The sequence below is a fragment of the Saccoglossus kowalevskii genome, chromosome 14 (assembly GCF_978046115.1).
Source record: "Saccoglossus kowalevskii chromosome 14, keSacKowa6.1, whole genome shotgun sequence".
Lineage (NCBI taxonomy): Eukaryota > Metazoa > Hemichordata > Enteropneusta > Harrimaniidae > Saccoglossus > Saccoglossus kowalevskii.
The window spans coordinates 18,025,196-18,097,284 of record NC_140654.1 but is presented as its reverse complement, the minus strand read 5'-3'; the positions used below and the strand labels follow the sequence as shown (position 1 = coordinate 18,097,284).

The following is a 72,089-nucleotide window of genomic DNA, read 5'->3' as shown; positions in this document are numbered from 1 at the left end:
TGGTTATCAATTATTTTACTTCGTTTTTTTACCTGAAACTCTGTGGTCGGCTGAGAACGTGTAATCAGAAAGGGAAGTATCGCAGTTCCACGAGTTCCCAACAAATTTCCGACTCATGTATCCATCACAGCATGCTTTCAGTGCACGCGTATATTTCTGATGAAAATGAAACAGATCAGCGTGAACTCATGGCACATCTAAACTCGTCGAAATAAACAAAATAGATCGTACATATTGCTCGATATATAGTTTTCACTGAGCTAATCGGGAACATAAACGTTCTGTTGTTGTTGTTGTTGTTGTTGTTGTTGTTGTTGTTGTTGTTTTAAATCAAGACGTTTTTAAATAATAAACTACCCGTTTTCATTAGGCTGTAAATAGATCCATGACACACATAAATTGTATTGGCACAGTCTTAGTCCTCGTGTGTTTTGCAACCTAACTCAAATATTGGTAATCTGACCATGTACTAGACATTAGGGTAAGCAACAGATTAACGGATCACGTATTTATTCTCTTGGTATTCACCCCCAAACAAAATGAAGTCATTATTGATCGCAAAATAATCCCACCAAGACGGTTAACATTCAAAGTATAAAGCGGTGTATTCGAAAACAACATAGATGCAATCGTTCACAAGTGCACTGAACTGAAACAAGTGCATATTAAATACAGCTTCCGTTTTTGAGAACCGTACACCTGTAATATCCATTATTTATGAACAATCCATTAAGCCATTCCCTGATGGTCTCTAGGCACGCCATTCCAAAATGAATCGATTACTTATAAAACAACTACATTAATGAGATGGAGTAATTTTGAGATGGAATACATATTTTTGGTATTAACATTAAAGACATCCAAAAAGATTTATAACAAATTAAGCCCTCTTGCAAAATTAAGTTGCGTTGAAAGTAGCACAATCGTCATTATTATTTCTATGTAATTATAACAATTATAAATGTATTATAGTTTCTTTGAAGAATAAAAAACATTCCGTCATTTGCATGGCTGGCTGAAAGATTCACATTATTTTTAAAATGTATGATATCTTAGCCTACTGTGTAAAAGAACGGTTATGCGATTCTCATAGGATAAGTTGGTTTTATGTAAGTAAGATCTCACTGTCGTTTGCGGTATGCAATTCGTCGTATGTTATTGCATTGTGGATATAAGCTGTTTAATTTCAATAGATAAATAAAGTAAGTAAAGAGTAAGAATTTTTACATAAACTAAGCTGACTGCCCCCTGGCGACCAAATGCTAAATGTTACTGACCGGAAGTAAGATTTACTAGCAAGGCCCAAACACATAATAGCCCAATTCATAAGTTTAGAAAACACCACGATAGAGAGAGATGGGTGTTCCGAAGGCGTGGTACAAATCAACTCCCCGATACCCCAGGTGTTAGCTTTAATTAATTTGAATTACAGGTAAAAGTCAACATAATTTGCCCATCAACGAATTTCCAACATCTGTTGCCTCTGAGCACTCAGAAGCTAGAACTAGACCCTTTTCGTGACTGCACTGCTTAAAATAACTCCACTCTCTCAACAACCCTGTTTTTAAGTTTGCAGCGGGAAAATATGGCCATAGCGTGCCATTCATCATTGCGAGAAATCACCAGGTGCAACGCGGTCGCTGATTGTTACTCGCGATGTCTATCGCATGGCCAGTGTATAAATATAGTTAACCAAGACATTCAGTTATAGGACACTAGCAACTAAGAACACGGTATAAACTTAAATTTTATTTGGATTTATAATTTATTTATGTTTTGTATTAATTTTACAGCTACAAAACTAAAAAAAAAGTATCTCTACACATGCTCATATCAAAACATACACAGCCAAGGTAAAAAGTAATTCAGATATTGGTAGCCAATTTGTACTTTTATCGGGCAATATCAAATGTCGATGACTATAGCAAACATAAACATGGAAACTTAAAGTCTGAACATTCTAATTATATTTGTTTTAAATTCTCATTGTCATTCAATCAGAAGCAAAAACCTACTTCAGTTTTCAAATAATTATAATTTTTGTAATATATTTTTTCCGGATTGATGTATGGCCACAATCAGTAATGATGTTTTTTAGAATGCCTATATGTAAATAAATTTAACTTTCATAATCAAGTCGACTTGATCATGTGTTTCGTCTTTATGGCGTAAATTAGTTTGAGATAATGAATGGCACGATGACGCTATTTAACCTAACTAAGTTCACTGCATTGGTCATCCCTCGTGACACTCTGAAAACGTACTGGAAAAAAACACCTCGTTGAAATAAACACACTGCCTAAAGTAGAGTTACATTACAGATGCAGTATTCAATGATAATTATACACGACGTGTTCTATAAATGCTGATAGCGTGTCATCTACGCGAGAGTGACGGACAACCTGGATAGCCTACTTCAAGGCACTTTACTGGGAGAGTATTTGCACTGACATTTAAAAGGGATTGTAATTACGACGTCTTTATCATTAAACATCAGTGCGTTTTTTCTTCTACATCGCTAGGACGGCGTTGTGGATTGCCATTGACCTAACATTATATATAGGACTCAAGTTTGGATGTGTTATGTTCTTCCCACAACCGTGCATTCTGTCTACATCTTTTTAAAATCAAATCGCGTATTAAACTGAATGACGACAGGAAACGAGTTAATCATGTTGCCACAATGCATCATTTCAATGTTTTGGTTTCATAAATATACCTTACCCGCAACACTCATTTCACGTTGATCAATTCTTTTTTGAAGCGGTTATAAAATTGATATTGTTAAATTACTGAACATAGCTTGACAGGTCGAATACCAGCTTAATGAACACATTGTTTTTAATTGATAGGTTTGTTAAGGAGTTTGAACAGTGAATCTACGTAATTAGGAACATGATATTATCTCATATGTCCGAATTACTAGGCTATCCATGTGCTATGGTATCACTAACGCCTTACATACACTCTCAACCAGATGTATGTGTCTGAAATGGATTGTGTCGCCAATCTCGCACTCAACATTGAAGACGTATTGTTAAAGCGCGGTAGTCATTGCGCTGCGCATATGCCACATGTGTGTTGATAAACATTGATTTTCCCCACAATCCAATGCGCTCTTCAAATGGAAATCACAAGTATGAGGTTTGACCTGGGCGCGACTAGCACTGATTACCGCCGCTGACTCATTCGATACCTTCCAATAACATGAACATTACTTTATTAAAGCTTGGAATTGTCTAAATTCGTACTCGTTGATTTGCACAACAGTCAAAGTCGCCATCTTTGTTTATATGAGACCCATATATCTCGCACATGCGCAGCGCTTCGACTACAGCGCTTTAAGTTATAAGAGCTATACCAAATCCAATATGATGGTTGATAAGTTCAGTTGCCATACTCCATAACACTCACTAGCTGCATAAATGCAATAACATTAGGGTTTTTTTTCAATGAATGAATGGACGTAGGTTAACGTTAATTTTTAATACAAAATATATGTTTGTGATACTCGAAAACTACGGGAATTGTTTGTCACTGTTATCTCTCCTGTCTATTTTGTGCTGTTGTTCAAATTGCAAGTACTGGCATAGATTGCATTTAGTCACATCCTTCATACATGACAGGGCTATGAGGCTATCCCTCTATCAAATGGTAAACCGCAATCATATTTCTCTCAAAGTCGCATTCCCCATTGAATGAATCTCAGCCAGTGGTGTTAGCGTTTACATTGAGTCCGTTGCACGTACATTAAACCTAGAGCGAGGGTGGACGTTATTTGGAGTTCAACTCCAGGTAGGATTGGAACTCGAGTATATCGTTTACTAGTCCGGTGCAACAACTATCACGCTACTATTGACAGGTTAATGTCTAAATGGTTTTTTTAGCTGAAAGTCATATTTTTCTCGTTCTCGTATTGTGCAGTTTGTTTTCGTGACCGTGATCAGGCGTCTGTTGATTTATTACTTTTGATATCTATCCATCATCGCAATTGCCTAGAAGTTTCCTTTCATCATTATTCAACAAAGAAAGCCCCGTAGCATTATTATATGAAACTCGCTACTAAATGGGTCCACTGAAAATAGCATCATAATAGTTCAAGTGAATACAAATGTTGATAGATGGTAGAAATTAGTTGTACTATATTTTGTTACTATAGTTACCTCCGTCGAGCCATCAAGGGGGCTCAGCGCATTTATGTTTGCAGTAGAACTCGAGTGAAAATAGCTAGCGCCTCCAAACCTTACATACATGTTGTCCTTTTGACCAGCAAGACCTAGATTCTCCGGTTAAAGATTAAGGTCAAGATCACAGTGTGACCCATCACGTTTCCAACGTTAATTCTACAGTTATAATGCATATTGTGTGTAATTTAATCTTATTATTTGCAAGCCTCCATCTGTCTGTCATTCGGAATAATTCGAAAAAGTTGTCTAATTTTGCAGCAATTCATGACACATAGAAAAATGTTGGTAGATAGAAATCCAACTACCATGACAACATATCGCACACCGCCTAGCAACCACTTTGTATGACCAGTGAAAATGCGGTAACTGAAATTAGTAGTGAGAAATTGACAAATTTGCACAGACTTCAAGCACCACTGACTCCTTGAAATCAGCTCTATAAATTATGTTAATAAGAAAGTCTACATTTGACTGTTGACGTCATTAGTTACTGTTACACAGTAGCATATAAGAAATAAACAACGTTGGAAATAGGATTAACTGCGGTTGGCACTAAAGAAACTTTAAGAGGCTTAATTTGGTCGTAATTCCTTCTCTTGTTACCTCCAAAAATAATCATGGTTTTATCGGTTATGTCTTATGGTCTAAAAATAATAAAGAATATTTCAGAGTGTGTATCTAGTTTTAGTTGCGGGTGTCTTATACATTTACAATAAACTCACTATATAGTCCACCGATTACTACCAACCTGACCGGCTGAGTAAAATGCGAATACATTCAAATAATTTAACTACTGTTGAAATCCTCACCAGAGGATATATCCTCCAGGCATTGCGGGCCAACGTATTATATCCATCGATATGTTATTGACTGTCAGAATAGATTGAATTCTCTCATATTGCTGCCGGCGCTACGTATTACAATTGGTAGAAGTGTGTACTTTGTAATGAGTGTGGCAGGTTATCATCACGGGTACGCGTGTAATGCTTCCCAACGTTATTAAAAGTGATATTGAATGTATCGCATGTCCCACAATGTAGCATCTTATTCCATGCTTGTTATTCTTGTCCCGATTATGTAATTATAACATAACCACAGCTTCATTTAAATTCAAGAGAGATTTGCTCTTTTATTCTGTAGTGATAAGACAATACATAGCATGACGCATGCGTGCTAGTTTCAGTCAAATAGTGAACAAATATGTACTGTTGACTTATTCGTGAAATTTACACTGCTTGGTCGAGTTGATCAGCTCAAGTCATTGACGCCAGGCTTTTAGAAAGTGTAGTATTATTAGTTTTAGTATATTAATACATGTAAGCCTATGCTATCGCCAACATCATGGTCAATGTATAGTGGAGAAAGGAACAGCTGAATATTGATAATATAATATAATATAATACAATCGGGTGAACGCGGTGCTTTTCAGCGCTCCCCGTTTTTCTGCCTGTTTTGCGTTTTTACGCTCGTTGTGCGCCCGTGTTTCTACACAGCTGTATATATAGTGTGTCTACCTTTTACGTGAGTAATTTATAGTTGTTGTTTTCGTTATTATTGTGTGTTTTGGAGTGTTTTTGCCTTTGCCTTGGCAAGGTGGTCGGCAACCAAGATGGCTGCCGCTCACACAAGGCCACCGTCAACACCAACAGGTCACCTTACTAGAAACCATGCGGTACGGTGTGAAAACATTGATGGCATTCCTGTTGAAACTTATGTGGAGTCGGTTGCAGATTTAGTCGGGGCCAGTAATATTGTGGCTGCATCCCGTATGAACCGATCGGTTATTGTCTTTTTAAATAAGGTTACATGGGTCGACATGGTTTCTGCCGCTGGCCTTGACATTGGAGACCTCCATGTTTCTGTTGAACCTCTTGTCCACCCCTCTACAAAAATTGTGCTATCAAATGTTCCCCCTTTTTTACCTGACAATTTTATTACAGATGCCTTAGCTAAATACGGGCGTGTCATGAGCGCGGTGCGAGCGATCCCACTCGGGTGCAAAAGACCAGCACTGAAACATGTAAAGTCTTTTCGCCGCCAAGTTTATGTATATTTAAAAGATCTCAATATCAACGGTTTATTACCTATTACTTTTCAAGGTCAGACATATAATATTTACGTTTCGTCTGACGAATTGACGTGCTTTTCATGTAACATGAAGGGACGTACACGTAAAACTTGCCCAAACTCTCAAACAACGAATATGCAAATGATGAATGATGAAAACAATAGTGCCCAAAATAGCACTCAAACAGACTCTCCACAGGTGAATGTAATAACTAATTTAAATTCCCCTGACACATTGCACGACAAAGACGATGACATAACTGATATAATTAACACCCAAGCACCAGATACTGAGATAAACAATCATGAGACCGATGGTACAACAGATAACATTGAAATTGAAACTGAAATGAATACAGATTCATCCAAATATATGAGCAAAAAGCGCACGCGCTCTAGATCACCAGTTCATAGAGAAGAACAAAACAATGACCAGTTAAATGACGAAAATAAATGTGAACCAAGTTCTAAAAAGCGTAACGATGAAAATGCAATCGAAATTGTTGAAAAAAATTGTCCGATTGATGAAGAGAGGGTACGAACCCCTCCTTCCCCTTCCATTGCACCACCATCGCCTCCCCCACCCCCTCCACCCCACAAACCCTTTCCCCACGTATATGCCAATGTAACAGTGTGCACTCCAAAGCCACAGCCCGAGCTTACGGAGTCGGCCCCATTTCCATCATCTCCCTCACTTGAGTTCACAGTTGAATCCCCGCGCGATTCGCCGCTATCCGAACTCCCCATTGATTTAAGTGGTTTAACTGATCAATCACAAGACCTTTTCAGCACACCTATGTCACGAAATAAAACCGCTGATGAGGGGTCTATCATTTCAAATGTTTCAACATGTACTGATAACAGCGAATCAACAATATCAAACGCTAATATCAAAACCTTTTTAGTGTCTACACTTCACTCACGTAGATTTATAGACAAGTGTTTTGAATTTTGCCCCAATCTTAAAATATTGGTTCGACATCTGATAAACTATATATATGTAGCGATTACAAAATGTTCACTAAATCGCTTGCATTGCGTTTGCGCGGTGTTTTAGGCAGCATTATTCATCCAGACCAAACTTGCAGCATACCCAACAGGCATATTCACGACAATATAAATCTACTTCGTGACAGTATTGACTATGCCAACTTAACTAATTCGCCCCTGGCTATTGTTGCCATTGACCAGGAAAAGGCATTTGATAGGATACATCACGGATACCTCTTTAATACGCTTCGTGCCTTTGGTTTTGGTGACCGTTTCCTTTCTTACATTCGCCTCATGTATACCAATGTCCAGTCCCTGGTCCGCGTTAACTGTGCCCTTACTACACCCATCACAGTGGCCCGTGGCATTAGGCAAGGGTGTTCAATGTCCACTGCCCTCTACGTCATTGCCATTGAACCACTACTTCATAAAATTAGGAATGATGAAAATATTGAAGGGTTGGTTATACCTCACAGCAAAAACCAACGTTCTAAACTCACCGCTTACGCTGACGACGTGGAATTTTTCATAACTCGCAAGTAGGATTTCAACTTGCTAAGTCGCTGGTTACATGTCTACGAGCTTGCGTCAAACTCTAAAATCAATCTTCAAAAATCAGAAGGGTTATGGGTAGGTAGCTGGCGCAACATCACCTACTCCCCTCTCGATATCAAATGGAACAGCGAGGGGTTGAAACTGTTGGGTGTTTATCTTGGGAATAATCTAACTTATACGAATCAGAACTGGGCTGAACTTGTTGCAAATATAAATAATAAGATCAACTTCTGGAATCATTTTGTTTACAGCATGTCTTACAGAACGCGCGCTCTTATCATTAATAATCTGATTTCATCGCAGTTATTGTATCGCTTTAATAGCCTTGTGCCGCCATCGGACGTAGTTCTGAAGGTACAGAAAATGCTGCTCGACTTCTTTTGGCAAGGGCGACATTGGGTATCTGCCGCAACACTGTACCTCCCCTTGGAAAGAGGTGGACAAAATGTTACACATCTTCCAACACGCATAAGTACTATGCGACTTTCCTATATTCAAAGATATCTATATAATAACCATGACCACCCCTGTTTTAAGTTCACAGACTACAGAAAGTGCGTAAGTTCAATGATAATAACGTAACTGATATTCTTAATGAGCCACTGTTTAACAACCCACTCATCATACATCCCATACGAAATGAGCCTTTTGCGCTCAGACATTTTGTTGACGCGGGAATAACCAAAGTATGTGATTTGGTATCAGAAACTAATAAAACTTGGTTGGAGGCCGCTGATATGTCGGATAAAATTAAAATCCATTCGGAGCGTATTCTCCATCTCAGTATCAAGGTCATTCACGATTCTATTCCTATCAAATGGAAAGATACTATCAACATCTACTTCAAAGGGAACGGGAAGTGTAATCAACCTCTTTCACATCATAGCTTTGAACTGCACTTTTCTGATGAACTAAATTTGCCACTATATAAGTTTGAAAAGGGCGCAATCTATAAATATCTGATACGTGTCCAGTCAATAACACAACACCCACAAAAACTTGACACTGTTTGGCGGGACATCCTTAGTCTGCCTGAAAGTGCTAAACCCAACTTCAAGGACTGCTATGAAACACCAGTCATTAACAAATATGGGGATCTGCAGTGGCGTATTGTCCATGGTGCCTTTCCAACGGGGAGGTTTCTGTTCAAAGCTCGTTTGAACAATTCTGATAAATGTCCTTTTTGACACACTTCAACACATTTTTTATGATTGTCCATCAAATAGCGCCTTACTCCATTATTTTAATAACATCGCGTCGCGACTGCTTCAACCAGATTTTCGCATTCCGATTTGGTGGTTCACTATTTTACCACCCCATCGCTCAAAACACTTTATGTCGAGCAAGGCACAAGGTTTATTTTGTTTCTTAGCGTGCATGGCTAAGGTTGCAATTCATGTCAGCCGTCGTAATAAAAGGCAAAACAAAGGATCGAGTGAGCCTCTGGACATTTTTATTCAAAGTATTAAGTCGAGGCTTGAAACAGAATATGAATGTTTCCGGATCATGAACCAACTGCCTGAATTTGAGATTATGTGGACGGTAGAGGATGCACTATGTAAAATCGAGGATAACACACTTCGCATTCTACTGTAAACATGGCAGGTACGATCTATTTAAAGCAGGAAGTTGCTTTGTCTTGTTGTTAAACATCGATACAAACGAACATCATTGTATTTACAAACTTAGCACACGCACAGGAGCCAAGAGTTTTGTCCTCTTGGTGGGCTATCATTGCACACACTTACAGCAGCGCATATATGTTTTATGTTACTTGTTCTGTGTTTTAAATGTTTTGATTTTCCCTTGGAATTTGGCAGGGGGGTTGGTACCCCCTTAAGTGCGAACCGGTGTCACCGGCCTGCCTACGGGGTTCCAAGGTGTTTTTGTACTGTTACGTGATCGTCTTTTATTTTATTTTACCCGTGAACCAAAAAGCATAATATAATATAATATAATATAATATAATATAATATAATATAATATAATATAATATAATAATGGTTGAGAAAACAAAATCATATTATTGATAATAACAACGCATTATTGTATGTGGAAATCAGTGGGATATATTTGCCGATTTGGTTAGAATCTGTTGTTTCCCATGGCAACACATGTCCAGGAATTGATATTAAATGAGTTGCCGCCATTGAGTCAATTGACTTGGTACGAACTCTACGGTCATCAAAAACACATTTCTATTTGAGATACAGTAATAATCTGTATTGCCCACGCTTGGATAAATATGAGATCGGACAAGCCGAGCGTTTTATTACACACGCATATCGTATCTAGTGCCGCAACTAAGTTTGATACAATGCGAGTTGTATTGACATGAACCTGTTCAGACAGGATCTAATTATAGTCGACCTATTATGACATTAGACAACCATTAACGCTAAAAACTAACCGGATTTTCGACCACGGCTGCAAATAGAAATCGCATTTCAGTCGTAGAATTTTATCGGTCATTTCATCTTTTCGTGCAGGTGTTAAAGTTAAGCTTATGAACGACACGGAAATTAAGAGGTAAATGGGGTATTTAGAGCGATACTTATTTGCAAAAAAAAACGTAAATCGCACTTATCTATCTTAGAAAATCTCTTCTGTCGTGGTAGATGAATTTTAATCATGTCATAAATTTAGCTTAGCCTCGTGCACATTCGAGAAACCGGTCAGACGCGTATTAATCGGTGGGACGGGTGTTCTGAGACTATAATACAAAATATAATAGGGATCATTGGGCAGGTGTGAAATTCTGTGTACGTGTGTAACACTCTCGCACACTCAGGTTATTTGTGGATTTCTCGTGCACGTTTTGATTCGACAGTGGAAACTCAAGCTCGTAGCCAGCAAGTACAAATTGTTATGATTACGTCAGCAACGTGTCGGCTTGTTCGAGGCTAGCTCGCCACGCATAGTGACTCCACATTTGTTCATTTTGCCTGTAAAAAAAATCTTCTTCTATTTCGCGGCACTTTAGATAAAATATTTACCTGCCAAGTTGTGACGTGTGATATTTGGAGGAATGTTTTACACATTATTACTAGTTACGAACGAGTATGAGCAAAAAATGGCAGAGTTGATGACGTATAACGCCATAATATAAACCGCGACAATTTTGATTCAATATTTTGCACATTCTTGTGTATTTTTCAATTTTCCAAAGAGTTTGCACAATTTTACGTTTCCTGTAGGTCTTGAACATTCTTTTTTAAAATGGAAAAAAATGTGTGTTTATTTAGGTGTGGGATAATATAAGTTGGATCTGGCGAACGATTGACTGTATAACAAAGAACAAAGTATACGCCATCTTTGTTTTGTCAACTTTATACATACATCATTTAATACTAAATAAGGAGTCATATATGAATTCAATCATTAGATATTTTTTTCTCTTCCTGTTCATTAATATTGGTATCGAACATATAATATGGACAATTAAACGAGGAGACGGAATCTTAAAACACTTGAACTTTCGAAACTAAGCATAGCATAATTCAATAAACATTTGCAATTAGAATGAATTACGTGAAAGAATGCAAAAAATACATGCGAGAATATAAAAGCGTGCAATGTGTGAATTGAGCGTCGAATGTGTTGACGTCTAATTTGGCGAAGATACATGAGCTAGAAACACAATTCGTTAGCTGGTCATTGTGCATCGTAATCTTATAATTGACGTTTACGAAATTGCCAATTTGAGAGCAGTTCTCCGGGAACAACCCATTGACGACGTGTATTACTGAACGCCCATTATTAGCGAGGTAGGAGACGCTTGAGGATCTGCAACGACGATTAATGACGGGCGATCACTATCACTTTATAAAAGGTATTTCTCTTAATGTCACCATATTAGAAAATTGATATGTGAAGTATTTTCACCATAGCAGCCACCGACACAATAAAAGATATAATGCACACCAATTACCACCAACTCATTAAGGCTAGCATAGCTTTTATGAAACTTATTTTCAACAGAATATTCACTTATCAGAATCCATCAATTAGATCTGAGTCGGATATTTACGAAGTGGAATATATACTACCTACAATACGTTTTCCCGGCAGTGCGAAATACGTTGTTTGTGTGTTATTTATTGACTCACAAACTCACAAAATGGTATTTTGTATGTGCGCATATGCAGAAATCCTGCTCATTCAACATTATAGTCATATAACTCTAGCGTATGAGTCATGTCATTTCAAAATACATACACAATATCCGTTGAGTACTACTGCAAAAATAAACTCGATCGGTTCACATGGAGATGGGAAAATCATATTTTTCAAAATTCAAGCATTGTGTAGTGGTGTGCCGATCGGCCCATCAACTTATTGGTGAAAATATTTAAATGCATATTAATAATATTACATTAAATATGACTATTATAGTATTGTAAAAACAAATTAACGAAACATTATTGTAAATGAATTTAAATATACAAAAATGTATTTTAAATAATTGTTATTAAAAGGATATTTTGAAACTCGTTATAACTGATACCAAGCAGGGTTCAGTTCAACTAAAAAGCTGAGTGACTTTCGAAGGTTAATGTAACATTAAAGTATGTCAATAACTTCAATGGAAATCTGTTATGCATGCAAAAGTCGAATGATGTACTGAATGGTAAACATTCATTGTAATATTGTGCAATTCCTCGTCCATTGACGTACGACGAACATCGTATCCTTGAATACATTTACCAAACTCGTCACCAACTTTTTTTCGCAGTCTAGCAAGAGGTGGCGATCAGAGTCCCGTATACTGCTAATGCTGATTTATTCTGGAAAACGGCATCTTTGAAGATCACATCACATTTTTTATTGAATATACCTTTATTAGAATTGAAAGCACAAGGAGACACAATTATAATTTATTGGTCAAAATCTGATCCCATCTCTCTACTTCAATAAGGTTTATAGAGAAGAATGCATTTCAGGATATATTTAGAAATTTATGACACGCCAGAGGCAAATTACAGGTAAGTAGATAGGAATTAAGCATTCACTTCTTCTTTTTTACTATCGATAGAAGAAAATCATTTCAATATTGTGCGACGAGTGCATTGATGGACTCAAATATATCCCGGCATTTAGGAAATCAAATCTGTATTGACACCTGCTCTCTCTTGTGTAACAAAGCACATGCAATAAACAGTTATGTCCGCCAAGGATCAGACCTTTCTCATAAATAAAATAATCCAGAATGTGTCAAAATTTCATTATTTTTGGAATTTGATAAAATATACCTAAATTCAGTGTACGTTTAATTTTTCTGGCATGAAATGTTTGTAGGCGACCGAAATATTCTGGGCTTTCGAATGAGGTTACATATAAAGTAACGCATTATCGTTGTTTTATTTGCTCATCCCTACCCATATATAATGCTTGGAACACACTTAAAATAGAAATAATATTGAATGATTGTATTTGTTTGGGTGGTAAACAAACATTGGGGCATTGAGTATGCAAATTAGAAAACATCTGTTTATTCCACTGCACTTACAAAAGATTTGACTAAATGTATCACCCATTTGTCCAATCGTTTTGAAATGTTCAGGTTGTCCTTCATATGTGTTCTTCGGAACGACGTTAGTATCGTATATAGGGTAATAGGAATACACGTATTACCTCGTAAACTGTAATATGTGGATTGTAATAGCTAAAACATTGTAATTAATGTGTTGATTGATTAACAAATTACAATCTTGTCCCGACTCCGATCTTACCCCAGTAAGCAAATTGTTCTTCGACCAAAATTGTGGTTTTTGTGTGTTTTTTGGCATAAATTAAGATCATTTTACGAATTTTAAAATATAATCTATTTTTCGATAAACTGGAGTACACACATTTCATAATATGTATAACATGACATGTCTTAAATTCCATATATTGTTTTAATTACATAAATTAATATTACTATGCCAGCCGTAGAACACAGCGAAACGCTTGTCGAACGCGTTGTATACGCCGTGTAAGATCACCATTGAACTCAACGCGGCGTGACGGCGGAGGCACGTACAGAGACACGCCTCATGTTACCAACATACACTTCTAATGTATGCGGAATCGGTGAATACAGTTAGTGAGTTTGATTGACTCCAATATTTACACGAGAAATTGGAATCAGAACTAATCTCTAATTATGGGATTTCAAAGAAGAGTACATTGGGGATTGGAATATAAGCTATTTGTGTACCGCAAACACATTGTATTTGTTTTCAGCTGCCGGATTTTTCAAAGGCTTCATTATATTAAATCTTGTGTTCTGTGTATATTTAAAGTCTAGCTCAGGTCTCGAAGGTCACAAATGTACGTATATTTGACAGTAGATAAGCGGCAAATAAGATCATGCTTATCGGAGGTCCACATTCATATTCTGCACCGAGAAGTTCAAACAACAACAGCGAAGAAACAAAAGAATTACAATAATTCCCGGTGAGAGAGATCAATGAGAGGAAGACGTCATGGAGCTCAAGTCATATAGTACACCCATGCAGTGATGTCAACTAAAACGAGTGAGAACGCCATGCGCCTTATTTATGGTCAACATCGGGGGAATTATTGAAGATTAAATATTGGGTCATTTTTTTATAATACAATTCAGCAAATAACAAATTATGATGTGTTGTGTTTTGTTGTGCTGTGTTTTCGTTAAATTTTGTCTTGTTTAACAATGTTTGTCAATGTACATATTTTTTAAAACATTGGTGTTGTATTGAGAAAAGTATAAAACACATTCATCTTGTGAAATTAAGTGGTTCAGTCAAATTCATTGCTTCGGGGGAACCAAGAATTATTAACAATTTGAATATATTTGTCTTTTTCTGCATCCCCCCCCCCAAAAAAAACTGGACGGAGCTTCGTATGTTTTGTTTCTGGGAATGTTTTGATTTGCGTATGGACATTTTATTGATTCTCAGCATATTTTGATACAAAAGATAAACACATCCATGTAAATTAATATCATACCCGAACTCAAACTAATGTACTGTCGGTGGAGGGTGATAAGCACCGATTGTTCAATATAGAATTCGCTAGTACTCGCAAATATATTATATGATCCACTGATACATTGCTATCACCAAAGGACCGCCCGTGATTTGGACTTCGTGCTAAAGGTGTGTTTTCGATGCAACCGGTAACTCAACACATGTCCCATTCCGTATAAAAATTATATTCGTATCTAAGTTTCTCACAGTAACAAACAAAATAAACAGAATAATTTAGATCGTTATCTCTGAAAGAAAATGGAGTTAAGCACTTTTCAAAATATTGTACTGGGCAATCAACTGTCAAAATACCATGGTATGACAAATTATACCCATGGGAGAGTGGCCAACATGGAGTGATCTACGTAGAACCAAGCATCAATCTAATTCCAATTATTTCACGAGGCCGTGACTATATACTCCGAATATCTAAATTCCGTGATTACGATAATCCCCAATGTACGTATATAGGAATAAAAGGAAACACGTCTCCAAAAAGTCTGTCATTCCTAAAAAAAAATATACATATACATATATATAGGGCAAAGGCAAAATATATCAATACTTGAGATGTGATTAATCAGCTTAATCTGGTGTTGTCTATGTATTTGTATTTATTTGTATTCGTGCATTCATTCATCCAATTAAATGTAGAATGTTGATTCCACAATATGGCGAATATAACGAATTAGGTCCTCGTATTTTCTGGTGTACGACATTTTGTCCTATAATAAACGGGGCAGTGGCCGTCACGGGGAGGCGTCGGTTCAATATGGATAAAACGAGTCTGTTTACATGATATACGAAAGCGACAACTTTTATTCCTTGACCAAATCCATTCCTATGTCTGTAAGTGTTGAAAACTATCAATTATTTGCCCTTCATAATGTAATTATCGATAATATTAATCACCAAAATAGTACTCGGGTGCATGCTAAACATGATAGTCCACGTGGGTAAACACCCCCCCCCCTTACGCCGCTTCAGTGTTTTTGTCCCAAGAGGACACTGATTTCTCCTGATAAATTGGGTCAGGCGGCCATTAAACCTATATCTCGAGTGATTTCAACCCATAAAGTCTTTTCTAAAATTCCAGAATGGTTTTCGCATACACAACATATACTGGCATATTATCTTAGGTTGAGGCATTGTTTAGAATTTTTTGGCACCAACATAGAAGTAATCGGTATAATGATTAGACATTGCCTCTTTACTATACCTCGACAAAAATGGCATATGCCTGTTTAAATCTTTCCAGATTTGAATTGTGGTCGTATCCTCTCTTCTTCATCAATTAACAGTTGAACTCAATGTGAACAAAAATTTAAACGCATTCTTATCTACGTTATTACTTTGTCTTCAGGTCGCTCGGGTCTTCATGTTTCGAGTACTGCTCTATTTGTTTCGAGTTTATTACTAGTAAATGCCCCCAGTCTTGCGTGAAATATTGCATACAGGTTGGCTGCACTTAGTTGTGAATTGGGTTAGTTTTACGAACTGCGCCACACGCCAATTCCGTATTCACAGCACACAATACATGCACAAATCTATCTTTACCACCCGATTTGTACCATTATAACATATTTCGAGGCAAATTGTTAACTAGACTTCAAAACTCGGTCATATTGCATGGTTCAATGTCGTGGGCTATATAGTCAGAATTCACGTTCTGTTACAGGTTAATTGTGTGTTTCTGTCTGATAACGCCAGCACGAAATTTTAAATATAAAGCTCGAAAATTAATTCTGCGAAAAAGTCATAGTCGGAGATGAGATATACAGCGTTTGAAAAATAGTTTGAAAGGAATATTTATTTTCACACTTGTGCTGTATTGAAATGGTATATAGGTCTGGTGGCACATCCCCGAAAATTTTTTCAGAAAAGTACCCAATTCCTTTGAGGTTATATGATACTCGAATCTCGTAACGATGGGGCATAGGCTACGCTCCAATTATCCAGCAAGCTATTTGCACATGAGGCGGAAATGATACATTTTTTATGATATGTGTCATTAGTCACACTCTATAATAGTGTCACACGTCACACGTACCGAGCAATATCGAATTTGGAGTCGACTCTTAATATTGGTGAGTCATGTGACAACCGTAACACAATGTAAGATTGTTCATGTTATTCAAGACGCCAATAACTTACAGAATATATAAAATTGTCACTTTATTCATAAAGGTCGCAATTCACAGAAACGATGTGATTTAAATCGATTTTTTTGTTTTGCAGAAAATATGAAATCGTCAAAGTTATGATAACGCGAATATCAGGTTTGTTCGCATTTACAGCATCATGAAATCGCGCGTCCTCTAGTGACGTAGTGCTTTTGTAGCGTAAAAAACGGCCTTCTAACGTCACAGATTCACTTCATTCCTAGAGGTCGCGATTCACATAAACGGTGTAATTTAAATCGAAACTTTTGTTTTGAAGAAAATATAAAATCGTCAATGTTGTGATAACGTGAATATCAGGTTTGTTCACATTTGCAGATCCCGGCGCATTATGAAATCATATTTTTTGTTCTGCAAACTACTTATGTTTGGTCAAAAATCGTGGTTTTAAAAACAATGACGAAAATGTAGCTCTTCAATTTAACATTGTGGTCAATAGAATTGTTCTTGCAAAATAGGAATTTTGTAATAATAATATTTTGGAAATTCTCCAAAAATACGGTACTAAAATATACACAAAGAATGTTATTTTATGCTACCAGAGATCTATACTTCAGTTATTGTATATACTAAAACTGATAAATGTGTTCACGTAATCTATGATCAGCCTCTACGCACATTAACATATTTTCCTTTTTTCTAGAGTTCGGTGCACGTTAAATAGCCCAACTCTTCTCACTGCGTAAAACGGCGTCGAATTTCATTGGATATTGTAAAATATGTTATGTTAGTTGGAATTAATTTTCGCTGAAAAGATTTTTTGGGCCTTTTATATGAAATTCATTTTCACTGATTTTTGGTGATTTGAATGTAGAATACAGGAAAATAGATATATACGCTAGATTTAAGTTTTCACTGAATCACATCTTCAGCGAAAAGAAATTCCAATCGAGTAATTGCTCATATCAGTCATTACAGCAACCACATGCGTTTCCGGTTGCGTCAAACACTGAGTACGCATACGCACCGATTGTTATTTAACATGCTAAAGCAATATCATAACAGCACACTGATTTTTTTTTATTGTTTCACCGAACGAACAACATTTTATGTGCTAGGAACTATCGTTTTAGTTTTGCGAGCGACAAGCATGCGTTCAGAATACAGCACGGTAGCTCGTGTTTATCGCGCAGCCCAGGTTCGAATTTCATGTAAAATAACCATGTATTTTACACGTGTTGTATACGTCGCTATGAGTATCATATCGAACAGATATATTATTATGGAAGGTTGGAAACCTGATAGTTTAGAAATGAGCGCCCTCATATAGCCAACTTTGTCCAATTTCCCAAGTTTGTTTTCACATTTTAGTGATAGGGGGCGCTGTGAACTCCGCTTTACATTACAACCACTAATTGCTGTTTCAAATAGCGTATGCATAGCAATTACATAATCTTGCAAGCACAAATCCAGAGTTAGAGGGACAAGAGCTTGAAATTGATGACAAAAAAGGAAAGTTCACAAGTAGACATGGTTTGTTTAATAGTTTTTAAGGATGGGATGGATTGTGGTCTGGTGTTGAGAACGGAGACACCAGTTGGGAGAAATATATGTGTAATATGTATATAAACGTCAGTAGAATGGCGATTACTTCAACATACAAAAACATCGAAGTTCGCGACTGCAGATTGAAATCTAAAATATAAGCATTGATTATGAAACCGCAAACACATATTTTCGGCCTCGGCGTGCAGCCGGTCTATTTTGCTAAGATTCTACATGATTTCGAAACTGTACAGCGCCACCAGTGGCTCTCCCCTGTTCTATGATTCAAGTGAGAGTTCCGCATTTAGTAACATCCGATCCAAATAACGAGTGCGCATTGAAAATGAAAAGTAAAAATAACGCACCTCAACCTTTTCTCTACTTCAACCATATAAAGTTGTTTTTTATTAAATATCCCGAGTTCTAGTCATTCTTAATATGGGAGAATGGTTACGGATCTTGGGGCCTGTATACAGTCCCACCGTCGCACCATTTGCAATGTGCAAGGTATTCCAGGCCCAATTATTATACTTAAGTACATAATAGGTCACAACAAAAACATTAAAATAAATCAAACTTCTGTAACGTCATTTGGCACCTGTTTATTGCTGAAATAAGAATATAGAAACATCCGAAGAACAGAAAATCAGGACCGATAATAGAGATAATGGTATGTCTAATATGATCCACTCACATATCATTAATGTTTTCTCTGTAACACCAGTAACATACAATATTATACTTGAATTGCTGTTAAGTTATTTTCATTCACAGTTAAAATACCAGGATGTGTGACCTATTCAAGTTTGGGGTCACGGTGATGGCCTATTAAAACAGACAAATGTGTAATGCTGAAAAAAAAATCCTGAGATGTTCAACGATTTTTGTCTTTTATTTCTACAGAATTTCACAAATAAAGAGAGAAATAGTCGCAAGCGGTCCTTTTGAACTGACGCGCGCGCTGACAAGAAACACGACTTGTTTTATGTGTTGGTTCAATCAAAACACAACTCACTCGAGTAGACTATTACTCTTCTAAATTATCATCCTATCACATCATATCATATCATATTATATCATATCATATCATATCATATTATATTATATATCTTGCTGTTTATCATCGTGGCTATAATCTTAAGCTGAAAGTCGATTTATGCTTATAATAGCTAGGATTAAATGCAAGATGAAAAAGAATGATTCCATTGTTGTTTTATCAACAATAATTCAGCATTCCACGAAATAAAATGTGACCATATCTGTAAAATTATTTTATATAACGTATCCGATCTTATCATATCACATCATTTCATATCATACCAAATAATTAAATGATGTGACCATATCTGTATAATCATATTATATAACGTATCAGATCTTATCATATCACATCATTTCATAACATACCACATAATAAAATGATGTGACCACATCTGTATAATCATATTATATAACGTATCAGATTATATCATATCACATCATTGCATAGCATACCACATAATGAAATGATGTGACCATATCTGTATAATCATATTATATAACGTATCAGATCTTATGATATCACATCATTTCATAGCATACAACATAATAAATCATGTGACCACATCTGTATAATCATATTAAATAACGTATCATATCATATCACATCATTTCATAGCTTACCACATAATATAATGATGTGACCATATCTGTATAATCATATTATATATCGTATCAGATCTTATCATATCACATCATTTCATAGCATACCACATAATAAAATATTGTGACCTTATCTGTATAATCATATTATATAACGTATCAGATCATATCATATCACATCATTTCATAGCTTACCACATAATATAATGATGTGACCATATCTGTATAATAATATTATATAACGTATCAGATCTTATCATATCATATCATTTCATAACATACCACATAATAAAATGATGTGACCATATTTGTATAATAATATTATATAACATATCAGATCTTATCATATCATATCATTTCATAGCATACTACATAATGAAATGATGTGACCATATCTGTATAATAATATTATATAACGTATCATATCATATCATATCATATCATTTCATTACATACCACATAATAAAATTATGTGACCACATCTGTATAATCATATTATATAACGTATCAGATCTTATTATATCACATCATTTCATAGCATACTACATAATAAAATGATGTGACCATATCTGTATAATAATATTATATAACGTATCAGATCTTATCATATCATATCATTTCATAACATACCACATAATAAAATGATGTGACCACATCTGTATAATCATATTATATAACGTATCAGATCTTATCATATCACATCATTTCATAGCATACCACATAATAAAATGATGTGACCACATCTGTATAATCATATTATATAACGTATCAGATCTTATCATATCACACCATTTCGTAGCATACCACATAATAAAATGATGTGACCACATCTGTATAATCATATTATATAACGTATCAGATCTTATCATATCACATCATTTCATAGCATACCACATAATAAAATGATGTGACTATATCTGTATAGTCATATTATATAACATATCAGATCTTATTATATCACATTATTTCATAGCATACCATATAATAAAATGATGTGACTATATTTGTATAATCATATTATATAACATATCAGATCTTATAACATATTCCATAGCATATAATAAATCAAGACACACAAGTCAATATTTTCAGTGTTCGAATATGACGTCACGAGGCGTGGCCATAACAAAGCACGTGTTGAAATAACCTGATTTAATCTACAGTTAAATGAACAATAAAATTAGCTGACCGCTCATGACCTGAAAGATATCTTGGCAATTTGATCGCTTTATTTAATAAGTTGTGTAAACTCGTCCGCGGGTAAAAGCGGTCAAACGTGTTTATGCAATGCAATTATAGAGTTTACTATCGCGGACGTTGTCTTTAATTGTAATGGACATCATAGCAACGACAAAACGCTTGGTATCCACGCTGGAACCATGTAATCACATTAACACATCAAAGGTTCTGTAAACGCGTCCTACCCTCGATGTATTCTTGTGTTATATCTTGTTGTTTATAGGCACGTAGACGCACTAGTTACTCCGAATACTATTACGAGCTCCCCTATTGTCAACAGCCCCCGAGACGCGTACTATGCCGCATTATAAGCATATAGTTTTATGGTAATTATATCGTCTATATTATGTCCTGAGACCTGGAAATCACGTAATCATATCAGTAACTTGCAGTCATTCGTCGATCACTTGTTACCCCGCCACGCATGATACTTTTTCATAGAGATGTAATTCAGTGGGCTACCCGACAAGGGGTCGGTTAGCAATAAAGCGGAACTATGTGCGAAGAACGTCTGGTCTGTGTTCTTTGGGTCGAATAGCCAGAATCTCCGCTGTGTAAGTGTGGCATACCAGACAAGTTCCTTACATCCCGACACATCCACGCATCTTTACCGCAACTGAATTTCGCTTAGTTGTCACTGAATTCACTCAATAACAAACACCGGCCATGATGAGAAAATAATTTGGAGATAGCAATGGATTTCGCTTTATTTGGCGTTTGACCCTGCCGTAAAAAACAATCTATCAGTGTCAGCGATAAAATATAGTTAAGAGCCGGGGGCTCAAGGGAATTGTGTATTGAGAGGTGAGGAATCGCAGTAAAACGGGGATCTTTGTGATGCAAATCAACTATTGTTCGCCGCGTTCTCCTAAATTTCGATAATGGTGCCAACGGTATAAATAGTTAAATTACGTGATATATGGGCTATTAAAAACAAATACGGTCAATGTCAGCACACGCAAAGACCTTCATCGTGACTTGTGATTTAGGCAGGTGATTGTACCCACAAGAGGTGCGCCGTTATTGTTGTTGACTGTTTTGTTTGTTCGGCGATGCGCAGATTACTCCTCTATCTCGACCTCCCTGAAATTGATTCGCAACAGTCATAAATAAGCTATTGGGTTTTCTTACACTCTTAGTGATAGGTAAAACAATAAGTTGTTCTCTCTAAATTAATCAACAGAATGAGGTATATTCTCGTTGTCGAGAATTGGTCAGCACCCGTGAATTCCGTGCATGCCAGGCATGTGTCCGCATTGAAATAATCTGCCTAATATTGTATACAAGTGTAGCGAAGACAAGACTTATTGTACCATAGGCGGCGACATTAGTCAATGACAACTGTATTCACTGCCGTTACCGGCGCTTCCAGTACGTGCTTTTATGAAAAGTCCAAACTTTCTAGTTGGCAACGACGTATGGTGTATACAAATAACATCCTTATAAAACCTGTCTTGCAAATTCTTTTCTAACATATCCAGCACTGGACATTTTAATTCACAGTATGAGTTTCCTGGATAACAAAGTAACAGTTGTTTCTATTGTGTTCTTTACCTGAACTACAAATAAAACTAAAAAGCTGCAAAAACAGCGTCCTTTTATGAACCCACTTAACGCGATGGCTGCTGAGCCAGCTAAATCAGTACGGCTCATGACCAATATAAAATAGCCAAACAACAATAGCTATGTGATAGGCCATCAGATCATATAAAAGTTTAAACCGGACAGGCATAAAAGGAGTTCGTGACACAATTCACCACACGGATTTGATCTTTTCCTTCAAGAAGAAAAACAGTCTGGTCAAAGAAGCTTGTCTTTCTTCTTTTTAACTGAATGTGAATGCCTGTTCATATCGTACTGAGCCCCGATACTTGAATAAGACCCTAATTCGTCAGAGTCTGCACGTCTACCACTTTGGTTGTGAGATACGTATGAATTGATTAAACAATTTCAAAGTTGATGCAGTCATTCGGCTTTGGAAGTCTGTTATTTCAAAATTCCATTCATATTTCAATACAGGCTTTATATTGAAGCGAACAAAATATTTTCTCAAGCGAACAGTGGTCGTGTAGGCATAGAGGCCGATTGGAATCGCCTTCAATTGATTCGTGGGTTTAACTGATAGCGGTAAACAGTTCAACAAATCCGCCAAGTATTTGCTTCACAATGTATATTTCTAAAACGGGCGGCTTACGAGTAGTTTATGTCTAATTCGCAAACAGGTCAGTTTATTGCCGATTTATTGGGAGTGACGTCACACAACCAGACGATTAGACATAAATGGGATTTACTGTATTAAGACCGATTTACATAAAGTTCGGTTGCCACGATATGTGAATTACCGCCGACTTGAGATCGAAAATAAGTAGCTGTGAAGAGAAATAAAACCAGTGTTGTCCCGTAAGCGGAACTCGACTTTACTCCGCGATTTCATTGGACATTCGATAATTATTTCTCCTGGCGTTTTTTTTTTTTTTTTTGGTACGATTGCGCCGCCATGCGGAAAGCGCAGTGTGATTACTTGCGCGGTTCATTCGTTTTGGTTAAGGACACGATTTAAATCAGATGTATTGTCATTTGATAAACCATATAAAAGAAGAGGGTGTCACTTCTGAAGTCAGATATACGCAGACGTGGCCGGCACAGCCACTTCTAAGCTGTTCAGCCGTTCCAATTGGGACAATCGTCACCGGGACAAACAAGGGGCTCTTGATATCCGTTTCTAGCCTGGAAGATTTGACTTCACGCCGAATACAACAGGACACAGCAACACGAAGCATACCCTTTCCATGCTGCTGTGGTACATTTTTTTTTTTTGCTCACGTGTTAGTTGGGTGAGTGATCGAACCTCCCATTGTTGAGTGTGCGTAACGAGTACACATAACAGTGAGGCGCTATACGTAAGGTAAACAACCATGACTTCATAACTGATTCACGTCATTCATAGTTTGTGGAGCACATTGACTCGGGACTGTATAGGACTGAAAAATACATTTCACATTTGACCGGAAAATGGAATATCGGGATAGCACGTGACCCGCCTGGACTGTCAATTTGTACAATTCGGAGTAAACGTCAACATAGCTTGCACAAGTGCATTGTCGGGTGAGTCGCTAAGTAAACATGGTTGACGTGATGGACGACGGCGGTTCAGGCTCCAGGGAACCAAAAAGCGCTGTCCAACAACGCGGCAACGTCGTGGATTACTGGACGAAAGCAATGGTGCAAAATATGAAGGAGGAGACCATTCTCGGTCGGAAAATGGCGAAAATCGAACGCGAGCACACTCAGGTGATCTTGCAAATGACCTACGATCACCGTCGACTAACAGAAAGGCTAAATCTTGTGAACTGGTATCATAAAAAAAAGTCTGAAGACCGCGATAGTCGGGAGGAGGATTTTCAGTCAAGCAACGGTAGCTATAACTCGGAAGATTCGACAAGAAATTTCAATTTGAAAGCCGAGTTAAGGGAATACAGAGAATGGAAGGAAAGACGGGAAGAGAAAAAGGGAAGAATTTCAGTCAAAGCAATGATGGAGCCAGAATTGAGAGAACGTATGAAGATGGAATGGAATTCTTTGCGCCGCCCGCCACAGCCAGTATTGCCACCACTTGTCAAACCAAGTTTTATGTATCGCCAATGGAAAAAGAAAAACAAGAAAAAAATGAAACTTTCTCCGAAAGCCATGTTTGAACGACGTAAAATGATGGCGTTGGCGGAAGATGCTGATAAAAATAGCCGGATGAAGAGCGACAGGCAAACTAGTAAACGGATGTCGCTGTCTACATTGGGCAAAACGACCGAACGTAGGGGATCAAATACAAGCTCGAATGCACTTCGGGAAAAGGACAAACTATCGCCTATTCAGAGAAAGCAAAATTCAAACCCGGTACTTGGAGCATTGAATGAGACCAGTGATGACCATTCGGCACGAAATATTGCTGCCTCTTCGACTGTGAGGAAAGACAGCGAAACGACTTTCTCTGGCCACAAGACGGCAAAGGTGTTAGTCCAATCGAAGAACGAGCTAACGGGCGTAGTGCGACCGCTGAGCTCTGTAGAAGCAGTGGAAACCACTACGATCATTCCTAAGAGCTTGAAAATGAATCGACAACTCTCTCGATCGACCACGACAATAAATTAACCTGCAAAGATCCGCGAATCTGGCGTGTATGTGGAAATCGTTATATGTATATATATAATGAAATAGTTGACTTTGTGAAGCTCAGTTTTGTGAAATTCGATATTAGTGTACGCGGTAACGACCAACTGGTAATCAGCTGAACTCAAAACCGTACAAGAGAACAAATGTTCAGCTGTTGGTGGACATATACCACATTACAATATACAAATATGGTCACGGCGACCGAGGCTACTCGTCAATAGGGTCGTTTTATTGGACGTTCTAATTTTAACAAGTAAATCGACATTATCACTCGTTTACACGGGAACAATGTTATATTCAGACACGGGTCGTTTGTGTGAAACACGACGTAACCTGAGTGTAAAAAACCTGGTCAAAGGTCGTCTCAAAATCTTGGCAGTCATTCAAAACTCAAAAGTCTTTCTCAATGTAAATATTTCGACTTAAAATAAAAAAACTGATATAACCGAGCACCGTTTATCTATTCATTTGACCACTAAACTATGTTATTAAAAAGCACCTTTGTTTTAAAGAGGATTGCCAATATTTGCTATTTGGAATTATCCTGTATGATCAGTAAAATCGAAAATGTTTCCTTTGCGCTCTAAAATAACGAAGGCAAAGATACAGTGTTGCCTCTTTGGAATCGTAAACACTCGGATGTTCATTCAGCGAGTCTGCCAGGGACGAAATAATATTCAATTATGCGTGAAATAGAGGAAAAATACATCGAGTTATTTCAGTTAAAGGGTGGTGGTCGTCACGCCGCGTCCAGTTCGATATGGGACTCATAGCGTGTAAAATACATTGTTTATTTACATGAAATTCGAACACGCGCTGCGCGACGAACACCGCCCTTTAAAAGCAACATGGCACACTATGGCAACAACAAATAGTCACAATATTTTTGTCTTTTGTATTATGTGTTTGACCATTTTCAGGTTTCTATTTGATTACGTCAGCATATGCTCGTTCAAAGCTTGTTAAGGTCACGGTAGAAACTTAATCTAAGCCTCATTTTTGAGAAAGTTTTAAAACCCCAATTTTTTTTAAATAATTCAGGACAACAAAAAGTACCAAATCATTCATACCATATGTCACCTACAATTTGATATACTAACAACATGGGAAGCTATGGTAAAAGCATTATAGTACTAACAACATGGCCAATATCCACTAAAATACAACTTAAACCATTATTTTCTCAAAACTTAGTATAGGTGGGTCACCCCCCCCCCCCAACTTATTAAAAGTCAATATCCTTATATTGCCCAGGGATATAATTTATTGCAGAATTAATAAACTCTGGGTATTTGCATTTTATGAGTAGGCGTTTACCTAACCGACTCGTACAAGCTAAAATTTGCACAAAGCTTCCATGCATTTGCCAGAACAACGCGATGTACATCAAGGCAAAGATGTACATATCACCTGGCAAGTTACAGTATTGAAAATAACACTACTAGATACGAACGAGGATAAACAAAAATGGCGAATTTGGTGACGTACTTAAAAAGGGTAAATAGGCTATTGGCGGCTACGGTAGGTACTAGTGTAGCACTATGAACATTTTCAGTGACAGTACTTTTGCAGAATAGTACTATCCTAAACAACTGATGCATGTTAAAAGAAATACGTCCATAAATGGTACTACTCATTTTTTTTTACGTCATTTCAAGTATTTTAAAATAAACAGAGACTGTTGCTCCAATGGTTCTGTGTAACTAATGTATGTACCAGTTTTAAAGGTACAATATGGACGACAAGCAATTTTTAATATTGTTGTTTGATATAGTAACTGATAAATTAATTATGATTTATCAAAAACTGTAGTAGCACATATCAGGGTATCAGCTCCATGAAACAATGAATTACGCATGTGTAGTGTTTTTTTGGTACGTACAATTATAACAATCATTGCACATGCGTATTAGTGGTTTTGATTTTTCAACTAACGAACACTGTAGCGGCTGAACGACCTGCAAAATCACGATTCAATTTAGTCTACTGTGTGGAGTATCAAACAATAATATTAACAAATTTCTATTTTCGTCCATATTCGTAGAATTTTATGAACTTCTGTTTATTAAGATAATACTAATTTCTTGTTGTTGATATATTGTTAACAATTTCCTTATTAAACTATTTTCAGTTTTTTGACATATTTATTCAATCGTTCAAGTTTGTTTCATTCATCTATTTATTTCAGAATGTCTTCCTTCTGTGTCTTGAGTGTTTATTTCAATTCTTCTTCTGAAACGCCTTGCAATGAACTTGAAATTCGCTGACTTTCCGAAGAAGAAAACAATCTTAACTTTCAAAATTCACGTGACATGTGTGAGCTCTTAGGGCCCATAGAAACAGTTACTATATGTAGTCGTGTTGATTTCCCTCTCATTATGAAGATATCATTATCAAGAACACACGATAGAAATACCTTCTAAGAGCGGACAATAACACGCCCTTGTCTTCAACAGGCTTGTATCTCAATGTCCAGCCCCGATCAATCAAACAATAGCCTCGCACCGATAAAAGTCTATTTTTTCCACTGTTTATTATCTCTCCTTACAAAGACACGCCGTTTTTATATGCGACTCAATTCTACCTACCGAAATAAAGACGTCTTGTTTTGCGATACCACCGTACTGTAGTTGTTTACGTGTGTGAGTAGGGCTACAAATGTGTTTGTAATAAATCGACAGACTTAGTTTACGAGGAACCGCAGTTTCCATGCAGAGGCTATCCGCCAACAACGCCACAAACTTCAACCTCAGATACTGAAATTGTGAACTCAAATCAGTACCACCCTTATTTTTTAAACAGGGTAGGACGGTGTAAATCAGCTATGTTCAACTAAGAACAGATGTTCTGTGGGATGCGACGAAAGTAGCCTGATCAAGTCAGGGAGTCGTGGAATATACATGTAGGCATTGAGCTCTATTAATTTCCTGAAAAAAAAATGGGATTTTTCCGTTTCGTAATGTTGTGAAACTTTTTTTTAGCGTTTGAGCACACAAACGTTACCAATGTCGGTATGTACTTTTTACAATACATTTAATTTAATTTAAAATATTGTAGTTCTATAGATATTATGATTTCATTCGTACTAATTTATATGTTTAATGTTGTTGTGATCGAATTGATATGTCTTGGAATTGCGTTTTGCACGAATGAACCAACAATTGTACTTATTTATCGTTATACAAATTAGCGAACGGTCACGTGACGATACAACAGGTCACTCGGGACACGCAATGTAATCAACTAAATGGTACGTGTGTGCACGTTAAGTTAAATACAATTACGTTATCGATTTAACGAGCTTGTTCCCTTAAAATAGCTAAAAAAAAAAAGGGTGCACGTGGGACAGCTGGTGATCGTTATTATGACAAACACGTAGATTTACCTACGTTGTCGTGAAAAGTAGTTCGACTCAGTACTTTAATATGCGGGATTTGAAGACACCTTTTCACCCCTATAGCTAATTCAGGTGAGCTGATTGAGTGTCATACAACCCCAGTGTGCTAACTATAACGATCATTACACTTGAAGGGTATGACAAGGCGCTTCTTTGACTCCCTTTATAGGATACGCATAACCTTGTCTTTATACGTTGTCGACCTGTGGTAATGAGCGTGCTATAAAATGGAGCATTAACTTTGAAGGGGGTTGCGCCCATCGCGAACAACAACCGTCAACAAACTAGCGTTCTATTCACGAGACACAACTGTCAACAGTAGTTTGCAATCGTTGCGATGCGCTACCACACAATGAGTTAAACCGGTCAAACCATCGCCTCTGGGGTAGCCCCGGGAAACGATGCAGTCAATGAAGTGAGGCGTTGCCACTGTCAATAATTGTGTCTGCTGCCGTTGATGATGAAGAGTAGTAACAACAAGAACAGAAATAGCAACATGTATTTTGCAAATTCAATTGAACATAGTAACCACGGCTGAGCTTTTTCGGCCACATTAACGTAGCCATGGCAACAGCGATAAATCATTTGTGTGAGGCGGTTTAAACTGTTCGTTGCTGAATCGTGCGCAGGAGTTAATCCCAGGTAATGAATATGCCATAGTCATATACACTAACACGTGTTGATTTGCTGTGACGGAACTAGTTGTGGTAATTTACCTTCGCAAAATTGACGCGAAAGCAAATCGTACATTGATACTAGTAGTTATCTTGAAAAATCATTTTAGTAAAATAGTTATGAAATTTGTAATTTTGTAAAATGGAATTCACATTATATGAACAAAAAACTATGGATGAAAACAAAGATAGTCAGGAACCGTTACATTTTTGCTTGTGTCTCAAGTCATCTGTATAGTCACATACATTTCAACGATTCTGACTCAACTTCAATTTGGAAGATTCCATTTTGACTACCAAATTAAATCAGCCATGTTATAGACACACTGTTGCGCATGCGTATTATGAGATTTGCCGTCGCATAATGCGTCAATCAAAGAAAGAAAAAAATAAATCCATTATTCTTTTTTTATATCAAAACATATACCTACCCATAGTAGGTAGATGTTGATTAGTAGAAATAGACATTCCATAACAGCAGTTTTCATAGACAATGGTAAAAATAGTGTCAATTTGTTAATTCTGAAGTGCTTTCAGATACTTTCACTGTGTAACCGAACAAAATGATGAGATATCTTTGCCATACTACATAGAAAACAAAGGTAAAATGCCATAAGACCAACAAAACTAACCCTTTTTATTTAGCATTTTAACACTTTTCTCTGAACTTTGTGTGATAAACCCCACATTTTATTGCATTCCGACATTTGTACATATTACATCATCACAAGTTACATCTCACAATTCCCGGAGTTGTCTATCAGCCTACTTCAAGTTAGCTAGTTCAAATATCATAATAAAATGATGAACGCAACATGCCTTGGTGGAGTCACATTTGTGTGGTATGATAGTTAGAAAAAAAATAATCTGTCATGTGTTTTGGACGCGCTTTAAACAATGTCGCAAAATTAATCCGTTCAAACGAAATTTATAATATATAAAGCTATATCAGATCTTTTGCAGTATTGGGTAGTGTGCAAAATGGCCTACAATCTCTGAAGGTATTTTTTACGGGTTTCGTCGGGTGACATTCATTCTGGAGTCTGTGTGACTACGGCGTTTTACCTTCAGTCAGATATTATGTTAGTTAGCAACGTTGGTAAAATTACATGTGTAAATTTGAAGAAAACCAAATACATTTTGTACAGTTTTAGCGATACGAAATGAGTTTAACTGATGCTGATGCGGATATATATGCAATAGAAAAAATAATAGATTTGATATTTTATGGCAGATTCTAATTGATGTGGATATGAATTTAAACTTGAACATGGTTCTTATAAGATGGATTGTAAATGTTGTATAGTTTGTTGTATGTATTATGCATTTTGTTATTCTATTGTATGAAAAAACAAAACAAAGGATATTAAACAAAATGAAATTTTGCAATTGACTTTCCCAAGAAGACGCACATTTGTTGTGGCACATTTAAAGAAAAAAATCCTTTGCCACCCCAATTTTTGAAACTAATGAGTGTAAAATTGCTCGCTGACGTGCGTGATGAACATACCCCACCTCAAATGAACACCCTTTACAAAATACGCGATACGCTGTTACAAATTTTCACAGTCGAGCGATACTCACCAAAATACAACCGATAAACATTGCAGCTAGTTTAGAAAAGTTAAACCATACACACCCACATCGCAAAAAAAAAGAAAACGTATCTTTGTTCTGAGAACAAGTACTTGCCCGATTGTTTATGCGAATAGTTTAACGGAGTATATAGTTGCCATGGCAACACATGTCATCGGGGTAAGGGTTGTAATGGTTCATCTGGTATTAATTGAGGGTTGTAAAAGTTGTTCGTGTTATTTTTACCAACGACTTCAAATTGAACAGACCATGTCTGTTCTATTCATTCACACCCAAACTGCAGTGTGTCGGAACGGGTTTCTATTGGCTTCTCAGTGTGGAGGGCAGCGTCGTGGTTCAAACATAGAACCATCTTGAAATGTGAGAAAATCACTTGTACTTTTAATTAGTAGATTAGTTGGAGCCGTCACAGAAACCCTGGTCTGATTGCACGCATCCATGACACTTTTTGAACAGTAGTCAATGTTTGCTGACGTATGTCAATAATCTCACAGAATTAAACTTTAACATTAAATAGATTTTGAACTTCGTGAACTTTTGTTGCTAATTGGATATGCACCGCACCGCGTCGTGTTCGATAAGGGTACCACACGAAGCATACAAACGCGTGTAATATATAAATATATTATTTGTTCACGCGAAATATCAAGGTTTTTTTTAACTTGTGTATTTCATTTCGCAGTCTACACGCCCAGTCACGTGACTATATCAGATTGTTTAAAGTAGTAATTCCGTTCTCACGTAAGTTATTTACAACGTACGTGGTGAAGTTTCTTCAAACTTGGACTCGGACAAACGACAAAGTGACCTGACATTGAACTTATTTTCATTCCGAGTTTCTGAGGTCAAATAACAGTTTTCCGAAAAAAGCGTTCACCGTCCAAGTGTTAAAGTATTTGTAAATAGTACAGCCATACGATTTTAAAAGAGCAAAAAACGACGATAAAGACTATCTATTTTCGACATTCAAGTTTGGGAGGCGGGGAACTGATTTTGACATGTGAATTCAGAAATAAATAAAGAATATTTCATAGCGAAAAGTATTTATTATTCGCACCAATAATATTTTCTTAATTACCGATTACACATGAATCACAAAGACAACACATAATTTACATTTCAGTTCCCTTAAAAATGAAAACAGCTGAATAAAATCTAAAACATATATATATATATATATATATATATCTTGTAAAAATATGTTAATTTCTCCATAAAAACGAAAGAATTTCACAATGTCGAAAACGACAAATATTTATCGTAGTAATGCAATGAAATCCGAAAATGTGTATCATGGTCATCTGTTACTTTCAAGTGTGGTTGCCGAGATGCATCAACACCGACACCTCTTTATTATGCTCCATGGCCATTATATCAAAAAGTTTATGAGATAAAAATGTAACCAGCTATTATAATTTACGTTTAAATCAGTTACTATGTTAAGTCAAGAAAAATACATACACACTATATATTGTTCTGGTCATCGTGTGTCATAAAATATATGTGCGTCACAACTATTTTATATTCCTTTCAAAACAAATCGCAGCCGTCGCCTAACTTATAACGACGAATCGGGTTTTCAATAATACTAGTGGTAGATTCCGCGTCATTGAACAGGAAAAAAATTTCGAGAATTTCAGTTAATTGTTAGTAGTAGTTGTTTATCCAGGGAAACGATTCATCTATAGTATACAGAAATAGGTAATTAGTTATTTGCAAATCAGTGCACATACCGATAAAAACTGTATATGTGGAGTATCCACACATACAAAACTTTGAAACTTTCGGGGACAAATGGGATGGTCAAACCAGTTTTGAAATTATAATCAGTAAAGGAACATTTCTTGTTTCTCATTGAGAAGTGTAGCTTGTTATTGTCGCTAAACTTAGCAAAAAGGTGGATGCGAGTACGAGTTAGTTCCGATTTATTGCTCTTATGTACTGTCAGAAAAGTCCAGGACGGCGCATTTGAAGAACGTATAATTTGTCGGTGGAGTTGGGATACTCGTACGTCCATATATGTCAGGATATTGTTAGTGTGGTAATTCGTGCCGTGGAGAGAATGATTCACAAAACAAAACAAAAATGAGCTACAGTTTATCGCATTCTCCTCGGCGTGATTGCACTACTCTTGACCCGGGATGGGGAACCGAAGCCAAAGCAAACATATCGACATCCATGCATCCACGTGTTATTATTCAACAGTCATTACGTTAACGTCAGAAACAAGTGCCATTGATTCCATGAATACAACAAGGTGGCGTTAGTGAAAAACAAACACAACAGTCGCTCTCTTGACGAACGTTCTCATATCAACAGCAGCGAAGATGTCCCGAATAAAAAAAGCGGCCTTTTGTCTGGGCGACAACGACGGTCTGGTGCGTTTATAATTTAGGAGCGTAAGCACCAAGCAGAGATTAATGTGGCGCCGATCCAAATACAATAGAGAATGCTACGCTAAAAAAGTACTTGCAACCCCCATGCATTAACACTGTTCCTCCCACCAATCTTTATCGGCGATAGAGCGGCAGTGATTAAAAACACAGTTGCCAAATCGCCGTGAGCGTGATTTAAATTACGATGCACGGCAGCGGAAGGTGTCCTGCCACAAATACTTCTACACGTTTTCGTTTAAGTTTACAGTTGCAATCAGAACCAGCCACCGTTAGGGCCAACGGTGTTTACTTCGAGGTATGTCAAGATACAAAAATATCGATGCTTGGCAACAATTATCCTCCAGGTAGCATGGTACACGGTTGCAAATCATCGAATAATTAACTTCAGTTATATAGCAATAATTACCGCCGCGTGATAGACGCGTTTTATTTATTGGCATTATAAACAATAGGTTTTATTTCGCGTCGCAAGGCCTTGGCAACAGAAAACTATTAATTTTACTAGAAATGAACACCCCAGTCAATCAATCAATCAATCAATCGAACAAATGAAAATATTAAACATATGTTCATTTATAAACAAGTGACAACTATAAATCAACAAACCTGAGATGATCGGACATATAAGAAGTTTACTAAGTAAATGCTACCTAGTTACGCCAAAAAAATGTCATTAAAGAGATATTCATTAAGTATAGATTCGTTAATAAATAAATTCGCACGGTGACAAATTCATTCATGTGAATTGCTGAACATATCTGTTACTAAACTGGGTTGCCTAAAACGCCGCATTAAGCGTAGTATAGCAATGCATGATGGGTGAAAGTATGAAACTCACTATTTTTTTACTATAGGTTGTTATTCAATTTTGGAGGAGGGAGAGGGAGACTTATGGCCAGTATCTTATAATTGGCATTGCTGAATAATCGTGGACAGTGGAAGGACATTAAGTTGTTTTCAAAGTCACTATAATATAATTATCAGTTCTTTTTAAGTACGTTTGTCGCTGATTTTTAAAAGACCTACGGTAAAATTGCTGTTTCCATCGGACATTGTTGACAATCCCCAGGACGAATGGACACGTTATGTATCGCACACTAGGCGTTCGAAAAAAAATGGACCTTAAGTGAAAACTCTGCTTCCAGACAATTACTTTATAAGCGGAAATGTTCTACTTTGGTAACGCATTGGCTATTTTTAATAGTTACTTAGGACTACGATTATCAAATAGTATCTACTATATATATCATACTTTGATAACGCGCTGTTTTCGGGGTTTTGAAGGCTATCTTTTCAATGACAAAGTGGCAACTTGAGTTATAGAGTTGTATCGAATTAAATACAAATGCACCATTTTCGTTCCATTTGTCACCAGCCAAGGACGGAACCATTTCGCATTGCCGCCGGCAAGTTTGACTCCCAGTTGTTGTATCACTTCTGTATCTAGTTAAAGGTTGTTTACATCTAAGTCACAAGTGCCTTTGTTTACGTGTACTATCATACTCATAATAAAACGCCAGTCAAGGTTCGTTTATACGGCCTATACGGCCATCGCCTCATTACTTCACCTTGGCATATGCTATCTTCGCCACCCAAGGACCATTTATTTGGCCGAAGCCTCAACATTAACCCTTGGCAGATTTCACCACGACTTACTGTATGTCGCACGCCCACAAGCGATTATAAGATTCACTTGCATTGCCCAATCTGGACTCATGATAGAAACGACACATTACTTAAGTAAAATCATGAAGGTTAAAATCTTGGAACGTCTTGGCCATCACAAGAAAGCGCTTAGTGCTGTATTTGTTGCTAGTAGCGAAGACCGGGTTGGGCAAGTCGATATGTTATTAGTTTCGACAGTTTTATCCACGGGCGCTTGCAACAGGATTTATGGTTACGGGAGATAGGCTTGGGTAGGGTTATATACTAGTATACTAAAAATTAAGACAGGGTATGAAGCGTCTGCACTTGAAAAATAGCCGGTGGTGGCGCTGTTGAACACTTCTTTCGCCGCTAATAACTTATGGCTTGAAGGATACGAGTTTCAAATCGAATGGTACAGCCAGAGTTGTGTACATATATAAGGTACATTTAGACATAGTTATTCAAAGTAAATTTTATTGTCATTATTCAAATAAATCGTCAACATTTACAAATTGTCATTAATCCTGGCTTATCTTACACTTTTGCCTACCGCCCTTGCGCTGATTGGTGGCGCTAGCTTCAATTTAGCTGCAGTGAAATGCATCTTTTTCTAACAAGATCACGCACGGGTTCGTGGGCCGGTTATGAATTGCCGGCTTTAGCGAAATCGCGCGATTCAAGCGATGTTATATTTCGTCAAAGTATATTTAAGTGCGCCCTCTCAGGCAATACTGAGATATTTTGTTCAATGCATTGTCAATTCAAATTACTCGTTATAGCTGCACCATGGACAATACGTCGTTCCTTCCAACATTTCCTAATTCTACCATATATACGGGAAAGACAAGTTTTCACACTCGTATAGAACCCTTTAAATTTTTTGCCTAACTTAGAATAACAAACATCCCCATATTTTAATTAGGCTTGAACATCAACATCAAAACATTTTAAACATCAAACATTCATCAAATTTTTTAAAAATCATTTTCATTAGCATTACGCATATAACGAGTATTGTATAGTGCCCTCACATGACAAGAAACGAATATTTGAGCGTTTCAAACTTAAAGTGCGGTGGTCAGCACACCGCGCATGTGTGTTGATAAACATGGATTTTCCCACAATTCAATGCCCTCTTCTAATGGAAATCACGAGGTTTGATCAGAGTGCAATTTTCACTAATTACCACCAACGACTCCTTCAATACTTTCCAATCACCTAAAAAAATACCTAATTAAAGTTTGGTAATGTCTCATTTTGTACTCATTGATCTGTGCAACAGTCAAAGCTACCATCTTTGTTTACACGAGACCCATATATCTCGCACATGCATGGCGCGATGATTACCGCTCTTTAAAATATTTTCAGAACAGTTTTCTATTTTCAATATCATCAGTTTATTTGTTATTATTGATTACAAACTGTGAATATGAATATTCATGACATTATACAGAGTACATACACATATGTAATTTGAAAATTCAAGGGTATTCGGGAATACTTACACAAATGTATCTACGACCTGCATTCTAAAAATCTTGGTATATTGCCAGAAAATTCAACTTATTTCTCGACTCATGGAAAAAAAAGAAAATTTCACATTATTAACCCGTTGAGCACCAGTAAAATTTCACAAATTTTAAACCCTAATAATTTGTTTCTAATTTAAGGATCGGAAAGACTAGAAAATTAGATAAAAAAATTATCAAACTTATTATACCGGTAGAAAATACATTAAAATAGGCAAAATGTTGCACAACAATTTTGTCAGAAAAAATTATGGTGCTCAAGGTGTTAAAACATTTTTCAGTAATGTGATCTGCCCAACATGTAATAACTTATACATACATATGGAAGAGGCATACAAAATAAAACTTAACAAATCTGACAAAGATAGGGGAACAGAGCCCCACAGACTAGTATGAATATGCTTCAAGTTTAAGCAAACACATATATACATTTAGAAGACTATTCAGTATGTACAAACTGATGGGTTTATACATTTATTTCGTCACTAAATGTCAGTTTACATTGACGCGAGTTCCAATTAACAACTACTGCAACAAAACTGCAAAAAATTAAAGCGAGGGATTCATCACCTGCGCACAAGCCATAGCGTGTCGTTTACAAACAAGCGTCTACCCATGAGCCTTTGCGCTTTTAGCGCGTGTTGTTATTGGTGCTTAGGACTCTCGCTTTAAAATAATCAATGATTTTTTATCTAGCACAACTATAGTACAAAGTTGAGTTGAATGTTTTCTATTTGTACAGATAAAAGTTGGACATGTTGGTGGTGAAATCCTAATGTTAAAAGGAGATCATTTTTAAAATCATTATAGCAGTATTTCAAAACTTCTCTTTTTGAGTTTGATAATTAATTAATATTTAAATAATGATGGTTGTCACAACACATGATAAATATGGGTCCCATGCAATTAAAATGCATGTAAATACAATGCAAGAAACTTGAATGCAGCCTACACTATGACCACCACCCGTTAATTCTGTCAAAATATTCAGCTAAGTAAATATTCTTTATATATCTGAGTAAGCAATGGTGAGAACTGATTGAAGAAAACCTGGCAGCAAGGCAGAAAAACTTTCTTGGGCGTTCATATTATATAGCAAAAAAGGCACGTTTTAAAATTGCCACTGTTTGGTCCTTCATTATGCTAGCAATTCTTGTTACGTCAACTCAAATGACACTGTACTTTTCTGGGAACTTATTTAAAAAGTTACCATTTGTTTATTTCAAGAGTGACACGTATATAAACAAAAAGAAACATATTACTGTAGAATACTTTATTTTCGCTTGGAATTTATTTTCGCTATTTTCGCTGAAGGGATGATTCTGTGAAAATAAAATCCAGTGAATATACTTTTTTTCCTATATTTTACAATAAACACATCAGAAATCAGTGAAAATAAATTCCATACAAAATGCCCAAAAAGCCTTTTCAGTGAAAACTAATTCCAGCGAAAATAAAGTATTCCACAGTATCATGTTCGGTTTTCTAAGTTTCTTGCATATATCTCTCATTCAAAATTAAATTTATTGGGTATAACTCTGATTATGAATTATTAGAGAAAGAGACAAGTGTTCTATTCGGATTGAAGCGCTACAGTCATCACACTGCATACTAATATACCACAGATACAACTAGTAAAAAGTTCAACCACATGTAGACTGTAGTGCTTAAATGCTGTGAGAATAATAAAAATGAAAAAAAAAAAAATAAAGAATGTTGTGGCAACACACCCATATTTTGTATTTTTCAACATTTGAAGGCTGTTTTGATCTGTAACTGTTTGTGATTATTAGATACAATTTTGATCTAAAAAGTCGCATTTTGGTGATTATTTCAAATTTGGAAATAACAGTCACTTTAATCGATTTCCGTGAATGGAAAGAGTCGTAAATGTAAGTTATGTGAAAATTATGCCAATTGATCGGCGTAACATCACTCACAATGTTAGTGCTCATGATAATAAAATTAAAACAGTAAAATGTAAAATTGTTCTATTTTTATTTATTTCTCTAATCACATTAATCTAATCTGAATCTCATTTTAAGTGTGCAAGTAAACTAGTCTTCCAAACTGAATACCACATGTTTGGAAGGCAGGGCAGACTTTACTCTGATTTATACTGCCGAGTAAACAGTCAGCTCCTAGAATTGAACACACAACGTCCAGAACATGCTAACAACTATACCATCGCTTAAGTTTACAAAACACATACCACTAGCGAGATTCAATTGCATCTTGCTGAGACATGTTGGGATTGTCAATTGCAAACAGATAGCAATTAACAAATATCAATTAAAAGTCAAATGTATGTTTCATTATGTTGAGCATACTTATGTTTTCATTTCTTTTTCTTCATTTAATATGTTAACCTAGCCTGACATGGTCAGTGATGGCACTCACTGACGGATTTACTTGGATGCAATGACGCAATGACACAATGACATAATAGTCATCAACAAGCACACATTGTTGCTTTTTTAGAATTTGGTAAAGAATATTTATTAGGCATAGGAACTCTGCCAATCGAGGATTTAAATACAATTACAATAGATAATGTTGGTAGAAGTTAGCAACATTGCCATTGTTATTTTGTTGGTAGACTCCACTGGAGTTGGAAATGGCTTTGTAGAAATCCACTAACAGCACATTTATTTTTATTATTTGGTGAGTTCAAGCTGGGTCCTGGTTCCTGCGTTATTCATGGTGTTGATACATTGGCGCGAACATAAAACAGACAATCGATTTTTTCCATAGTGGACAGAAATGATCCAGCACATTGTAATATGTCTAAACAAGAGGAACGTGTTATTATGACTAGCTATGTGATGGCTGTCATAATCAATAGCTTTTGCAATTTGATTGGTGCCGACGAGAACTTGTCGGTGATGGACAAAAATTAAAGCATTGTGTCAGGCATAGTTTGCGTGCATCAACTATTGCTGACCAAGTCAGGCTTGGCAGGATACTTGTCAATTTAAGAACTCAATTTCTTTCCTATATTGCATAATGCATATTAGAGCAAACATCTTCATCATCGTATAAATAAAATTATATATACGTTTCCCCATTCTTTCTGATGTCACATGACACACGAGTGACTAGATACATTACTGAAGAGCTACAACAACATCCAAGGATCCACAGTTAGGCAGAATTAATGTTCTTCACCCTGGTGTGTAGAGCCCTAATTATTCATGTTGAATTTACACAATGACGCTTACGAAAGTTCACCAATCGGTGCATTATGCAACCATAAGTCATGCATAAATTGATAAAGACCAGCTGTTACAGAAACCTACAAAGAGACAAATGAAAATGATGTCATAGTCGCATGTATGCAAGCATACTGTATTATGCTCCATTATTTGAGGTTTTCAATCTACCCGGTATTTCTTTTCAAACAACTCAAAAAATAGTTATGCATTTTCATAATTACAGAAACACCTTAAACACACTGGCTGAAAATAAGTTCCTAGTTATGTCGAAAAACATTTAAAAAATTTGAATGACAAAAGGCAGAGAGCTTCCCCAGATCTTGCGTTCAGTATGACTGTGATAAAGTTTCCTGCATACACTAAATGTAGCTATTTGATTGGCTGATTATCAATCAATAGACTTCATAAATTCGAACAGTGAAATTAACGAGGTGGCGATTTTTAGCATAATGCTTCAGCCTCTAATATGATTTGCAGCCAGAGTCAAAGTTATCAGAATATTTACTTCCATATATATATATCAATATGATAGTCTTGTAATTTAAAAACTGAAATACAAACTTAAAGAAGAGTACTGTAAAACATGTCCTATTTAGCTAGCATGTTAATTTAGCTAATCTGTAATCACGAATTCAAGATGTCAGTAATTTAAAATAAAGTATATTCTCACAATGAGATTGTTGGTATTTTAGCTAAATTAAGATTCTGTTAATTCATGCATTGAGTTAAATTCGCTAAAATGGTGTGTAGATATTTAAACGTGTTTTACAGTATTCTGCATGAAAAAGCCCTTGATATCAGTCACATTCAAAATATAGTCAACTAATTTAATCACATGTGCATTTGGGAGTTAATGATTGGCTGTCGTTTGTGGTACAAAATTATTAATTCAAATTAGAGTCAGTGTTTCAATAAAGCGTAATAGAACTCGTATCCTCGGGGGCGGACATCCGGGCATTTTCACCTCCTGGCAACCCGCGGCGGTGAAAACAAAGGCCCAAAACTCGCAGAAAACGATACTTTGGGATGATTGTTGAGACTCTTCTGAACAGTGTAACAAGATTAGCCCTACGTGTGTAACATATATAAATTTGATTGTTCGGGATTACTTCAAAGTTGAGTTTGTGTTGTTTTCTCGAATTTTCATCGACTCGACCGTCGTTCCACAGCAGCGCGCACAGAGCCCATAGAAATGCATGTACAGTGGTGCGCGTCGTAGCAACGTGGAACGCCTTGTGACGTAGCTCCGCCCCCGAGGATATGTTAGTTAGTGTATATTTTTTGATCAACATACAAAAGTATTGATTTTCACACCAAACAAACAAATATTTTCATATTGCTGCTGGTTTACCTTATATGGTGTTGGGTTCAATGCCCTTTTATGGTCAGCTCGTAGACTTCGTAATGAACTCTCCATTCTTGATTTAATATCGTGTAGGGATTGCACTGGTTGACAAATCTTCACAAAAAATAGAAATTGATTTAACATAAGTGATTGACTGAACAATGAAACATACCCATCGATTACTAGAACTGTAAAATCTTTATTACTGGTTGAAACAGCGGTGCCTGTTAAAATGCTACAATGCAATAAATGGAATGCGGTTTCTATTAGAGCACCAACACATATGAGAATACGCATTTCGCATGTTTGAAACACTATGTGAACGTTTTTGGTTTACAGATATAAATACACAGTTTTGGTCAGAGTTATCGCCTGCCAACTTTTTACACTTTTTACAAATATTATCTTCAATATATCAACTTTTTACACAGTTTTTCACACAGACTGATAGTTTAACGTTCCCTCTAAGTGCATGTAATAGTTCAAACCATGAGTGCAAGGAGTCAGACAACAACTGAAGTCAAACTGACAACGCTGGCTCGCCAAAAATCAATTAGCGATCTTGTAACAGCTGGTCCAAATGGCCACTACCATAGATTCTCAGCTCAAGAAAATCTCTAAATGTTTAAAAGTAAAAGATATGTGAAACAAACACATCTCGTATATAAATAACCGCATGACATCAAATCAGAAAGACAAGGAAGTGGACTTACCTTGCCTTCAAACCAATATTTTTTCAAAAGTGGTTCAACTGAGGCAGGAATAACATACGCTCTCTTGGATTCCTGAAAGTTGAAAAAATATTATAAGGTTACCACAAGAACACTGCAAAGTATTCACGAAAGCAAGTATGCAGTGATCATATCAGTCCAATTATGTTGTAAGCATATTTTTACAGCTTGTCATAATAGTTTAATGAGACAAAAGCTCAAAATTGGAACGAAAAATGCTTTGTGTCATGTGCATGATAAGGGATTCTATTATGGTACTAAACTATAGATCTTCAGTGAGCAATGTGAACAAAATGCAAATCACTGTTCAATGTTTCAGACAACAAATTTTGAATGCTTATTTGCCAGTACAGCTTTGTGTGGGCCGTAAATTCTTGGTGTTTTCAGTACTACGATAGATGTATTTTAATATAAGCAATATACTGTAAAAGGGTTAATTATTCACTGGGTTTTAATTTAGCTTATTTCGCTGACAGGAAAATGCGCTAAATTAAAACCCAGTGAATATGTAAAATTTAGCATAGAACACATTATCTAAATGATAAAACCATAAATTTAAAACCCACTGAATATGCCTGAAATGGTAAATCAGCGAAATTTAAACCCAGTGAAAATTAGTCATTTTACAGTATCACAACGCAAAGATAAACTCACTTCAAATGGATGCCGGCATAACACTCGTTGTCCAGGACTTGGTGCTTCCTCTTTCTCTTGCATCATCAGGTCAACAAGTGCATGTCCTAGGAAGCAATTATAATATACATGTAATATTATTATCCTTTGTGTCTCTATTCACCCAAAGAGTTCATGATATGTATAAACAAACTTGGTTTACAGATCTCAATAATTATCCTAAACTCGATAAATACGGAGATTTTAAGATCGATTTTGGATGTGAAATATATTTGCATTTAATAAAAGACAACAAGTTACGTTCTACGCTATGTAGGCTTCGAACATCATCTCACAACCTTTGGGTTGAATCTAATCGTAAACTAAACATACCGAGGAATATGAGAATCTGTAAATTATGTAATTTAGGGTTGGTTGAGGATGAATACCATTTTTGCCTTGTATGTCCCTGTTATGTAAATCTTTACCTATATTTTATCTGTCAAATCAGACTTATGAAAAATTTCTTTGTTTAATGCAGTTTGACAACTTATCTGTACTTCAAATTTCAAAATTTGTATTCTACGCTTCTAAACACAGAGTCAATCTACTTAACCAGTTGTGACTAGTAGATTCAACAATTATTTAAAGGAATTCCTCTATATGTATTTTTCTATTTTTTGATTTATTGTACCATAGGCCTGAGGCCATTGTACTGAATAAAATTCATATCATATCATATTATTATACATCTGTCGTTGAAACGCCGTAAGTTACAGTGAGTCATAATTTTGTGGTATTGCACTGGGTATTTTCATCCTACCATATTAGGAAATGTGAATTCCAAATATGGAGCAATTACGTGCGCGAAGGTCTGCTAATATTAAAAACAAACATGGCAGCCCCCCGAAAATATGCTCTCAACAGTTGGCCGTCGACTTGACCTCCCCTGAGCGTTAACCAATACTCTTGCTGTACTGTCTTCGTGCATACTTTTTGGTATCCTCGTAATAACCTCATAGTTCGCCATTGTTGAGCCAAAGTAAGCATGGCATGTATGTAAAATATGTGTATATTTGTTTAATTAGTGGTAAATTTGCATATGCAAATGACAATGAGGTCTAAGGCCAAACTAAGTAAGATTTGGCATCATCCAATAAACAAGAAATTTAAATTTTGGTTTGGGTACATTTCTATTGCAGATGAGCTTGTAATAGAGAAAATACGGTAATCGATTTGTGATAGTCATGTGATCTCATAAGATGATTGCCTCCCAGATGTGACGAGTATATTCATGTGTAGCACAGATGTGATCATTTGCAAACATCAGACAGTAAAGTAACTGGAATATAATGATTTATTCTTTTTCTCGTAATTCACTTTTCCACAAAGTTTCACGCACAACATTCAAACATCATTAGCAGGAGAAAATCACAAAAGTCTGACAAGCAGTATTTTGTCGATCAACGGTAAATATGCACTATCAATATGTGTGGCTTAGGGTTAGGTGAAACATACTGTGAGTAAGAGACATGTCCATTATTCTATATTATATCTAGCAAGACAGAAAACACTGTGTGGAAAGTATATAGAACAGATTATTCCTAGTATTTTTAACACATTGCCTACCATTTATGTATAGCCATTATGAATTTTACTGTACTTGATCGGTTTAGCGCCCAGGGTACACAGCTCCAATAATCATGTATTTTAGTGGGGTGGGTGCTTACCCGACCCCCAATCCAAAAGTGGGCAAATGACAATTTTAGTACACATATGACAGATTGGGGCGAATATTACGTGTTTTTTTTGGAAAAAATTGTGAAATTAGTTGATTCGTCATTGATTTCAACACTTTTACAATGAAGAATCACAAATGATCACAAAAAATACACACATCTTATTACGATATTAATTACATACCACTAAAATTTATGAGGTTAACATTATTAAGAATTAGTTCATCATCATAATTATCTATACTGAAGAAAGTGTTTGAAGCATTTTCCGGCATGATGAATTTGCATGATTCGACCTGCAACAATGTCCTTTGACCTGATAGGTCAAGTCTGTTATAAACCAATCAGAATGCTGTATTGTACCGATGCAATTCTAAAGGAATTCCTAAAAGCATTCTTGGTCAAACAATGATCAAAGACAATGTTTTATGAACAGACAATAACATTTAGGGCATTTTGTTAGGGGATGGGCACTTGTGTGAACCAAATGTGAACCCACAAATAGAAATGTCCCAAAAGTGGGGATGGGCCCTTAGCTGAGCTGGTTAAGTACGGTTATATAACAACATCATGCAGCAGGCAATGCGTTGGGAAAACATTTGACCGTGAAAATGAAGGTGAATTGTATGACTAATTTGAACAGAGGTCACAAAAGCAGCATGTAATGGTACAAGCTTACACACAATATGATTAACTTTCCATACACATACATGTACTATTGCATGTTATACAAATTTATCGTCAGACATTTAGATAATTTTCAGGGTAGAAATTTTAAATTATACATTTACAGAAAGTACAGAGCATAAATATATCTTCCATTAAAATACAATTTCATCATAAAATAAATTCCTACCATCATGCCCATATAATCTAAAGACATTTTTCTTGCCAGGCAATGTCATCTTCTCCATGTCTTGACTGAGTTTCATTCGGGCTACTCCATCTACTTCCACTAGCTGTGATATGAACAAATAAAAAGAGTCAAACAAAGATGGTGTGAACTGCATGGCCAAGACTGGGATCACAATGGAAGGAGTGGAGACTGGAATATGGGGAGAGGCACTCAAACAAAAATTTATGGGTCTGTCGTCAAAACTCAAACAGAAATCAAAGCAGTTGGTCTATATATTGACCAGTAAAATTACATCATTTCCAGGAATGAAAAGGTAATATTTTTTGGTAAAAAATAATGCAAGAAATTTGGATCAAATCAGGTCCAAAAAACATACTTTTTTAGTTAATAGCATCAGTTATGAAAGCCGCTAAATGACATAACGTTGACATCACATTGCGTAACATCATTTTAAATTTCCTCTTAAATTTAGTTATACATTATTTTTGTTTATGAAAATCAATCACAGGACATCCATGTATCATACAATAATCAATTAAACAACAAATAGTTAGCGATGACATTCTTGCCAAAATCGCATTTATTTCAGGTTACAGACACTTATATACTATGTAAATTCATCAACTAAAATGTGAATTTGACGTAAGCGCTGAGTAAAGTAAAATATTCACTAGTGTTTCACCCACCCAGCATCATTGGCCTCTACGACAAATCACAGTTGAGAATGTATATCTATTAGATAAATTACAAAACAGAATTCATCATAACTTGACAAATACAAAATGTTCTTACTCAACACATGTACCGGGTATTACCGTACCTTAAACACACATCCTAATGCTGGCTGTCTCTGGCACGTCACTAGATGAGTTCCAATACCGTATGTATCGATTGAATGACCCTGGAAAGGATCAAGAATATAATAATAATGGAGTATAAACTATTGTTAAGCACACAAATTATTCGAGATTTAGAGAAAATCGCATACGATTCTGTTGCAGCGATAGTTTTGCTGGGGTGTATGGGATTGGTAATAGCGTGGAATTCCTGACTTTTGAGTTCCTATTGGCTTCTCATTTGCATAACTATTTCAAAGTTTGAACGCATAATAAATAATGCTGTGTATTCTATCTAAATTTTTACTTTCATTACAATAAAGAGGCAGAAAATTGCAGGTATCAGCTGCAATGATTTCCTAGATAAAATTACGATATGAGCAAACATCTCAAATTTTGTTATTTGCTCTATTGGTCTTTCAACATGAATTCTAAGCCAAGCAATTTTTCTCAGCTCTAGTATTTTCTTTTCGTTAATTTAGTTGTTTCCCATTTCCTGAGTTATACTTTCTGGTAAATCGCCTAACTCAAATAGTTCAAGAAAATCACTGTTCATTGTAATAAATTAGTCATACCACAGGTACATTACTTGGGGTTTGCAACGCGCCTAATACTGTATGGTGACATCATGTCAAGATCTCATTCAAGTCTTTTCTCGTAGATAGCGAGACTGAGGCTACGACCTTCTGACATGACATATATCAATGTTCAAGGTCTTGCCACTATCATAGTGAAAAATGTAATACATCGAAAATGTACAAAAAATACAGTTCTCGTAATCCGTTACATCATGGGCAGCCATTCTAATCCACCTGGACCACACAGTAACCTAGTTACCTTGGGCATGCGCATTCGTATTGTTCTGAGCTGGGAACGCTTCTTATGCGAGAGCGAGATTGATCAGGATCTTGGTATCATGTCACCGTAGTTGCAAACCCCAAGTAATGTAAATCTGGTCATACACATTGCCATTCCATAACTCAGATACAAACATGTACCAATATCATAGTCAAGACATTGATTTTTTGCTGGAGTTAAAATGATGGAAAATAACATCAAAAAGTCTGGGATATTTCTCCTGTTATTTTTTTATTGATTGCACAGGAAAAACACCAAGGAGCATTGCAATACCAGTTGACCATTTTATATGGTCTGTAGGCTGGAATCCAGAAATAATATACCTTCTACTTAATGCTAATCAGGTGCATACAATGTTGTATTAAATTGAAACCCACTCCAGATGCCAGACACCACTGTCATCTAGGTACTTTAATATGCCCTTCAACGATGTACTTGCAAAAAACGATACCTGGAGAATCAGGAATTGAAATATAGAATGCCCACATGATACGACATAGTACCTTACCTACCTGATGTCATTATTATACTCATCATTGTAATACTTTCATAGCTCTATAAAATTATAAAATAGGGGCTGACCAAGCCAGCAAATATGCCATGTCTTAAAAACAAAAGGGAGGATATAAATCACAATTAGAGTGGAGGGCGTTATACTCACCTGCTGGTTAAGGGAGTGGATGGTCTCCTCGTTTATATCGTTACTGGCGACTATATTAAGCTTAGCAAACCATGGCAAATTATATCTATAGCAATGAAAATAATTAAACCCATTAGTAAGCAATTAAGCTTAAATTACTTCTAGATTCATGACTTCGTTCGGGAGCCCTATTGTGAATTGTGCATTGTGACCATTGTTAGTTAAAGCGAGACGGTCATCACCTGTGCACACAGGAATTGAGTCCCAAGTGACGATAACAACACACGCTACAAACGCAAAGGCTCATGGGCAGACGCTTGTTTGTAAACAATGAAACGCTATGGTCATCTGACACATGCGCAGGTGACGACTCCCCAAATTTAAATAACAATTTCCTCTCCCGACATGTTTGACATCTGAAACAAATTTGAACTTGATTGGCGGTTTATGTTGGCAAACTGCGCAAGCATTTTAAAATATTTTTGTGTGTACAAAGCAATTTAGAATATTGAATAAGTGAAGCTTCACTGGCTTAAGGGTGATTATCAAGCTCCTTAGTGTACTAAAAAATTGGCACTAGCGTAAACATTCAGTAAGAGATCTTTCTAGGTATATCACACTCTCTTGTAACATATGTATTTACTGCTTCTCTAAACAAATACATCTATCTAACTTCAAGTTTTAACTTGAGTGTAAAAATGCAATTTTGTTATTTAAATTTTTTAGGTACATACATGTACAACATTTTGTGTGTATTAGTTGCACCCTACAGGTCTTGCCAACAATTTTAGAAGCCAAACCTGTGTATAACGATGATCCAGGGGATTTCATTCGAATAGTCTGTAAAGGCAGGTTGTCCTTAAATTGAGGTTGGATTTTTTTTTATAGATTATCAGCTCAAACATTTGACAGAAAATAACAATTCATTGCGCTGGTTAAAATCAAAAAAGTAAAATTTAAGAGAATTAAAAATTTGTCTATACAAAGGTGAATCAGTAAAATATTGTGAAAGGGATGGTCACATAAAATAAGTGTCTTTATGCACAGGTTCCAAATATGTTATGCTTTGAGACTGCCTAAAAATGGTCCCCCTAGGCAGAGATACTTTATATAGAGCTGGTCACTTGCAGGGGTCTGACTGTAAAATCATTTCTCCACTCCACATAAAAGAGCAGTGGTTAGTTAGATTTCACTCGCATGAGGGAAGTTGTCGGTTCAATTTCCTGTTGGTTCAATTGTTCACGGAGTAGCATAAAACAGCTACAGTAAAGTCTGTTCTGCCTTTGTAACAGGCAGCATTACTTTGGCAGAGTGGTTACCATGGGAACTTACAATTACAACCAAAAACAAACGAAAAATACAACATGAATGCCAGCGATGACCTAACATAGTAGTTTCAACTTACTTGTCGGCAATCTTTGTAAATATTTCCCTAGCTCTAAGTGATAGATAAGCTAAATCACCACTATCAAGTCGTATACCAATTGATTTGTACCCAAGATCATGCAGAGACAATGCCACAGAAACAAAGTTAGGAATACCACTCCTAAAAAAAAAAAAAAAAATTAATCATGTGAAAAAATTGTCACATGAGTTGTGATAAAAACCCTATTTTTGATGAATAGAATATGAAGCCTTCAAACAAACTCCAGCAGAGTATAGGGGTGTTCAACATATTTCTGGTTTTATGTAACGCAATTTTTTTTTTTTTTAAATACTGTGGTTATCACATTGATAATTATTTACTGTAATACATTCTAGAATTGCATCGTTTTCAATTATTCGTAATGCTTTTTTCAAGTCTCGGCCACAGGTGAATTTAAACATTCTTGTATTCTTAACATCCATGCATGCATACATACATACATACAATGAATGCTTGAACATCTCTAGTATTACTCAAAACATTAGAAAGACAGTTTGTAACCAGGAAATGATTATTCATCATTGTTTCTTGCATTTTTTTAAATCGATTGGACAGAAGTACACTGTGAATTGCATTCACACATTACTCGTTACCCCAGTTACAGGTGCAGATTGACGCACAATAGTGAAATTACAAATCCTCGCTTTCGGGCTACGTCCAACCGGGATAATTAACAATCCGCGCATTACTTAACGGTTACAATACGGTTACCTGTTTCCTGATCATACCTGAGAACGTCATAGGTGTCAACTAACGCTAGAAACCCAGTTGGAAATGCCATGGCATACGATATAAATGACGCTAGTTCACCCTTATGTGTTTCTTCTTTTAAAATCTCAAGCAATCCTTCAATTCTATCCAGCCATGTCTGACTCATCTCCACTAGATTTTGAAGTGATTTGCTTTGGTCTGCTGGCTGTAACATCTAAATAATAAGAAAGATTGTTAGTTCATCTTTGTAAACCAGATTGCACATACCGATAATACCAAGCACCCATTGGAAAATGTCACATCATTTACATCAAGCTGCTAACTTAAAATCAAAAGTATTTGAATTTTAAAAATTTATGAAATTAATTAACTCAAGAGTCTAGTGTTCATCTTAGACTAATCCTAATGTAAATGCTGATTTTGTAATATAGTCTATCTTCGATGGCCGAACAGAGAATCTTACATATGGTTCGGTGACTTGATGACTCCCTAAGATGCTGAAAACTCAAATCACAACCGAAGCCTACACATTTATTACATTACTGACAATACAACTTAATAACTCGTTATATACAAAAGTAGCCTACCGCATTTACCTTAAAGTGTGATGATAAATGTTTCTGTATACACGACTAAATTATATACATGTATAATACTACTATTCTTCTATCCCTTATGTAATTTAATAGTTACCAAGGTAACAGCAAGAAAAAAGTATGTCCATTAACGAAAGCAATTATGTCCTTATGCATTTAAATCTTTGGATTAGTTATTAAGCAATATACAGCAGTGTTTGGGGAAGTTATATGAAAGTGTCATCAATTGGAGAGAACTCTAGATGCGAGAAGAAAGGGAATACAGGTTTAAAATGAACCAACTTATAGTGTAATGTTAAACACAGGCAAGCAAGATGGTTGGAAAAAAATTACTTTTACAAGATTTAATAGTGACGACTAAATTTCACCGTGGCTAAAATACTACAACTACCGATAACCCATCGCCGATAGCAGTAACTTACATAGATAGCATTCACTGGTAAACCGTCATCAACAACCTGCATTAACAGGGAGAAAACAAGGAAAAAATATCGGGAAAAAAGCATCAATGTCTTGCTAATGACATGTGTGCATAGTCAGGATGAAAGGGTGGTTGGTTGACCCTAGGTGTGATGTAGAGGAAAGCGATGCATTGCAAGCGCAGAAATGTTTTGAAAAAAAGCATCAATGTCTTGCTATTAAATGACATGTGTGCATAGTCAGGATGGAAGGGTGGTTGGTTGACCCTAGGTGTGATGTAGAGGAAAGGATGCATTGCAAGCGCAGAAATGTTTTGAAAAAAAGCATCAATGTCTTGCTAATGACATGTGTGCATAGTCAGGATGGAAGGGTGGTTGGTTGACCCTAGGTGTGATGTAGAGGAAAGCGATGCATGCAAGCGCAGAAATATTTTGAAAAAAAGCATCAATGTCTTGCTAATGACATGTGTGCATAGTCAGGATGGAAGGGTGGTTGGTTAACCCTAGGTGTGATGTAGAGGAAAGCGATGCATTGCAAGCGCAGAAATGTTTTGAAAAAAAGCATCAATGTCTTGCTAATGACATGTGTGCATAGTCAGGATGGAAGGGTGGTTGGTTAACCCTAGGTGTGATGTAGAGGAAAGCGATGCATTGCAAGCGCAGAAATGTTTTGAAAAAAAGCATCAATGTCTTGCTAATGACATGTGTGCATAGTCAGGATGGAAGGGTGGTTGGTTAACCCTAGGTGTGATGTAGGGGAAAGCGATGCATGCAAGCGCAGAAATGTTTTGAAAAAAAGCATCAATGTCTTGCTAATGACATGTGTGCATAGTCAGGATGGAAGGGTGGTTGGTTAACCCTAGGTGTGATGTAGAGGAAAGCGATGCATGCAAGCGCAGAAATGTTTTGAAAAAAAGCATCAATGTCTTGCTAATGACATGTGTGCATAGTCAGGATGGAAGGGTGGTTGGTTAACCCTAGGTGTGATGTAGAGGAAAGCGATGCATGCAAGCGCAGAAATGTTTTGAAAAAAAGCATCAATGTCTTGCTAATGACATGTGTGCATAGTCAGGATGGAAGGGTGGTTGGTTTACCCTAGGTGTGATGTAGAGGAAAGCGATGCATGCAAGCGCAGAAATGTTTTGAAAAAAAGCATCAATGTCTTGCTAATGACATGTGTGCATAGTCAGGATTGAAGGGTGGTTGGTTGACCCTAGGTGTGATGTAGAGGAAAGCGATGCATGCAAGCGCAGAAATATTTTGAAAACAAGCTCAACATGTATTACATGTGCTTTGCATTTTCAACCTTTTCACCACCTGTTCACTCTAAAATCACAGATTCACAAAATAGTCCCGTTTATAGTCACTTTTCTCCAAAAGATTAGGACAAAAATAGTCATTTTTTTTATTAAAAACTGAAAATTGACTCAAATTTTGTCTGTTGCCTTTGAAATTAGGGTTGATTTCCAGAAATATTGAAGGAAAAAGAAAAATATGCAGACAAATCTGGACAAAAATGTTAAATACACCAAGAATCTTACTTATTTTCTATTTCTTGTTTGTTTATATTGACATGAGATCTCATTGCAGACCATCATATAAATGAGATCTTCATTGCAGACCACCATATGCATATCGTTATTTTATAAATCTTAGAACGACGCATCCACTATTTAGTATAAACATACATAGTAAGGTGAAGTACCTTGTGATTGACAACACTCTTCCACCACAGAGGGCGTCATAGCATGTCATAGTTTTCGATCGGTTTAAATAAAATAAATACATGCTATGAGTTTATGGCAACAATTGAAACTAAAAATAAATGTGTTGTTTTATCATAGTAATTAATCATGCTATGTATGTTGGTTCATATTGTTATATAAAAGTATTTTTCAATGAAATTTTTTATAATATATGGATCTATGCACCCCTCCCCAACCTCTATAATTCTCCTTACCCTGTTTTTGAGGTCATCTAGTGACGTGAATGAGGTCACGAACGCATGGGCATGAGTGCCTTTAACTGGTATGTTGAACAGCTTGCCGGCAAGTACGTTACTTGTCCCATCGAAACCTACACAAGAAGTCAGAAATATTTCGACAAATTATCGTAGTCATCATTACCCACAAATGCAACAAACATGTTCACCACCAAGCTAGGGCATTACCTCTACTAAATAATGGAATGTACCTTTATTCTATACTGCCATCATTGAACAGGTCAGATCCATTTCATTCAGAGGGGTGGAAACCACTTACCTCCAATATAACAATATTTAGATGCTGATAGTCCACCATCTGGTCCCTGTGCTCTCCTCAATCCAAATTCCAACAGACTTTTGCCCGGTCCTGCAGCCATACGAAATCTAGCAGCATTGGTGGCAACCAGGCTTGGAAGAAAAATATATTGAAAAATTGAATATTCTTGAAGTCTAATGACTTTATCCAAATCCAAGACAAGCAAGGTAAATAGCATCATTGAACAACCAACAATTTGAGCAGGAAAGGTTTCAACAAACTGTTTGGTTATTGTGGCATTTCGATATTTCTGCATACTGTAACTATGGATCACCAACCAACATGGTGGTGTTCGGTGAAGACTAGTTTTTAAATTCTCCCCAAGATACAAACAGCGTGACAGTATCACCACAGTGCTTTGTTTTAACAACCATACTGATCTGACTCTGTCATAGTCATTATCTTGACTGCCACAGTGCCATTTTCACTGCACCATTGTTAATTTTTCGATCAAATTGATAAGTTGCTGAAAACATAAAACTTGTGTAGTTGCATTACTCAGTTAACAGTTTTGTAAGACAATAATTTAAATTAGTAAAACTGAGTAGGTTAATGATCACAATTTCTGTTTCAAATAACTATGCAAATATATGCAAATGATACGCAAATTAGTATGATGTACATTCTTACCACCATTCGTAACACATAATTCGAGTGATGGTATAACAAAATAACTCATCATTTGTAAATTCAATCCATCAAAAAAATATAAAAAACATTTTCATAAACAATTTTAATTATATAAATACACTTTGAAAAGAAACAAGATTCATAAACATAAATCTACTTGAATACATTCTCACTCCAAATTACACAATACTTATTTTCTAATGGCGATTCTTCATACCACAAACTATTGGAATCATGCACACATGTGAGTACTTCGGTGACACATTTTATAGCTACGCCCAAAGTAGTCCATCATTTATTCTGCAACTGTGACCACATGACATTCTGTTAACATCCACACATTTTCATAAAATCTCCATGCACTTTTTAATCTTTCATAAGTAAAATACACTACAATTAACTCCAGAAAAACAATTTCCATGGTATATTCCTACATTCTTGCATACTAATGAGGGGTTCAGACACATTCCAAGCTGAACAATTTTCTTGGACTAATAAACAAAGCTGGTCAATCTGTTCCCAGCAAAAATACTGCCGACTAGGACAACCAGAACTTTTCTTGAAAAAAAATATTTCTAATATTTATTTATCAAATTCGAAAGCTATTTACCGTATAATGCAGCATGTATCACACAGACAGATTTAACAATTTTGGAAGTAAATGATACTGGAAGCTATGAAAGTTATAAGAATTCTGCAAAATATACATGAATATATACTGCGCATAAAATCAGGATTATTATAAAATTATTCTTGCATGTGGAATATAATTTAGTAACAGATAAATGCCCAAATGCTACATTACACATGTGTTTCAATTGTAAACAATGGAATGTATTTGAATCTGACTAAATGTGAAATTTGAAAAATAAGAAAATTTCATTTTTTACAGTTAGCTCAATTGCATTGCCAGAAATATTATAATTACATTACAACTATCTCTTGAATCATTCATTCTCATGAGGATTAAATTTTTTTTTTTTTTTTTTTGGGAGAGATATTTTTTCAAGACGAATTTATTATTCACACCTATTCTCAGGGTGGAGCTACCGATACATCATAAAACGTTCTATGTTGCCAAGATGCGCACAACTGTAGCATGTATTTCTAAAGGCTCTGTGCAAGCTGCTGTGGAATGGCGTTAACGGCAACAATCAAGAACAAACTAATTTACATATGTTGCACATGTAAGGGTAATCTCGTTACACTGTTCAGGAAACATCTAGACCAAATTACATTTTTTTGAGAGTTTTCGACTGTTAACTAGTTGTGGTCCACCTTGAAAAATTGTGTGTGGGGGGGGGGGGGGCGTTGCCCCTCCAAAATCATGCTGCAACTTTTGTGTCAGCAAAATTTGCCCCTCAAAATGCAGGAAATAGCCTGTCAAAACGTAGATTTCAAAATTTTTAAGAGGGAGCATGTCCGACTTCTAGTAAGGTCGCGCCCTCGACACGAGGTTGGTGAGCAGATCTCGCCTCTGACATAATATTAAGAGTTGCAACAGATCATAGTAAATGTAAACATCATAAAATCATGGTCAGAATGAACTGGTATTGCATCTTCTAAAGCCTTATACATGTATATGCAACTAGTTATGTTGTATGCTCATTGCCTGGAAAAAGAAGATCGTACATTGAACAAATTACATTGAAATATAAGTTACTATAGTTGAGAAATGTGCAATTCGGTAACAAGTGTGAAAATATTTCACTTTGCACCTTGGGCACCTTTTTCTTGAAAACCTTTCTCCCTGCAGTAACTTGATTTTTTGGAATTTTGATTTTGATTTAAGACTTCTACAAATTCAGTCTTGCTAGAAGGCGCACTGTTGAAAGGTGTTATAATTAATAACAGAAGAACACTCACCTAGCATAATTAACCAGCGTCAACAGCGTGGTTTCTAACAATTGCACTATGGGTAAAGGTCCTTCCACTCGTAGCAAAGGAACTTTAGGGAAAACAACAGACCCTTCAGGTATAGCATACATTGTAACCTGTGAAAGATCCATGTCTGACAGATACTGAAAAAATCCTTCTTCAGTTGACGGGGGTAAGATTGTTCTTAAATAATCAATATCTGGGGATATAATGAAAAAACATGTATATTGATGACTGCTGTATACTTTTCAATGTGCAACTGACGTAAATTTTTTGAGGCTGCTCAAACGAGCTGAGAAAGTCAAGTTCAGTCACTGTTTACAAAATAATTGATAATAACCTGTAGCCATTTGGAAAAAAAAAATGCAAAATATTTCACAAAATTTGGGCCAGAAAATTAATGCAGAGTTTCATTCACATACATAGTCAACTGGACAATCCTAAAAGTCGTAATCAATTCTCAATTTGAAACAATGATGGGAAATTTCAATGAAGTGTGTATCGCATATGGAGAATCAAAGGTCAGAATTGTTGTTTGGTTTTCCTGGCAACCACTTTGGTCAAAGGTACAACCATGAAAATAAATCAATAATATTATCAATAATACACATGGTTTATTGTTTTATTGGATTTATTCTTACAGGGATTGCGTTAACCCCATATTTTGCTTCCCGGACTCCAATTATTGAAGAGGGACCCAGTTTTTCAGGCAAGCTGGGGTCCAATGTCTAATAAATTGATCCAGGGTCAAATTTCAATTTCTTAACTTTTTTTAAATGGGACTCGTCTTGTCGAGACACTAGCGCAAACCCTGAATTCTTTCATTTCTCAGAATGGTTGTTTCGCTGAATAACTATTTTATTTTTTTATTTCAACCCCTGTAGATTGAAGACCAAACACAAGTGCTTACATAAATATGACAGAGGTGTGCGCTTAAATAGAGAATATACGCTAACACATTGCCCGCTGAATGCTTCCATAAATAGCCACAAATTTTATTTGCTTATTTGGTCCAAATTTAACAATAAAAGAAATCATAGGAAAATACATGAAAATTTGCAAAATGTAATTATTCGATGAAAAGATAATAAGATAATTTCAAGGAGTAAAGAAATGGATTTATCAGATTTTTGGTGACAAGTATGTGATATACAGTTTATATGTTTTAATTAATCGCATATCTTTATCAGATTGTATGTACAGCCTTTCAATGCACTGTCAGATTATTCTGATAAGAATCAATACTACAGATCTTGTATACATCATCTATTCAACCATGGCTTAAATAATAACACCCAATCAGAATGATGTATTCAGGCAATTTAAACGCTAGTAGTAGTATAATACAATTTGTTTTTTAGCATTAATATTCCGACTCTGTGATTGGTCCCAGAAATGTATGAGCGTTAATTAATTTGTTCCAATTGGACATAATTTTCGATTGACTACAGGTAATAACATGAAAGTTGATTTTCAGGATTTGATAATTGAATATGGTAATTTAGTATTTTTATTATGAACTCCCTAAGCCTGGTATGCATTTTTGTGATGGACTCCCTAAGTATGCATTTTTGTGATGAACTCCCTAATCTTGGCATATATTGTCATAAACTCCCTAAACTAAAGTTTATCATATATATAGAAATGAGCTGGTAAGTGCCTTGTTCAAAAACGTGAAAACAAAAAACAAAAAAACCTGAGATAAAACCACCAATTTGCTTTAATATTCATAGACATGCACATCTTCCAAATCATCTGATCATAGCAAGCCTTCAATTGGCATAGCATCAGTCCCCCCCCCCTCCTCCCAATCTCCACCCATGTGACACCATTATCAACATGTCTTTCGCAAACATGATCAAAAGTAAATGTGGCAATAGACTACTGTAGTTGTCATTCAAATAAAATGTGCATTACAATTTTTGGTATATGTTATATATTCAAACAAAGCCCCAACAGGGGATATTTAAAAATTCTATGATTTAAAGGGTTGTCGCACACGACTTATTTACCACTTCCGTGTCACTGAGAATGTTCTAGAACCGTACTGTGTCTGGGTGGAATTTTTTTTAGAAACTGGTTGAATGGGTAATAGAACACTGTAGGAGGCAATAGAAGGTAATGGAACATTCTAGAAATTTGTAGTAAGTGCCAGACTCATTATGTATGCTGATGTAATGGTCTATTTATAGACAGTGGAGTTACATATAGGGGAGTTGTTCAGCACTGAGTTCAGATCGGAGATCTCGTTGAATTGTATTGGAGTTTAAGTATCTAGTCATTGGAGTAGTGGAGTTTTACCGCGTTATTGTACTTGATGTTTGTAGAGTATAATAATACCAGTACCATTTGAAACCTCATCTGTTGGCTCCGTGTTTGTATGTTATCATCGCCGCCAGAGAAGTCTTTCTGTTACTGTTGCCATTTTGGTATTTGAACCATCACACCTGTACTATACCAATTACGGTAATATTACGTTGCGTGTGACAAGGGTGTTGGTTAATTGTCACACCACACATGCACCAGATATCGGTCTCTTATAAACAAAGATGCGATTTTGACTGTTGCGCACACCAACAATGTACAAACCGACAAGTTACCAAGCTTTAATTCAGTATTTTTTTGTGATTTTAGGGAATCAAAGGAGTCAAAGGTAATTAGTGCAAATGGTGCCCAGGGCAAAGTTTGTACTTGTGATTGCATTATGAAATCGCACTGGATTGTGGGGAAAACAATGTTTATCAACACAAATGTCGCACATGCGCGGTGCAATGATTATTGTCCTTTAATTAAAGCACGGTGGTCGTCGCGCAGCGCGTGTTCGTATTTCATGTAAATAAACAATGTATTTTACAGGCGTTGCATACGTCACTATGAGTCCCATATCGAACAGGACGCGGCACGACGACTGCCGCCCTTTAATAATGACCATAGGACACAGTTACTCAAGGAAGGTTACAATTCCGAAACTCGAAACCCGAATTAAAAATAATATGACAAATCAGGGAAAATTACCCGATTTTGAGAAAGTGTAGTTGTTAAAAAACTTCAGACATTCGTGTAGTCCGGCGAAGATCGTGAACTCTCCTCTGAACGGGTTTTTGCGGAAGTAAAGATCAAAAACTGCGTGGTCAGTTCGTTTTTCACTCTTCCAGTGGGCATATGCCATTGTAATCTGATACAGATCTGTAAGCAATGGTTGTACCACTCCATTCTGGTCTTGCCCCGTGGACAGTGTGCTGAACGTACGACGTATTTCCCCCGGCTTGTGATCAGAAACTGTCCCGTCAGCCATATTCATTTATCCACACCGACAAAACTGCTCAAGTCAGCACCACGGTCAGCAGCCAAAATAAGCCTACCTGTGGTGAAATGTAGTCGTACATTCATAGTTTGTGTGTTCGAGAAAAAAAATTTATGGGGTATTACAACTGTGTTGACAACAAATATAATATGCAGAATTCCAGATAAACAAATGTGATACACTACTGTATTTTTTCTCAGTAATTTCAATAAATTAGATTAATTATTTATATAATACGAATATTGAGTTACAAATGCATGGCAATTCTGCGAAATTTAATTTGATTTTGCTGAAAAAATGACTGCAAAGCACGAGGTGAACGTACTGTGCTTTATAGCAGTCAAACATGCTGGTATACATAGTGCATCTTGATTCGGATATGGTTGTCAATAAAATCGGGTTGTAAACTGAGTTTTATACAACCGCGGGGGTCACCTCAATTTTAAGATGAGGGCCTACTCATGAATAAAAATACCCAGAATTAATTAATTTTCCAATAAATTACACTTCCAGGCATTATAAGGATATTGGGACTCACCTCCTTAATTTTCGAGAAAATTGTGGTTGTAGCCATTTTGACAGTATTATAACGTTTTATTACCATAGGTTCCTAGTATAGCACAGATTTTATGCCATGTCTTAGATTGTAGCCTTGTTACATAGGCTGAAAAAATAAAACATTGTTAATAGTGGAGTTTTTATTGTTGACCTAAATTATTTTTAAAATCTGGGATTTAAGAAATATCAAAAAATGTAATTTTTCCTTAACATTGTCATTGAGCTATATGGATTCATTACGGGAACAACGCGCTAATAACCTAGCCACAAAAAAAACGACTTGCTGAGGCAGTTACTCGGGTGCGATAAACATGTCGACGCCACGTGGAGTTTGTTTATTTTTTTTGGATATGGGTCGTAAAAAGTTGGATAAGCTACATTAGAAGGCAATGCCTGAGACAAAATACTCATAAATACTTTCTTACGCGTGGAACTATTTTTGTTTTTTTGTTTTTCACGATGTGTTCTTTATATACTCTATAATTATGACAATAAACATATACTGTTGAAAATGTTATTACCAAACGCTTCAGCGTGGTATTAAGAGTTTGTTTTCAGGGGTGGGTGATACCAAGGTGGGAAATGGATACACATATGGGGTTAATTCCTTGAATTGCAATATAGAGGGTTCAGGCTGAAATACAATATATAGTGTTTTCATGTTTCGTCTGATATTTCTGTGGTATTCTGCTGCTGTAAGTAATGCACGATTTGTTCCGAAATTCAGTATATTGTGTGTATTCCAGGGTTATTCGTTTTTTGCTGAAAACACCCCTATTTTTTAGTGGCAGAGTTTGAATAGTCTCACTCCCACTGGGAAATCTGCATTGTTGCTTGAATGTGAGTTAATTAAACACATTTTCCAGACCGGCGAAAGAGTATGCAACAGCCAATTTTAACAGCCTGTCACGTGATTTTAGTCTGAATGTCAACATGAAGAGGCTAGTCCATTTTACGCAGGAGTAATTGGGAGTAGAATATGTGAGGAATAGTATCAACAGAGATGTGTATAGTGAAAAGTAATATCTATCCTTCATTTACATCTCTGAACATTTCTGTTTTAGTATATTGGTTTGAAAATGTTGAACTTGCATGATTTGCAATGTGGTTTTTTTAATGGGACTCCCCTATTGATCGAATCCCGGTTTGAACGAGAACGGCACACCACGTGATTCGTTTGAATACAATGCTGATGGCAAACATGCCGTGTTACTGCGGTACTCCACTGACGGGATGACTTACTGCATGCTACAACTTCGCTTGTGATGTTGCTTGTTAGCCATGGATTACATGAATCTTGATTACCAGTCAAATGTTGCTCATTTGACGTTGGTAATCTTTATTTGGAACTGAGTAACTTCCTGGTACTTCGTACTATGATAAAAATCAGTCAACATACATCAAGTTCTCTCAATCGTAGTATTCCATGTGATGTACACCTAATATGCCAAAAATGTTGCTGAACGATTTGAACTGAATAAAAATAGCAGACGAAAATTTGTTTACAAAATAAAAATACTTCGGTTGCCAATGAAAACCGGTAAAAAACAAGCAATATGTTTTCGGCTGTTATCATGGAAGGGACATGAACGTGAAGCTAACGTCTGTTTATAACTAAAACCGGGCACCTTATACGAGGTTTGCAAAATAACATGGCAGTCATTAGAAGTCACTTTATTTTATTGTTAGGACGTATTCAGCCGTTAAATGTATAATTTCCAATCGTTTTGCGATAGTATTTTCTAGATTGGAAGCAGCATTTACATTTTATTCAAAGTTCAAAGCTGCGTTGGGATTCCGTTGACAGTGGTAACAATGTCGGCGCCGGTGATCTCTTACCAGTGCGCAACGTAGCCAAAATAAAAGGCATGATCATTTGGGCACTGCTATTACAAGACTTTGGCTGTTGCCATGGTAGCGGTGGGTCAGGATTGTTTTTCCAATTAGTGATGGTACGACCTGCCTGTCAAGTATGAACCGTGACAAAATCAGCCAAGCCAAAAAAAAATCACAGAAGAGTTAAAAAGCCATTCCTGCTGAACAGTTACTTTAACTTCGGGGTCAACTTTCTCATTAATGAAAAAAGATATCAAAAATTCAAATAGTAACTTTTTGCCCACACTCCAGCCGAGGACAATGAGCTATGTCTGAGGTGTTGTATCACAGGGAGTTGGACAAACTTGTGCATTTTAATAAATTATTGAATAATAAAATGTTATATAACTTTTCTTTTACCCCCCTCCCCTTCCTGGTATCTATTTCAAGTATTTTTGTCAGGTTCAAATCGTTCACCAGCATTTTTGGCATGTTAGATGTACATCACATAGAATACTAGGACTGGGAGAACTTAATGTTTGTTGACCACCTCAGGCTGGAATCTGAGTTTTATAAATCTTGAAGGGCTCTCGGAAGATCCACCCGCTGCCTGGACCCGCAGTAAAATCTCCGATTAATATGGAGCCGCAACCATCAACATCGATATACCATGAGGTTTCTGCTGGCGACGTTGCGGCGTTACTCAGTTCCAAATAAAGATTACCAACGCCAAATTAGCAAAATTTAACCGGTAACCAAGACTCAGTCTATCCACGACAAGCAAGCAACATCACAAACAAAGTTAGTGTGCAGCTCACGAGTCAGCGACGACCGATTTCAACGAAAGTCATTCCGTCAGTGGAGTACCGCAGTTGCACGGCATGTTTGCCAATGCACAGATCTGTGGAGGAACTTTTAACTTCAACATCAACCGTGTATCGTAGTCGCCCAGTTTAAGTTCTGGTTCTGTCGTGGTCCCAACTAAAGGGCGACAGTCGTCGTGTCGCGTCCTGTTCGATATGGGACTCACAGCGACGTATACAACGCGTGTAAAATGCATTGTTTATTTACATGAAATTCGAACACGCGTTGTGCTACGACCACCGCGCTTAAACATCCACGAGTTATTTATTCGGACAATGACTTAAATTAGACGTCTGATTATTTTATTTTCACACGTACAGCGACACGCGTTCTACACTGACAAGCGTTGCTAGGTCGCAGCACTGTCTTGGAGCATATTAATGGGCAATTGGGTTCCCCGATCTAAATTTCTATCCCGGTTTGTTGCACGTTCTTTTTTTAATATGAAATAATCAAATATGGGACATGTGTATAATAACAGAACCCCACACCCTCCCCGTGGCTTCGCTCGTGAAAGTACGGCAGCAGGATACACCGCATCACTCGTGAAAATAACTTCCATACGCAATGAAAGCCACGGGGAGGGTATCTGTCATAATACTTCATTATCACTGAAAACATTTTTCCCCTGAAATAAATTCCAGTGAATATGCCATTTCCCTCATACTATATTGAGACACAGCGCAGTGAAAATTAGATTCACATGTAATGCTTGAAAACATGTCAGCAAAAATAAATTAAGTGAAATTCTACGTGACTTCATAATAGTTGGAAATGAACACATTACACCCGACCCTACCACTCCATATACAATGTAAACTACACCCCAAAACATCCTTTCACCCACAGTTACTACCGTGTTTCACCAGTGTATTCTATTTGACGTCAGGAGAAATTGAAATAAACAAATTAATTATAATTCCAGCCTCTAGTTTACCACTGATTAAATAAACTACCTCGTCTTTATGTCAACTTGCAGTTATTCGTTGCCTACATCAGTGACTTCAAAATATATGTTTCAATCCCAGGAATTTCACTCGCTGTTAATTGCATGGGAGTGGCAGTCTTTAATGAATTTCTATTGTCATGTCAATTTCTTGCGATTACTCGAACATTAAGCTGTAACCACATACCGCCTAGGTGCTGTAATTAAATTCTGGTGTAAGCACCATATGAACTATGAACAATGCATGTGAAGCCAGCTGTGGGGTATATTCAATCCTATAGATTTCTCATTGTTTGGTAACTATTTGCTGCAAATGCAACAAAAATCAATATAAAAAATATTACCCACACAGTATCCTACAGGTTACTTGTTTAGTTTAGAGCTCCGTGGAGCTGTCTTCATCGTCATATTTTAACATGAGTATTCAATCTGGAACGACCTCTTCACTTCGCTCTTATGCGTAGGGATATGCAAATGTGACCTTTATGCAGTCTTAGTCTTATCACGGTTATAACCGCGTGGTCTTATAAAAACAACTGGTGTCCAGTTGAATTTTCAGTTACGGCATTTCGTCGAACTTTATAGATACATGATATGTTAATTTTCCCGTAATTGTATCAGTATGGCCACTTTCACATATGTACTCTTTTCCGTTTGTATTGTTCTATTAACTTATTTTAAATGATCACACGAACAATGTGTATGATTTCTGTACGATCGTGATATAGTAACACAAACGTGCACTCCACGTGATTTTCTAAACTGGCAGGTCAAATTCCCAAACGCTCCGACGACCGTGACAGGTAATCAAAACCACTGACCAGGGTTTCAGATGAGTTCAACTATTACAACGTGTAAGCGTCAAACAATCATATTTTACTCATTTTTGATATCGGACACTTTATTATTTCATGCATACATATGCGAATTCATTTAATAAATTCTATTTTGGTTGTTTCGCGAAAATAATAAACCTATTTGATACAAATATTTGAAAACGCCCCTAACATATAATGAAATTATCTAAATTATCCTCGTGGGAACAGTTTAGTTTTTGAATGCAGTTTCTGATTTTTAAGAATTATTGCTATTATGTCGAAGTGCTTAGACGAAGACACTGAGATAGAGATTATTCTACGCTTGCGAATGATCGACGACGGAGGAAGATGGACTAACGAGGGCAACGATTGTGTGGCATTTCTGTCGTATCGGTGGGATACGCCCCGAGAGGAGTACCGACCTTCGTCAACTGAATCGTTGAGTTTATCAAATTTATTTGAAGGATATTTGAAACTGGTATATAGCGACGGTGTGGTGAAACTAAGTAGAAGATTCAAGGAAAAGATTGACTGGGCGATGAGTGTTCTGGCAAACAGGGCAATGTGACCAGCCATTATGCGAGAAATTGAACGGGACACTCACAACGCTAACATTATTAACATAATATCCATTGACAACATTGTAGTGTATTAACCCATCAGTGGGTTCACATTAGTACATTAACCTTATTAAGCTAAGGAGTCTTATTTGTGTGTTAACCCGGAAGTACTATTAAAACGGAGGTCATTACACCCAAGATGGCAGCCCAGAGCTGAGTTTAATCTGTTGTGTCTGTGTGTTTAATCCAGACCATCCACTGTCTTAATGAAGACAGGGACTGTTCAATTGGCGACGAGGATGATAATAATAGACTAGCCTTTGATCTACCTGGTAATTATGACAGTGAATATTGAATTGGGCGGAATTCCTGCATTTGATTGTAAAACGGAACCAGCTACACTTTCTACGAGATGGAAGAGGTGGATAAAGTCTTTTGAGTTTTATGCAATTGGAAAAGGTGTGACAAATGATGGCCAGAAAAATGCTCTTCTGCTTCACTGTGCAGGGATTGATGTACAAGACGTGTTTGAAACACTGAGAGACCCTGGTCCAGGAGAATTACAAGAAGGTGAGCAAGATAATGCAGGGCAGTATGATAAGACTGTACGGACATTGAATGCTTATTTTACACCAAAGATCAATGTGCCATATGAAAGACATATTTTCCGTCAGTTAAAACAAGAGGAAACAGAAACGGTTGATCAATTTGTTGGTCGTTTGAGACGCCAGGCCCAGAATTGTAATTTTGCAGATTCTGAAGAGCAGATACGTGACCAGTTGATTGATAAGTGTAGATCTTCAGGGCTCCGCCGTAAATTATTGGAGAAAGGCACTGCACTCAGTCTGACAAATGCTCAAGAAATTGCTAGAGCAATGGAGGCAGTTGATTTTCAAGTAAAACAAATGGAGGGGCTTACATGTCGTACAGCAATTCGTGATGAAGTGAATCATGTACAGCAGTATAGAAGTAGACAACCAGCTACAAAACAGAGAAGAGGGGCATGTTATCGATGTAATAAGGAAGGGCATCATGCCAAAGATAAAGAATGTCCAGCAAAAGGAGCAACGTGTAATAAATGTCACAAGAAAGGGCATTTTGCAGTTGTATGTAGATCTAAATTTATAGGGGATAGAAATAAGCTAAAATCAGATAAATGTAGTGCAAAACAAGCACAATTTAAAGGTAGTGATAAGGTACACCATGTTGAAAGTGACATTGAACATGACTATGTTTTTACCGTTGATCCTAGTAAGGAACACTGGCAAGGTAGTTTAGTTGATGTTAAAGTTGGTGGCGTAATAATACATGATATGCTCATTGATTCAGGTGCAACATGCAATGTTATAGGTGAACCAGTATGGTTAGCACTGAAAGCGAAGGGTATCAAGTGTAAAACCGAGCTGACATCAAAGAAGCTGTTCTCTTATGCATCTGAGAAGCCATTAGATATTTTAGGCAAATTTTATGCCACAGCTGAAATAGGAGATTGTAATTCTAAAGTTGAATTCTATGTAATTAGAGGTAGCCATAGATCTTTATTAGGCTGTTTAGCAGCTGAGAAACTAGGGGTTTTGAAAGTAGGTTTACATGCTTATACAGTTAACACTAAGTATATTTTTGATAGTTTTCCAAGGTGTTTTGATGGTATAGGTAAACTAAAGGGGTATCAAGCTACGATACATATTGATAAGTCAGTGACCCCAGTGGCTCAAAATCCTAGACGTATACCCTTCAGCATGAGGTCAAAGCTAGAGTCAAAATTGGATGAGCTGATCAAGTTAGATATTGTAGAGAAAGCAGTGGGTCCAACTCCATGGGTCAGCCCAGTAGTGATAATTCCCAAACCATGTGGTGACATAAGATTGTGTGTTGACATGAGGTCAGCCAATAAAGCCGTGATCAGGGAGCGCCATCCTATTCCAACGGTAGACGAGATACTGCACAATATGAACCAAAGTACAGTGTACAGCAAGTTAGACTTGAAATGGGGATTTCACCAAATTGAGCTATCAGAAGAGTCCAGATATATAACTACTTTTGTGACACACAAGGGACTTTTTAAATACAAGAGGTTAATGTTTGGTATTAGTTCCGCTCCTGAACTTTACCAATACATTATACAGCAAGCAATAGCTGGGTGTGATGGAGCTTATAACATAGCAGATGATATGATAGTGCATGGTCGTGACCAGAAAGAACATGACCAAAGATTAGTTGAAGTGTTAAAACGTCTAGAAGAAAAGGGACTAACACTAAACAAAGACAAGTGTGTGTACGGCATGGACCAACTGACATTCATGGGACATATGCTGTCTAAGAGGGGTATTGGTCCTACACAAGCTAATGTGAAAGCGGTGATTGATGCTAGAGAGCCAGATGATGCAAGAGAAGTTAGGAGTTTTCTAGGCTTGGTTAACTTTTCAGCACGGTATATCCCTGACTTAGCAACTGTGGCGGAACCTCTGAGAAAGCTCACCCGCAAAGAAACAAAGTTCGCATGGGGAAGTGAACAGATAGATGCATTCAAGGCATTAAAAGAAGCACTTGCTACTGCAGAGACGTTGGCATACTTTGATAAAGATGCTAAAACACAAGTGGTTGCGGATGCCAGCCCAGTTGGTATTGGTGCTGTATTGGTTCAAACACAGAAAGGTGAAAGCCGCGTAGTCAGTTATGCAAGTAGAAGTTTGACTAGTGTGGAGCGTCGCTACTCCCAGACAGAAAAAGAAGCACTGGCATTGGTTTGGGCGTGTGAGCGGTTCCATGTATACCTGTATGGAATCAAGTTTGAATTACTAACAGATCACAAACCACTGACCTACATTTACTCAGAGAGGTCAAAACCATCTGCACGTGTCGAGAGGTGGGTGTTACGTCTTCAACCATATGACTTTTCTGTGAAGTATATTCCTGGTCCACGTAACATAGCTGATGCCTTATCTCGACTGGTGAGTGAACAACCCAAGCATGATAAAGAGAGAAATAAAGCTGAGGAGTTCATTAGATTTGTTGCTGAGAATGCAGCACCTTCAGCTATACCAGTACAAAAAATTGAGCAAGAATCTGCAGTGGACGGCGAGTTGACCACACTGAGAAGATGTGTTAAATCAGGTGACTGGAGAGACTGCCCTCCAGGTTATAAAGCTATCAGAACTGAATTAAGTGTAATAGGACAAGTTGTACTAAGAGATACCAGAATCATCGTTCCAGCAAAATTAAGAGGACAAGTGATTGATCTAGCTCATGAGGGACATCAGGGCATAGTGAAGACTAAACAAAGATTACGTACCAAAGTTTGGTGGCCAAGGATGGACCATGAAGCTGAAAGGAAATGCAGAGCATGTTATGGATGCCAATTGGTCAGCCAGCCATCAAATCCAGAGCCAGTACAGTCTACTCCCCTACCAAGCAGTCCATGGGTAGATGTTGCTGCAGATCTTCTTGGTCCGCTACCCTCGAGTGAGTATCTCTTGGTTATAGTAGATTATTATAGTCGATACTTTGAAGTAGAAATACTGAAAACTGTGACAAGTGACAAAATTATAGAAGCCATGGAAAGGTGTTTTGCATCTCATGGTTATCCAGTGTCAATAAAAGCTGATAACGGTCCACAGTTTATATCAGAACTGTTTGAAAGATACCTAAACGAGACTGGTATAAAGCATAGACGTACCACTCCGCTTTGGCCACAAGCCAATGGCGAGGTTGAGAGACAAAACAACACATTGCTAAAGTGTATGAGAATAGCACAAGCGCAAGGTCAAGATTGGAAGAAAGAGCTAAACAAGTTTTTGTTAGCTTATCGTACAACTCCACATTCGACTACAGGAGTGTCCCCAGCTGAGTTACTATATCGCCGAAAGTTGCGCACAAAGTTACCAGAATACTCAGAAACTTCTTTGAAAAGAGAGGATGATAGAGCTGTACGTGACAGAGATAGTGAAATGAAACAAAAGGTGAAGGACTATGCAGACTTTCGTAGACGTGCACATGAGAGTGATATACAAACAGGTGACACAGTGTTACTACAACAGAAACGAGGGAACAAGTTATCTACACCTTATAAAGAAGTCCCATACAAAGTGGTAAATAAATATGGCAATCAGGTCACTGTGGAGTCACCGCAAGGGGTTAGATATAAACGAAATACTTCTCATGTGAAAAGATTTCTTGATGAAACAAGTGTTAATATGGAACCTGACAAGGTGCTTTATAATGACATGCCTGAGGATAGTCAGTTAAAAGAATCCCCTGGTATTGAACAATCTGAACTTTTAAATATTCCAGGGACACCAAAATCTGTACCCAACTTGAGACCTCAGCGCACTATTCATGCACCCAGGTATTTAGAGGATTATGTTACTTAGAAAAAAACTGGTAATGACATATGGGTAAGAATAATCCCCGTCTTGCCAGTATGGGTTTTTAAAGGGTGGTCCACCCCTTGCCCAAGGTACCAGGTATTACATGTGTTTTGTTAAATGCTGTAGTTTGAAGTCTAAAACTTTTACTGTTTATTTTGTTTTGAAATTGTTAAAGTGAACTTCTGTATGCTTAAACTTAAACTGATACCCAAGGCATTTGTGTCTGGAAAAGAAAAGGGATGTAGTGTATTAACCCATCAGTGGGTTCACATTAGTACATTAACCTTATTAAGCTAAGGAGTCTTATTTGTGTGTTAACCCGGAAGTACTATTAAAACGGAGGTCATTACACCCAAGATGGCAGCCCAGAGCTGAGTTTAATCTGTTGTGTCTGTGTGTTTAATCCAGACCATCCACTGTCTTAATGAAGACAGGGACTGTTCAAACATCTTAACAAACTACCAGTCAAACGAATTTAGATAATCATTTCTTATTAATATTTATTTACAGTTTAATGTTTGTATTATAATTCTCCCAAGTATTACACAGCAATGATTATTGTATCTACAAAGCAATGGAATAGTCCAACTACCCTTCGCTCCTCGTGGCCAAACATCAAAGGCATACCGCGTCCGGTGTTTTGATTAACTGTCACGTGAGCGTGTATGTAACTTTATTGCGTCTAAAACGGTCATTGGAGTGTCTAGCAAAGTGTCTGGGGATGTTGCAAAGTCCCTCGGTAATTGCCTATACCGGGTGCGGGAGTCAGGTGTATGTAAATAACTTGCGCTCGCTGTTATAGTAGGAGGAAGACAAAACTCTCTCAACTGACATGTTGTATTCTCGGGCGGGGGGGGGGGGGGGGCTGCCACAGTAGAGTTAAAAAAAATCTATGAAATTAACCTATTTCCTATTGCCCTACCCATGATACACTATATATCACCGGTAGTCCCTGGGGCATCTTATTTGTCTTCATTGACTACTTCTTTCATGATCCCATCGACTGTATCCCATACTAGTACTTGGAGTAGGTGCTCTGTATCATGCACTGGAATGATTATGTGTTGTAGTAATTAAGCGGGCAATTACACATGGCCTGATTTCAAAACTTTGATCTCATAAAACACCCATTGGACGTAATAGACACTAGTGAATCTGTAAGTTGAATATTGAATGCGAATCATAAAATGTATTTATACATCCATCGAATCGAATAAACTAAAACGAAACCGATGATGAATTGTCTCATTTTGAAGTCAATCCTACAAAAAACTAGTAGCGCCAAACTGGTTATATATTATATTGTTAGTAAATAAATAAATATAATTAAACGTATGAGTTAGTAAACATAAATAACTATACGATATAATAAACAAGATATTTTACATGTTTTCAGGTCACGGTGGCAAATGGTGGCCGAAATTCCCTACATTCACTATCAGTAGAGAAAACTCGCTGCATAAAAGCACTCCATACTTGCAGCAGGTCACAAATAATATTGTCTTTTTCTGAGTAGGCCTGAAATGGTTAACACACGGAGACTGTGGGGGCGCCATTATCGACCAACACACAAGTCAGTCAGTAAAGCATGCCCAGTCATACCTATAACCACAGGGAGTTGGTCAATCTTATGTATTTTAATAAATTATTAAATGATAAAATGTTATATAACTTTTCTTTTACCCCCTTCCTGGTCTTTTATCCCCCCCCCTTTGTTTATACCACTCTTTCCTTTATCACAACTTTGTTACGCGCTAATATGCAAATTTTAACGCGTGATGTAGACACACCCTATTATAGTGAATAATGATCGAGAGGGTAATAAATTGAGAACATACAGAAAATTTAAAAATAAATTTGAATTAGAAAACTATTTGATATCACTGAAAAATGTTGAACTAAGACAAGCATTATGAAAATTTCGACTAAGCAACCACAATTTAAAAATAGAAACAGGACGACATTCCAAACGAAAAACACCTGTAAAGGAAAAAGAGTATATGAACTTTGCACAAAAAACCAAATAGAAGACGAAGAACATTTCATCATGACTTGTCCATTTTACAATGACCATAGAAAATTAATATTTGAAAAATGTAAGAAACAAATTAATAATTTTGATAATTTTACAATTAGTGAACAATTTGCACTGACAATGAGTTATAATTTTACCTCATTTCATATCACACTCGGACAATTCATTAAAACTGCCCTCGACTTAAGACAGCAACACCTCCAAGATTTTTAACTCTTAATGCATTAGCGCATCATTATTGTTATTACTTTTTAACAATGGTTTCTTCTACCTTTATTATTGCTGTTAGTGGGATTTATTACTATTCATGTTTTTTTTTTTAAGTTTTTTTGTTTTTTGTTTTATTTCGATTATTATTATTATTATTTTTTAACCATTACTTTAGTCTTAATGTTTTGTATTATTAGTCTAGTTTTGTTTAGTGTAAATGTAACCATTTTAATTCCTCCTGGGGAATTTTACGTGTTTAATAAAGTATAATATACTAGTATAGTAAAATGGGTGTGTCTACATTAAAATTTGCATATACATTAGCGCGTAACAAAGTTGTGATGAAGAAAAGAGTGGTATAAACAAGCATCAGTGATTACTTGAAATCGATACCATATAACATATTATTATTTAATAATCTATTAAAATACATAAGTTTCCCCCTATATTCGCATCCCCCATCCTTTCAGAAATTTATTCCTGATGATCCGAGACCAATTAAAGAATGTCTTTCCCAATCATCCAATCTCCACGTTCGTCTTTCCTCTGATACATTGTGACAGTACGTACAAAAACGCTATTATCCTGCTGGATTTTCCCGTATTGTATGCGTTATACTGTAAAACACGCCGGGAATGTCGCGAGAATGTCTTTTTAGCGAATTTAGCAAGAGAACTGATTCATTAATTCAAGATGTCGCTAATGAGTCAGACTTTATTATAAATTCAAAATGGCCACGGCTTAGAGATTTGTATACAGTAATCCGGAACATAAAAATCTGGGGCGCTTCCTAATTACACTTAACAGTTTTTTCTTTGTTTTTCTGGAGGTGATAACTGCGAATTTGTTTTGAGGCGCGACAGACAAGTATTGTGAAAACAGGAAATCAACAATGACAAGAGAATATTTGGAGAGGGCGTCTCGCTTTAGGTAAACATGGAAGGTACTAACCATGGTTAGACTCATTTCGTGCTAACACGTTAAATCCTGCCCTCTAGTGACGAGAAACTTGTATGACGTAAATTGACGACACGGATGTCTTTCAAAGAGTTTTTAAAGGGCGGTATTCGTCGCG

General features: G+C 36.6%; 1 protein-coding gene and 1 long non-coding RNA gene across 3 annotated transcripts; one reads left to right on the top strand and one right to left on the bottom strand.

The window, feature by feature from the left end:
- Positions 1-5,590: 5,590 nt before the first annotated feature.
- Positions 5,591-14,555, top strand: LOC144355097 (uncharacterized). Its single transcript, XR_013421131.1, has 3 exons — positions 5,591-5,708; positions 12,718-12,784; positions 14,087-14,555. It is a non-coding gene; the product is annotated as an uncharacterized LOC144355097 (long non-coding RNA).
- A 22,034-nt stretch (positions 14,556-36,589) lies between these two features.
- LOC100373926 (nicotinate phosphoribosyltransferase-like) lies at positions 36,590-58,897 on the bottom strand. 2 transcript variants are annotated; one of them, XM_085507991.1, is made up of 14 exons: positions 58,553-58,897; positions 55,526-55,736; positions 52,991-53,121; positions 52,690-52,805; positions 50,733-50,768; positions 49,732-49,928; positions 48,983-49,123; positions 47,599-47,683; positions 46,064-46,144; positions 45,244-45,346; positions 42,691-42,776; positions 42,019-42,090; positions 41,312-41,419; positions 36,590-40,040 (listed from the first exon to the last, which is right to left on the bottom strand). In XM_085507991.1, the coding sequence occupies exons 1-14, from the start codon at positions 58,836-58,838 to the stop codon at positions 39,963-39,965; spliced, it is 1,731 nt and encodes a 576-aa protein (XP_085364117.1). In that variant the 5' UTR covers positions 58,839-58,897; the 3' UTR covers positions 36,590-39,962. The 2 variants fall into 2 exon arrangements, with proteins under 2 accessions (XP_085364117.1, XP_002736222.2); XM_002736176.4 differs by lacking the exon at positions 50,733-50,768.
- Between the last annotated feature and the right edge of the window lie 13,192 nt (positions 58,898-72,089).

Coding starts and splice junctions, on each gene's coding strand:
- LOC100373926 (XM_085507991.1), bottom strand. CDS start 58,838: ATGAATATGGCTGACGGGACAGTTTCTGATCACAAGCCGGGGGAAATA. Junction 50,769..52,689: donor TAGATGACCTCAAAAACAGG/GTAAGGAGAATT, acceptor CTGTTAATGCAG/GTTGTTGATGACGGTTTACC. Junction 49,124..49,731: donor GACACCTATGACGTTCTCAG/GTATGATCAGGA, acceptor TTTTTTTTTTAG/GAGTGGTATTCCTAACTTTG.